Here is a 72,089-nt window from a genome sequence, read left to right as displayed (position 1 = left end):
AAGATATTGAGCAGAAGTGTGACATGGTCTGATTCAAATTTTTGAAGGATGATGATCTGTTCACTCAGTTGAGGGGCAAGGGGAAAGGCAGAGAGATCTCTTTGGATGCTGTGAGGGTTAATATTCTGTCAACTTGATTGGATTGGAGGATGCAAAGTATTATTCCTGGGTGTGTCTGTGAAGGTGTTGCCAAAGGAGATTAACATTTGGGTCCGTGGATTGGGAGAGGCAGACCTACCCTCAATCTGGGTGGGCACCATCTAATCAGCTGCCAAGGTGACTTGAATAAAGCAGGCAGAATTTGGAAAGAGCATTCTGGCTGAGTCTTCTGGTCATCTTTCTCCCGTGGTGGATGCTTCCTGCCCTCAAACATCGGACTCCAAGTTTTTCAGCTATTGGACTCTTGGACTTACACCAGTGATTTGCCAGGAGCTCTCAGGCCTTTGGCGACTCACCAAAGGCTGCACTGTCGGCTTCCCTACTTTTGAGATTTTGGGACTCAAACTGGCTTCCTTGCTCCTCAGCTTACAGATGGCCTATTGTGGGACTTCACCTTGTGATTATGTGATTATGTGAGTCAATTCTCCCCTTCATATATACATCTATCCTATTAGTTCTCTCCCTTTAGAGAACCCTGAAAAAACAGATACAGAGGAGTTAATACCCAAAACTTAATTTTGTACATTCTAAGATTAAGGTACTGACTAAAATACAGGTAGAAGTATTAAATAGAAAATTGAATATAAAATCTGGAGTTGAGGGGAGATTTCTGGGCCAGACATACATTTTCAGAGGCAATAGTTTGTGAATGGCATGTAAAGTCCTGAGATTGGGTGAGATCTCCCCCTAGACTGAGCATCAGCAGAGAAGGTCATGGGTTGTTCTAACATAAGGTAGTCACTTGTGTAGATAAAAATAAATTATCAAAGGAAACTCAGAAGGAATACCTACTAGGTAGGATGAAATGAAGGAAAGTATGGAGTGCTGAAAACCAATACAAAAAAAAATGTTTCAATGAGGACTTGATAAGCTGTGCCAAATGTTGCTGGTTCATGAAGAAAAGTGGAGACTAGGAACTCAAGATTGGATTTAGTAAATAAATCTGAGTGTTTGCCTTGGCAAGCAGTTTTTATGGAATGATGGGGAAAATGTCTGAGGCAAGTGGATTTAAGAGAGATTGGTAGGAGGAAAATTGGAGACAGCAAGTATACACAACTCTCTCAAGAAGTTTTGCTGTAAAGGAAAACTAGAGGGGAAAGTAAGGTCAAGAAAACGTTTCTGTTGTTATTGCTTCTTTGTTTTTTTTAAGGAAAAAAAATCTCTTTTTTTTCTTCCAGAATTAGAAAAACTGAAGTTGCAGGAGGGATAAAGGGGAAATGCAGGAGACAGTTCCTTGAACAAGTAGAGGCATGAAGCTGACCCAGGAGTGAAAGTGTCCGCATTTATTAGGAACATAGGCAGTTCATCCTGTAAAAAACTCCAAGAAAAAGTAAAAATATATGAGTGTAGGCAAATAGTTAGATGTGCTGGTAGATACTTGCAAATGATCTCCTCTAATTCTTTAAATGCTCTTTGTAACATAAGAAGTGAGTTCATCAATTGAAAGGAGAGAGGAAGGGGTACTGGAATTTTAGAAGATGATTATTGGTGGTGAAATTATCATAAAGAATTATTAGAGAATGAACAGAAATGAGATAATATAACTGCTCATTAAGGTTTCACTTGAGAGTAAGAGGCATAAATGAACAAGCATTGGCAGCAAAGTAGTGTTTTTTCCAGCCATATTCTGCTGCCAGCAGTGCAGTATAGAGTAGACTGAGAGATAGAGTTGCTGTTTTGTGAACATTGACTCCTAAAATTGCACTATTTATGGTTTGCTTAGAATAAAATATTTATGTTAAAAATTTTAAATAAATAGAAATGATTCCAAATAATAGAGTTTTTCTAAATCATTTTAAAATATCATATCTGAAAGTCTTGCTTGGTGGCATTTTCTGTTACACTCTATGTGTTATCTCTCTATAATAAAGAGAAATTTACTCAATTGCTTGGTCAGAATCACTGGATCCCACCACAGAAAAACTATTATATTCATTTAGGTTATATTGTGCAATCCTGTTGCTCTGTTTCCTGGAGTATGTATAAATTCATGATCACTTTAACTCTTATTTTCAACTCTGTGGAATATGGCAGGTTCAAGTGAAAGTTCTAGGATTTATTTAAATTGAATATATAATAAATAATATTTCTTAATATATGTCCATTATACTTTCTTTTTTAAATTTCTTTTAAAAGAAACGGGATCCATGTGCAGAATGTGCAGGTTTGTTACATAAGTATACGGGTGCCATGGTGGTTTCCTGCACCTATTGACCCGTCTTCTAAGTTCCCTTCCCTAACCCTCCACCCCCCTACAGGCCCTGGTGTTTGTTGTCCATGTGTTTTCATTGTTCAACTTCCAACTATAAGTAAGAAAATGCAGTATTTGGTTTTCTGTTCCTCTGTTAGTTTGCTGAGGATGATGGCTTCCAGCTTCATCCATGTCCCTGCAAAGAACATTATCTCATTCCTTTTAATAGCTGCATAGTATTCATGGTATATATGTACCACATTTTCTTTAGCCAGTCTATCATTGATGGGCATTTGGGTTGGTTCCATGTCTTTGCTATTGTAAATAATGCTGCAATAAACATAAGTGTGCAAGTGTCTTTATAGTAGAATGATTTATATTCCTTTGTGTATATACCCAGTTATAGGATTGCTGGGTCAAATGGTATTTCTGATTCTAGATCCTTGAGGAATCAAACATACTGTTTTCCACAATGGTTGAACTAACTTACATTCCCGCCAACAATGTAAAAGCATTCCTGTTTCTCCACAGCCTCACCAGCATCTATTGTTTCGTGACTTTTTAATAATCGCCATTGTGAGTGGCGTGGTTTTGATTTGCATTTATCTGATGATCAGTGATGTTGAGCTTTTTTTTTAATATGTTCGTTGGCTGCATAAATGTCTTCTTTTGAGAAGTGTCTGTTCACATCCTTTGCCCAGTTTTTGATAGGGGTGTTTGTTTTTTTCTTGTAAATTTAAGTTATTTGTGAAGTGTGGATATTAAACCTTTGTCAGATTTGTAGATTTCAAAAATTTTCTCCCATTCTGTAGGTTGCCTGTTCACTCTGATGATAGTTTCTTTTGCTGAGCAGAAGCCGTTTAGTTTAATTAGATCCCATTTATCAATTTTGGCTCTTGTTGCAATTGTTTTTGGCATTCTGTCATGAAGTCTTTGCCCATCCCTCTTTCCTAAATGGTATTGCCTAGGTTTTCTTCTAAGGTTTTTATGGTTTTGGGTTTTACATTTAAGTCTTTAATCCATCCTGAGTTATTTTTGTATAAGGTAGAAGGAAGGGGTCTAATTTCAGTTTTCCGCATATGGCTAGCCAGTTTTCCCAGCGCCATTTACTGAATAGGAGATCCTTTTTCCATTTCTTGTTTTTGCCAGGTTTGGCAAAGATCAGATGGTTGTAGATTTGTGCTGTTATTTCTGAGGTCTCTGTTTGCTCCATTGGTCTAAATGTCTATGTTGGTATCAGTACCGTGCTGTTTTGGTTACTGTAGCCTTGTAGTATAGTTTGAAGTCAGGTAGAGTGATGCCTCCAGCTTTGTTCTTTTTGCTTAGGATTGTCTTGGCTATATGGGGTCTTTTATATACTGTATGAAATGGAGAGATGTTGCAATCATTTGGAGGAGTAAAGGCACTCTGGTCTTTTTGGGTTTTCCCCTTTTTTGTTGTTGTTGTTGGTGGTTCTTTTTTGTGAGTTTGTGTAGTTTTGGTCTTTGAGGGTGCTGACACGTGGATGGGGTTTTTGTGGGGGCTTTTTTGTTGTTGTTGATGCTGTTGTTGCTTTCTGCTTGTTTGTTTTTCTTTCCATGGTCAAGTTCCTCTTCTGCAGAGCTGCTGCAGTGTGCTGGGGGTTAACTTCAGTCCTTATTCATCTGTCACTCCCATGGCTGGAGATGTCACTCAAGCACACTGGAGAACAGCACAGATGGAAGCCTGCTTCTTCTTGAGGGACACCAAGCCGATGGCAGTAGAATCGCTCCTGTATAGAGTGTCTGACAACCCCTGTTGGAGGGTCTCACTCAGTTGGGTGGCAAGGGGGAACAGGACCTGTTTAATGAAGCACTTTGTTCTTTGGTGGAGGAGGTGTGCCTTGCTGGGGGGAAACCGACTCATTTGGGCTGACTGGATTCCTCAAAACTACCAGGAGGAAAGGCTAAATCTGCTAGGCCACAGAGACTGTGGCCACCCCTCCCCCTAGGGGTTCAGGCCCAGGGAGATCCAGGTTCTGTCCCTGAGCCTCTGGCTGGAGTTATTGGAATTCCTAAAGGGAATCCCTGCCCAGTGAGGAAGGATGGATCAGGGTCAGGCCTAAAGAGGTCCTCTGGCGACAAACTGCCAGTCGGTGTGTTGGGCTGTAGGGGCAAGTCTTGGGACCAAGCCATCTAGCCTCCCTGGCTCCAGCAGGGGAAAAGCACAGCCTGGAGCTATAGAGATGGGTGTTGCCCCCCTGCCCAGGGAGCTTAGCATGTTAGGAAGTTTTGAGACCCAGTGCTGACTGTTGCTCCTCCCTCAAGGAGCTCAAATGGCTTAGACAGCAGGCGGCGACAGTGGTGCTGCTTGTTCCCACCCCCACTCCCCCAGATTCCATCTGAGAGGCTGTTAAGAGTCTGCATGCTCCAGGGTTGGGACCCCAGGCCCCGGTAGCATGGGTTCGTGAGTGGGGTCTTCTGAACCATGGGTTGCACAATTCTATGGAAAAAGCACTGTTTCCCGGTCTGGGTAGCATGCTCACTCACCACCTCCCTTGGCCTGGGGGAGGGGGCTCCCCTGCCCTGTGTGGCTCTCAGGTGGGCCGCCACACCACACTGTTCTTCCTTCTCTCCATAGGTCATGTCAGCCTACTAGTCGATTCTGACGAGAGAACCTGGACACTTTCATTGCCAGTGAAGGATTCACATGCTTATTATGTTTTTGTTTGTTTATTTGTTTGTTAGTTTTGATGGCAGCTTCCAAACTCTGCTGTTCCCAGTTATCTTGGCCCTGTCCCCCATTTTACTTTCAAATGTAATAATCCGAGAGAGCGTTGTGTATTTTCCCCCTAGCAAAAGCAGTTCTGGAGGTTTTCTTAGGGTTCAAACTCTAATGATATAGCAAAAATAATAATTTCCTGTAACAGACGTAAAAAAGTACAAGCTGGCAGTAATGACAGGGACAGTCATGTGCAATCATCATAAAATGAGAATGAACACTGTGATTTATAAGTGATATGGATTTCTTTTCCATAAAACTATTTCAAACTGGGAATTTTCATTCAATGTCTCTACATCCATTACTAGAAATTAGGTAAAAAGCCTGACAAAAAAGTCCATCAGTTAAAACCTCTGTTTTGACTGAACAGGCAATTCAAACCTCTTAAGAAAATTAAATAGATAAACATTTCACTTTGGAAGCTGAAATTTTCAGTAGGAGACCATAAAATACAAATATTATTATCATGTGAAGTTTTTCAACAGCATCATGTACAAAAAAAATTTGCTCAATAACTATTTTAACTTCAATTAGAAATTAAAATATTTTCTCTACCCAAGATTTTATTTTTAATTGAAACAGTAGTTGGGAGCCAATGGCTGTCAGCAGGGCCCTAGTGGGGAAGTTGACAGTTAAACAAGGTACTTGACTACTGACCATTGGTTTTTCTTTGTATGAATTAACTTTCTAAAGCTACCTCATTACATGTGCAATGTAGTCACCTATAAACTGTTATATTGAGGATATATACTAAGGGGTGCATTTCTCTTTCCTTCTCTCTTTCTCTCCCTTTCTCAAGTTAACTTTGCCCTTTTCACTTTCACTTATAGACTCAAAAATCCTCTCTCTCTACTCATTCACACTAACTCTGTCATGAACATTGCCCATGAACTATAATATTTGAATAAGTCACTCAGGTTCTAACTGCAAGGGTTTGTTCAATTAGTTTCTCACTCCTCTTTGGATGTTGAAGATTTTGACTACATGATGCATTCTGTGGGTCTCCTCAATTGTCCTTTCATTCTAAGGGAAGCTTGCAGGTATAATATATTATTATTCAGCCTAGTAGTGACTCTGTTGTTATATATTTTCATTATTTAGTTATTCATAGAGCACAAAAATTGGCATGTACCTCATTAGAAAGGGAGGAAAAAGACCATAAAATGCTGACACAACACTATGATACTCACAATCACCAAGATGTAAGGAAATTAAATCTATAATAATAATAGTTTTGAGTTTTAAATGTTCCATAATTTATGAATTTCTATTATAGACTTAATCTCACATAATCTCATGCACTTTTCAAGGAGCTTAGATAAGCTATGAAAAAGAAAAGCATACATAATATTTCAACCTCATTTAATTTGCAAGGCAAGGTTTTATATATTTAATATAATCTTTAACTTTCCAAATTAAAATTGTGATGAATATGAGTCCCAGAAAACTTTTCATAAGTGTCTTTAATAAAACTAATATTATAAAATATTTTATAGCATTATTGCATCAATTACTTTTTGATATGTTTGTTTTGTGAGTCAATAAAATACTTGTATTTTGACATTTATAACTAATATCACAGCAAGTCATATTAAATGAAGGTTTTAAATTGTTGGAATTTCATTTAATAAATGAAAAATTCACCAAAACCAAAGATAACTATAATATATGAAAATTTATAGAATTCGTAGTAGACCAACACAATGATGACACATTTTTTCCTCCAGAATGAGAGCCATTGCTATATACAGTATAGATATTTATGTATGTTTTCTTGTATTTTTCATGAGAGAATTACATTTACTATATAACTTAATGACAATTTGTTTTGTGAAAATTTTGGATGTACATCTGTAGGAAAATAATTTTTGAAACTAATTAATTTGAAAGGATTAAATATTTAAACCTCTAGATTCAGCTGTGCAGACATTTTCTTTCCTTCTCCTTTCCTCCTCCTTCTTTCTTTCTTACTTGTTTGCTTGCTTTTTTTTTCTTCTTGTAACAAAATTGTTAACTTTCTCTGGCTCCCATTCAACCAAAACAAAGGAAAAAAAACCACTGTAAAATAACTGCAAATTTTTCAGTTTAAAACTTTATAAAATTTCTTCAGGCTTCCTTTATTCCTCTTCTAAATTATTTTCTTTCTTCTGGGTGGTATCTGGATATCTGGATACAAGGAAAGAGGAAAGTATGTCATACCATGGCAGCTACAAGGAGCCTTCAATCTGTGTTTTCCCCTCGATTCTCCAGGCCATTCACCAGGAATGGAATTGACTGAATGGAGCTTTTTGATGTGTGTTGACATCTACTACTTCTGTCTGACTCCCACCATTGCCTCTTGTTATAAAGTTCTGTCATTTTGCACCCCAGATCTCTTCAAGTTCATGGAGTCTATAAGCAATTTTTTGAACTCCAAGGTACATATGGGAAAACCTTGGTCTGGCCCAGTTAGCATCAGTGGAGATGGGGTCCCTGTTGCCTCTCACAACTTGAAGACACCATGCCACTGAGTCTTCTCTGTCACTTCTGGACATCACTCATATGGGTAACCCTACCTGGAAGGCTCCCGCCAGAGGCCCAAAGAAGAATTGGGAAAAACAACTATTTTCAGGTTTTTTTACAATGTATCTGAGTTGCTATTGCAATACTCCCATCCCTGAGGCACCACACAGGTTCTGAAGCACTCAGGACCTACCTAACTATAGTTGGGTATCCTCTTTCTGACCCCAGAATATATTTCACCTGTTTTTTTTTTGTTTCTGTTTTTGTTTCACGGGAACCTGACAACATTACATGCCACATTATTCCTTGCCACATGCTATAGTATATTTTGGTAACCTCAATGCTCTAGGCTTCCAATGTTGAGTATTTAAAAATTCACAAAATTACTGTCCACTTAAGAAAGTCACATTCTTGAAAATAAAAACCTTGGTTTCAGAATGGTTTTCCCAAAATTAAAAGCCAACATTATGGTCTATTTTGTCTGTCCCTGGTTGGACTTGGTTGGACCTAGCTGTCCTCTTTAGGCATGACTGATCATCACTTTTGTTGGCAGAAAGAACAGCCAGACCAGGAAACTAGATCAGAAATTTTATATAATCCAAATATATATAGACACTTATCAACATATTAAAATATGATGCATTTGCTATCATTAAAACTTATCAAGTTTGTATTAAAATTTTGTCCATACATTGTAAAAGCACATTTTCTTCCCTTAAATAATTGCTCCCAGACCAAATAAAGATATTTGCTTTTACTTTTGATGAAATAAAATTATCCTTAAACTACAAAAGTAATTGTAACTTTCCTTTCTGGCTAGACATTTCAACTAAACTCTTCCAGATAACTGTGTTTGTTACAAGCCTGAAAAATACAACCTGCTGTGTATGCTATTCCATCTCCTGCATTTCTCTTCAGCTGTGAGAAATGAACTTTCTTTGACCACACATTGTAGCTTTCATTGTACAGTTAGATTGTGACTACTAGCAGCATCCTCCTCTTTTTCCAATCCTAAACTTATAAACTTTACAAATATTTAATTTGCTTAAATATGTGCTAGGAGAGCAGAGGTAATTCTAAGTAACATTCAGACATTGAAAGCAAGCAAGAGGCTATGTGTGTACTAAAAAGAGAAAAGGGAGAAAAGGCTCTTCATAAGGTGAAGGTGTCTCCTTGCACACTTTGTGGTCCCTCAAACTTTGCCATGCATGCACAAAAGTTCCCTCGATCATAGCTCCACCCTCAGTCTTAAACAATATGTCTTCTACTGGGAAGATTTAGAATACTTTGATTCCAACAACTCCTGCAAATTATCTTCAGTGACATCTAAATTATTTAAGGTCTTCATTTAAAGCAACGGCATCAAGTAAAACAAAACAACAACTCCAAGACTTTCCCAATGTTTTTAGTTGTTGTTTACCAGCCATTAAAAAACAAATATTATAAAGCTGATTCCAGCCTAAAAGAAATTTGTAAAAGCATTTGAATCCTAAAAGCATAAAAACATGTTTGTTACTTAAACTTTATTACTTAAACTTAACATTATCTTAGCCTTTGGGAGATACACCAATAGGGATACAGATATCTTTATCACTTGCTTTGAAAAAGTAGTCAATTAGTTATTCCTACTATGGGAAAAATATTAATTTATAAACTTCTTTAAATTAAGTGCTAAGGGAATGTTGTTGACAGATTGTCATTTTTATTTTTGCCAGGAAATAAAAATAAAATCCTTTCCTTGGAATAGGAATAATTTAACCTATTTGACTTAAAAAAAGGAAAAAAAAAACTTTATTATGCAAAAGTTGTTTGTTTTTTAATATACAGTAGAATCTTACTTTCAAAATGATAATAGTCACTACAGTGACGTTACTTGCCCTAGACCAGTAATTTTTAAACTTTTTGTACTCAGAAACTTGTTATAATCTTTAAAATTACTGAAAATGTCAAAGAAATTTTAATGTGGGTATATCTAGCTATATTTACCATATTAGAAGTTGCAACAATAATTTGCTATATTTATTTTTAAGTCATTAAAAATAAGAATAATAAGCCAATTATATAGCATATTTAATATGTTTTATAAAACTTGAAATTTTTATAATATATGACTTAATAGAAGCCAGCTAGATTTTCATGCCTGATTCTGCATTCAGTTTGTTGTGATATCAGTCATAGTGTCGTTTCTGGAAAACTCCACTATACACTCATGAGAAGATGGGAGTGTAAAAGGAAAAGAATACAATATGATTTATACATACATATATCTTCTTTAAAAACAAAGGCTCCTATGTCTTTGTATTTTCTCAAGGACACATACCCATGCATATAAGTAAGTGATAGTACAAGCAATTTGGGGTGTCTGCAGCACAGAATATTCAAATTGGGACACTTTATTCAAACGTTGCTAAAGTTTTCTGTGTCAGGAGCTTCCTGAAATGTGGGAAAATGCAGCCATATTTCTTCTTCCAATGAAATAACTGTCCATAAATAAACAAGTACATATATGTATAATATACAAATACATAAATAAATATCTTAGATGATAAGAGATAAAGCAAAGATCTCTCTGTATCTTAGAATACCTGCTTTAACTGCTCTTCCTCCAGGTAGGGCACCAAGTTGACTACCTGGGGCCCACAATGCTTAAATGTCATCTCCTCCAGCAGAGTGTGTGGTGGCTTCACAACTTGCTTCTTCTATTTGCTTCCTTTGCAATTGCCTGTATCTTTATAGCAATTACCACATCCCTGTATTCATTGTCTTTCTCTTTCTTTTCTCTGCTATTTCTCTATCAAAGGCAGGTATTATTAGTATAGACTTCATACATTTCATTGAGTTTGGCGGTGGTTTTTTTGTTTGTTTCTTTTAACTGTTATATTGAGCTGTATATATTTATATTTAGCCTTCTGTATTAGACTCAGACTTAAGGGACAGGATTTTTTCCCTTTCCTTTATGCTATCTTTTGTGTGCCATTACTACTGCTTCTTCTCTCTGAATTTCCACCAAAAGTTAATATAATAATGTAATACATTTGCTCTCTGGGCACACCTATTGTTGATCTGTTATTAACAGATCAACAAAGACTGTAGAAGCTTAACCTGGAAAAAATTAAATGAGTCTAGTTATAATTTAAAGACTAAAAATAAGAAACAAATTACTTTATGTGCATACCAGTTAAACAAATGTAATGCTTATCACAAAGAATGCTAGATGTAGAAATTCTCTGGTAGTGAATTTCTGATTCAGAAAGCTAAATTAGGGAAACATTAGGGAGTGATTCAAAAAACATGGCTGATTGGAGATTAGTAAAATAAAAGTGAGGAATTCACAGTCACATGTATATATGATTGGCTATGTTTTTTGGCCATGCTACTAGAGGACAACTATAGACTTTCTCTCACTGACAGCTAATAATTGAGTTGATTTAGAATATTTTCTAAATCCAACTAGGGTATAATTTTGATTACTGAAAACTTATGAATGTTTTAAAATATTTATATTTATGTGTACTAAACAGAAGAATTTTCACTAATAAAAATATTGAATTCCTACTTCTTTGAATCTGCTTACATTTACATATTGTCATTGATAAAATTCATCACTATAATGTTTGTTATAAAAATAAATCTCTTCAGTTTTTATATAGTTTATGTTTCAAAGTAAACATTCCAATTTAAGAGCAAAGGTATCTTTAACAATAACTGAATGCAGAGAAGTATGTCCATTTCTTCCTTGTGTTGTTTTCCTTGACTGTCTTTGAGTGTGCATGTGGATGTCTATTGATGTATGCAGGAGAAAAGGCCATCATAAATTTAAACCCACTATATCAATATATCAGAGTTCGAAGCACGAATCTTCCAGAATATCATTTTTATTTGCAACTGCAGATGGATCAATGAGAAGCTTTTGCCTACTCAGTGCAATAATGCAACCTTGGATCAAGACAGTGGGGGTTTATTTAATAAATAATGCTATAGCTATTTTATTATCAGTTTAATAATTAACTAAGCTTTTATATTCAGAGTATCTAACTTTCATACAGAACACTAGGCAACATCCAACATAACATGATCACAATCACTATAACTATTAGGAATTAAATAATTTAATGCTTCTCCTTGATTTTTAAAGAAAATTAAAATATTCTCCACATTAAGTAATTTGAGTTCATGGCTTTTCTGAAACATGATGACATTCTAGAATATTCTTAATAATATTAAATATAGTAATAACATGCTTGTGAAATGTTACAGAATTAGTTACAGAATGTTACAGAATTAAAATTTTTAAAAATTAAAAGTTGCATATTAAGATTTCTATTTAATATTTTATTACCTTCTGGCTTTTAATTGGTTTGTGGTCCTTAAGGATATTGTATTATTTTTAAAATTATAATACAGTAAAGTTGATTTTTTGGTATAAAGATTTTGAATAGATATGTGTAACAATCACCAAAATTATGAGTTTTCTTCTAACTCCTAGGTGCTATTTTTAATAGTCATATCCTATTCCTAAGTCTAAACCCTGACAACTATTCACCTGTTTTCCATCACTATTGATTTTTTTTCTTTCTGATAATGTCATATAAATGGAATCATACATATTGTAACCTTTGAGACTGGCTTCTTTTACTCAACATAATGTCTTTAAAATGCAACTAAGTTGTTGCATTCATCAATAATCCATTCTTTTGTACTGCTGAATAGTACTCCATTTTGATATAGAATACTTTGTTTTTCCATTAACTTATTGAAGTACACTTGGGTTGTTTCTAGTTTCTAACAATTATGAATAAAGCCACAATAAGCACTCACATATAACAGAAGGATTTTTTGTCTTACTTTTTTAGTAGTTTGATTTTGCTGCTTCTATTCAATTATGATACATATTGGTGTAGATTTCTATGGGTTTATTTTGTGTGAAGGTCACGGAGCTTCTTTCATCTCTAAATTTATATTTTCCACACCTTATTTTTTTTTGTCCTGCAGTCAATTATACAATTGTTAGACCTTTGGTTATTGTCCTGCATGCCCCTGAATTTCTGATCCTTTTTGAATTTATTTACTTTTTTCTTTTTGGTTCAGACTGAATAATTTTTACTGATTTATAATCAAGTTAACTGACTTGGAAGAAAGAGTTTAGCCTGAAAGCCTTTGCAGTGGTATTTGAATCTGCCAGCATGTCCATCAGCCAGTGGCCACTCTGGGAACTGTGCTGTGGTCTACATGTTAGTTCCATTCTCCATGTCTTTGATATCTTATTATCAATTAGATACATGCTTTGAGGCTAGCCCTTGAATGTCATAAATTCTTCATAGGGCCTTTTGCCTAAGCTCCTCCGTCTGTGTCCTCTGTGGCTCTTGTTACTCAGGGGCTCCCCATATTCTTTTTCCAGCCAAAAAGCTAGACTTTATTTACCTCATTTTATTGTACATTTCTGTGATTGTGCCCTCTTTTGTGGGCAAGTAGCAGGAGGACAAAAACAAAAGAAAAAGAGCAACAACATTTCGTAGATCAGTGAGAAAGATTCCTTATCCTCAGAATTTAGCTCCTATGGGCCATAGGATTGCTTAGGGGCTAGGATACAATCAATAATAATAATAATAAATTTTAAAATTAGGAAGAAAATGGAACATTTATGCACACTCTCTGGGCATTAAGAATTTAGTTCTTTCTCCTCAATCAGAAATAGAGGGCTGTTCCCAGAATTCCTTCTATGTGTGTTCAATGCCAACTTCCATGTTCTTGGGTCCTCTGCATTCAGGCTGAGGATAGCAGAAGGGAAACAAATGGTAAACTCAACTGTGAATTTATTGGTACTTTGCGTTTGAGTCTTCTCCAATTCATCTGCTTCTGTTTACTTCTGAGATTCCTCAAATAGCTGCTTCATGCATTCTGTCTAGATTTTATAACTGAGTTTGGTAGACAGAGAGGAATGTAAGTACTAAATTTCACACACAACTAAAACTATTTTTATTGCATGATTAAGATACATAGCTGTTAACAAAACGAATATGTTCAGACCATAGCCTGTCAGACAGTAACATGATATTTTGTCAATGAGTGTCAGAATTCCTCTTCAAGTTAATAGTGGTATTAAAATAAAGTGTTAATGTTGAAAAGTGTTTTGGATGTTCATATATTTAAAAATTATGTATATGTGCATATATATACATATATGTATCTCTCTTTATATATACATATGTGTGTACGCACACATATACACACATACACAAATGCAAACCATTTTATGGGGACAAATGAAAATCTGCTACATTTAACATGCTGCATTGTCGAATGTGACTTTTGCCATCATAAGAAGCAAGTAAAATAATAAAAATAAAGATGTCTCGCAAAATTACAAGCATTAACAATTCTCTATATAATAACTGTTTATACATGCATTGGGAAAACAAAAAAATTTTGAAAATATTTTCCATTTTTTAAATGTAAAAGGAATTGCAAGCATACTGACAGTTATTGCTATTTTGATATGGTTTCAGATGTAACCGAACAAATTATCTATCTTTAATTTTTTGAAGAATGAATGTATATAATTTAATAGCTGACAGTAACGTATGCAATCTGTTAGATTTTGGTCATTTATTTCTGTCAAACTATCACTAGTTACTATTTATACGGAAGATGAAGATTATCATTTAGATCTCTTTTCCTAAATAAATCATATTCTATTATAATTAAATGATAAAATACCCTTTCATAAATTTTTATGGTGAATCATTTTTAATATGCTTCATATACATTATATTTTGAAACATATTACCCCTACAAATTAGAGATGCATCAAAAAGATAATGATGAGAATAACCAGTATATATACTAAAGCAGAAGCAGCACTTAGATTTTCAAAATTAGTGGAATTGGGTGTCTTTTTAAACAGATGTCTATAAATATCATAAATAATGAAAAAGTCACCTTTCCTTTCTCATTCCTTTTATGAATTATTAAAATAAGCTTAATAAATCTACTATAAAAAGATAACAGAAAAAAATAAAAGAACTTTAATCCTTTTATTTCTGCCCAGGAGACCATAATGAACTTCACACAAGATAATACAATTCTAATCCTTTTGCAAAAATGTTCGTCCTTGTAAGATGTCAGATTCTTTCCAGCTTTATCAATATTATCATACATCACATATCTTGTAAATTAATTATTGTTCATGATTTCTTTGAGAAAAGTACTTAAAAATTCAGATGGGTGTTCTGTGGAATCAAAACTTGGTCAACCTACTCTTCCATTTTTAGCTCTTTTGATTCCAAAGGTAACCTCTGTAACAGTCACACTCCTCCAGATGTTTCTGAGGCTGTGCAACTTGTAAATCTTTTTATGATGATTTTCCTCAGCCTATCAGTCAAAGTTTGAAGACAAGAAACACAAAACATTGTAGGCATGTTTGATATCAAGGTATTTAATGTAGGGTATTAAGTGCTTAGGAAATTTCTGGAAACACTGAAGGAGTGAAAGTCAAGGGAGGGCTGCCAGTATGGCTGATATAAAGGACACAGAAAAGTCTAGAGGTAGGAAGCTGTTGCTGCCACCACTGCCTCTGCTGCCACTGTTCCTATGGGCATGCAAAGAAGAATGAAGAGCATAGAAATATTCTTTTAATTTGTTTTTGAGACAGGGTCTCACTCTGTTACCCCTGCTGGAGTGAAGTGGCGCAATCGCAGCTCATTTCATCCTCAACCTCTTAGGTTCAGGTGATCCTCCCACCTCAGCCTCTGGAGTAGCTGAAACCACAGGTGCACTCTACCAAATCCAGCTAATTTTTGTATTTTTTCTACAGACGAGGGTCTCATTATGTTGCCCAGGCTGACCTTGAATTTCTGGGCTCAAACACTCTGCCTGCCTTGGCCTCTCAAAGTGTTGGAGTTACAGGCATGACCCACTCCACTTGGCCAGAAATATTAAATCTGGAAGCTGCAACTGCTTCTAAACCCTGCTTGCTGAAATCACTTGCTAGCCAAAAGTGCAGCAGGAAAAATCTGGTTCCAAATCTGGAAAAGTACACTAAGATACTGTCTTTCTGCAATGTATCTTTAATAAACATTATTTAAGACTTCATTCATTGAAACTAATTTGCATTCCATTCTAGAGCCCTAGCTGTAAAGTAACCTAGAAAATATAAAGTTGAATTTTCTATTCCTAGTTTTGTGGGAGAGGACAGAGAAGACAGACATTGATGTAAAATATAAATCAACGTATCTAACACACATGGGATATTTATTTCTATTAATGTCAACTATTTATGTCTTTCAGCTAAGTAGAGAGAAATATATTAAACTATTCAAGCAGGAGAATACTTACGGAGTTACAAGAAATTTCTTAAATAAAGTTATTAATTGTATAAAGTTATCAGAATTGGGGTAGTGAGAATTTTGTTTGAATTGTAACTCAAGGTTCAAAATACACTTTCAAACTGAAAGGAATTAATAAACAACCAAAGAACATGAGATGAAGGAAAAAGGAACATTATGCCACTCTTTTCATCAACGAGGCTGAATTGTTTGAATTTTTGTTTTTATGCTGTTATTTCATAATCGTTAGAAGCACTAAGCTTAAAAAAATAGTGTGTTAAAGAAAAGATTTACTTAGTCGGATTCACTAATGTAAATATGACTGATACAGTATAATATGAAGGATGTGAGAAATATTTAATATTGTACATATATTTTTATGATATAGCTAAAAAGGACAAAACATGGCTTTTGAGGTTTTAAACCAAATGATGGTAGTACATTAACCTATAATTTCACTGTATCTGAATTGCTTGAAAAGTTTTTTTATTTTTTGAATCTTATTGCAAAGTCGTGTGTTATTAATTTAGACAAATATAACTCATATTTTATAAAAATAAAATTCTGATAATCATTTTGAGATAAACTTTCTAATCTGACAATCACAAGTCCTTGTGAAGCAGTTAAATAGCAATTACTGGCTTCATTTTATGTAAGGCTCAGAGAAGTTTTAAGATTTGCCTAAGCTCACATAGGATGAAAATTAAAGCCCATTGCAACTTTCATAAGACTCTGTCATAAACTCAGTAAGATACTATCTTTCTGGAATGCAACCTTAATAAACATTATTTAAGTTCAGTGTATTTAGTGAATTACATTGGTTCTAACTTCCAGTGCAGACGGTCTTAATAGATTCTTTATTATAAACCAAACATCTAGGTTAGACTAGAATTCTTTTGCTTTATTTATGTATGCACTAAATATTATCAATTAAATATCATCAAAACACTTTGTAGCATTTATGTATCTATTTATGTGTTTTGTATGTGGCATGAAATATACTACACATTCACACACATGAAATTCACACACATACACACATATACACACACCTCCCTCTCAAAACGATTACAAAATCATTCCTGTGAGAAAAAGATGTTTAAGTATCTGCAAAAAATAGTAGTGGTTTTATAGGAGGGGCATGGTTTTGAGGCGTGGCATTCACCTAATAGAGTTGAGTGAAAGAAAACAGGTAGGAACACATAATGAAAGAAAGGACAATTGTTATGTAGTAAATTGCAGATCTCTTGCTATTTGTCTTTGTGCCTTTAAGGTGGCATGAAGTAAGAAGGCTGTGGAATGACTTAGACCTAAATGGGATTTAGATGTATGTGAAAACAATGGCCGACTACAGAAAGAGACGGGATTGAGAAAGTTAGTGGTGAGGTGAAATCGCAGTATTCTCTTATTAAATTGCGTGGGAAAGGAGCTAGACCACGACATATGGTCAGATTTTGTTTTCTCAGATGGGGTATGCTCTACTTTTGGTCTTGTTGTCACTCTATTACACCTTGGTGAAGCATTCTGTGTAGTAGTGTATACATTTATATAAAACACCCAAGTGGAAATAATATTTTGAGTGAAGCATTTTGTCTAGATTATTTCAATAGTCTGGTTAAAAGGAAGAGGAGAGGCTGGGCGCGGCAGCTCACGCCTGTAATCCTAGCACTTTGGGAGGCCGAGGCGGGGGGTATTGCCTGAGCTCACGAGTTCGAGACTAGCCTGGGGAACACGGTGAAACCCCGTCTCTACTAAAAATACAAAAAATTAGCCTGGCATAGTGGTGTGCGCCTGTATGCCAGCTACACGGGGAGGCTGAGAGAGGAGAATTTCTTGAACCCGGGAGGCGGGGGTTGCAGTGAGCCAAGATTGCGCCATTGGCACTCCAGCCTGGGCGACAGAGCAAGACTCCATCTCAAAAAAAAAAAAAAAAAAAAAAAAAAGGGAAAGGAAAGACAAGAGACAGTAGTGAGAGAGAAAGAGAAATAATCCATCCATTTAACTTCTCATTTTTTCCTCTAATCCTTCTTACATTATCTTGCGGTGACTAAGTTCTTCTGATTATCTTCTAAATGGATTCTTTCAAAAATATTAACTACCTTAATTTGACCCTCTGAGAACATATATTACATATCTTTTTCTTGTTCTTTTTTCTTTTCATAGCTGGTTTTATTTTAAGAACTGAACCACTGGTTATACTTGCACTTAACCTGCTAATGTCTGTATCTCAACTCAGTGGAATCCGAATTAACAAAATTAGTTGTGTAAATAGTAAATTATTTTTCTTTTGTTATTATTGAATAACAAATTATTTTAGTAAAATTGACCATTCATGTATTAATTTAGAATAATCATATGAGAATTCATGCCCTAAACCTCTGCAGCTACAACATTCCATTTTCTTCCTGAAGTGTTCTAAGTTTAATTGTGCTTTGATTATTCCACTCATTTTAAACATACTTACTCTGTATATATCCCTTTTCTCCTATTAGTTTTATTTGCATTGTACATGAACATAGTATTATTTAATATGCTATTGTGAATTAGCCATTAATTTTCTGCTATTTTCAGCATTCTGCTAGTGGGTTTTAGATATGGTAGTCACTTTGTATTTCATACACTATGACATTTTGATGTGCATTAATCTGAGCGTGATTATTATAATGAATACAACTATATGAATGCCGCTAACTTTCATCCATAATATTCTATGAAGATTTATTTCCTTGTTCTATATGTTTATAAATTCATGGAAGTGACTGCCAACAAAAGGAACAGTTTGTATAAGAATAATCCCAGAATGGGTTAGGTAGTGTAATGTGGGCACAAGGATAGACAAACAGAATCCAGAAACAGTCCTACATATATATGGGCACTGGATTTATGACAAAGGCATGACTGTAATAAAGGGTAATTGTATCTATTGGATATATGATAAAAATAAATATTTAATTCTATGTCACACCTTATAAAATAAATATCAAATGGGTTAAAAATATTACATAAAAGTAAAGATTGAAACAAAAATATCTTTAAAAGAAAATTGAATATCTTTATTTTTGAAAAGCAACAATTTATTAAAAGGCCACTGAAGTTACTAAACATAAATTAGTTAAATTAGGCCAGGTGCAGTGGCTCACAACTGTAATCCCTGCACTTTGGAGGCCAAGGTGGGCAGATCATGAAGTCAGGAGTTTGAGACCAGCCAGACCAACATGGTGAAACCCCATCTCTACTAAAAATACAAAAAATAGCTGGGCGTGGTGAATTTTCACTATCAATCATTAAAATGTACCTTTATTTTAAAAATTTTAGGCTGGGCATGGTGGCTCACGCCTGTAATCCCAGCACTTTGGGAGGCTGAGGAGGGTAGATCATGATGTCAGGAGTTTGAGACCAGCCTGGATAACACGGTGAAACCCCGTCTCTACTGAAAATACAAAAAATTAGCTGGCAGTGGTGGCGCACGCCTGTGCTCCCAGCTACTCAGGAGGCTAAGGCAGGAGAATCGCTTGAACCTGGGAGGCAGAGGTTGCAGTGAGCTGAGATTGCACCATTGCACTCCAGCCTAGGTGACAGAGCAAGACTCTGTCTCAAAAAAAAAAAAAAAAAAGTTAAATTAAACTCTATAAATAAAAAAAGTATAATCAGAAGATTACATTAAAAGAACAAAAAATCAAGATTCAAAGTTGGACAAAATATTATCATTCCTTATATATAAAAATATTTGCATCTGGAATATATACAGCATGCCTCAAAATCAATAAGAAAATGATAGACTAGCAAAGAGAAAAACTGACAAATGTATTTTTTCAAAGAGAATAACCAAATGGCCATTAAAAACATGAAAAGTTACTGTTAGTCTGCATGAAAATGTAAGTTGATTCCACAAGGCAACTATTAGAATTTTTTTAAGTGAAAAATGTTGGCCAGGGTGAGAAACAACTATTCCTCTTATTCATTTCTGGTATGGTCATAATTTAGTGTAACCACTTGGAAACCATTGAATGTATATACTTACACTGTATGCTAAGAATCCCATTTCAATGTTTATCTTCAAAAGAAATGTATACACATTTTCACCAAAAGATATTGACAAGTCGACTCTTGACCATGATAATTATTCTCCATAGCTCCAAAGTGAACATTACCAAGATGTCATTTGACTAAGTAGAGATACATAAAAGTAAATTATTGTATATTCACAAACTGGAATAATATATAGAAATGAGAATGAACAGACTACTATGAGTTAATATGGACAAATCTAATAAGCATTCTATTGATAGAAAGAAGCCAGGTACACAACAGTACATCTAAGATATGTTACATAAATTTAATTAACATGCAATAATAAAATATGGTGTTGGAAGTCAGGCTAGGGATTCCATTTGGGTATGGAGCACTAGTGACTGGAAAAAAGTGCCATATGGACTCTGGGGTTTTGGTAATATCCTGTCTCCTAATCCAGATGCTGGTTACATGACTATTCAATTTATGGAATTGTTTAACTTCCTACACTTATACATTAATAATTTTTTTATTTTGAGACAAAGTCTTGCTCTGTCGCCCAGCTAAAGAGCAGTGGCATGATCTCGGCTCACTGCAACCTCTGCCTCCTGGGTTCAAGCAATTCTCCTGCCTCAGCCTCCTGAGTAGCTGGGACTACAGGCACCCACCACCACGTGCAGCTAATTTTTTGTATTTTTAGTAGAGATGGGTTTTCACCGTGTTAGCCAGGCTGGGCTCAAACTCCTGACCTCATGATCTGCCCGCCTCGGCCTCCCAAAGTGCCGGGATTACAGGAAGAGCCACTGCGCCCAGCCTAACATCTTTAAAATAAAGGTACATTTTAATGACTGATAGTGAAATTTCACTCCCCGTGAATGGCAGCTCTTTGCTTTTTTTCCTCTGTATTGTCTAATTTCTTCAGCTTTACAGGTTTATGGTAATAGCCAGGCCACTGATTTTACAGAATTTTTAGCCTGTACTAAAATCTAGAATGTATATCAACTGCTTCTATCTCCCAAAATAATTCCCAATGAATTGAATTCTTCATTTTTTTTGAATGAGGAGGAGTTGCCAGAATGGAGTCAGTTTCTGACCCACTTTTTTCATGGTTGTTAAACCGATTATGTGGTACTTGTCTTTAAAACTCTCTATGTAATTACAAAGCATTAATGAGTTCTTATGAAGGACAATAGATTTTCAAAATATTGAAAAATTAGACTTTTTTTCTACTTACATGTTAAAAATGTAGTGTGTGTATATGTGTTATGATTTGTAATTTCTGTTCTCTTAATCTAACATAAACAGACTATAAAAGTTGACATGAGCTTTCATGTAGCATTCCTTACTATTACATTTCTAAGTACTACCCATTCATTTTTTTGCAGATCTTGATAGTTTAAACTCATATCTTTTAATTAAATAAAGGAATATGTCTTCTTGCTGTCCTTAAAAAAGTGATTCCTTCTTTTATTGCATGCTGAGTATTTGTGGTTTAATGGAGATGGGACCTGTATTTTATTTCCCTATAAGCTAGTAAATATTGTAAATATTCTCCATATTCTTTAGGTTGCTTTTAAATCATATGCCCCTTAATGTCAGCAAGCATGTGAGTAAAAAGAGGTTGACATCCAATTAACACAGGCTTTTACAAGTTTAATGAGCAGTGATAAATTTAAATTCTTTCTTGGGCACTTTTAAAGAAAGCGTAATAACAAGTGGAATGAACTAGAGGGAAGGTTGCTCTATTGATTCATAATAAATTCTTTCTAAATTATTTGTTTAGAGACAGGAGAAGTCTGCTTTGCAATGAAAGCCATATGTTATTTAAACATTTCTGTCTTCTGTAAAGCCAAATAATAAACTTCAAATCCTTATACTATGTAAGAAAATCACAGAGCCTACACTTAAGCTTGCTATTTTATTTGATTTTATTTTTAGGCGTTCAATTTGTAGGTGTTTTTTGATTTCCCTTTATTATTTCACTGCCAGTATGCAGAATGTTCTATGTTGTCAAGGTAACATCAGAGATTTCTGTAAAATGCAACATTAATTTTTTAATTAGCAAGTAAAACTTTTGCATATCAATTGACCATCTCAATATCTATTCCTATTAAAAATGTCTTTGTAAATGATAACATGAAGACATTTTTGCCACTGTGGACTGATATAAATTATTGAAAGTAATTCCAATATAACAATAATTAATTCAGTTTTTATGTGCACAGTGTAACATTTCAAAATGATAATAACCAATCACACTCATTTTATATACAATTGACTGAAAATCACCTAATATTTGATTGTAGCAAGTCTGTTTTCATAATTGATTATTAACATTTTCTCAGAGAGATGTCTAACAATTGAGTTTTAATCATTTTATTATCTATTCCATTTTAAAAATGCATCTTGCATAGATATATTGCAGGAAAAATTTGTTCCTTGACTTTTAGTCCAGTTTTGTTTAGGAATTGACAATTAAAGATTTACCATGTACAAAGCAAAGTTTTCTATATATGCATGTACACACACGCATATATATGACTACCTTGTGAAATGACTACCATGAATCAGCTGATTTATGGGTGGCTTTGATGAATAGGTTTATCCATCACCTCACATAGTAATCTTTTGTGTGTGTATTGTAAGAACATTTAAGATCCACCGTCTTAACACATTTTAATTAATTATAGTCACTATGCTGCATATTAGACTTCCAGAACTTATTCATCTTACAGATGAAAGTGTTTACCCTTTGACCAACAGCTCCTCATTTCCCCCACCTCACAGCCTCTGATAACCACCATTTTACTCTCTGCTTCTGAGCTCAACATTTTTAGATGCCACATATAAATGAGGTCACATGGCATTTGTCCTTCTTTGTCTGACTTAATTCATCAAGCATAAGGATCATCCCTGTTGTTGCAAATGGCAAGACTTTCTTTGTGTGGATGAATAATATTACATTGTGTGTGTGTGTGTGTGTGTGTGTGTGTATGTGTGTGTATATATATATGTATCAATCACAATTTGTGTTTCAAAATGCAGAGAGAAAATTCCTGAACTTTAACACTTCTATAAAAGCTCAAATTTTCCTCACTTTTGAGAAGGTGAAGAGTATGCCACATGTCTAACAAAACAAATCTACTTTCTAAGCTTTCTATAAGGTGATAGTCTAACTTATTTTCAAAAATACTAGCAGCAAAGATAACATATTCTCATATAAACCTATTCCACATTTACTGAGCATCATAAAAGTTAGTTTTTTTTTTTTTTATTCATGAACTTTTTATTTTATTTTATTTTTTTTGTTGTTGTTGTCTTTCAAAATATTTATTATTATTATTATTATTATTATTATTATTATACTTTAGGCTCTATGGTACATGTGCGCAACGTGCAGGTAAGTTACATATGTATACATGTGCCATGCTGGTGTGCTGCACCCATTAACTCGTCATCTAGCATTAGGTATATCTCCTAATGCTATCCCTCCCCCCTCCCCCCACCCCACAACAGTCCCCGAAGTGTGATGTTCCCCTTCCTGTGTCCATGTGTTCTCATTGTTCAATTCTCACCTATGAGTGAGAATATGCGGTGTTTGGTTTTTTGTTCTTGCGATAGTTTACTGAGAATGATGATTTCCAATTTCATCCATGTCCCTACAAAGGACGTGAACTCATCATTTTTTATGGCTGCATAGTATTCCATGGTGTATATGTGCCACATTTTCTTAATCCAGTCTATCATCGTTGGACATTTGGGTTGGTTCCAAGTCTTTGCTATTGTGAATAATGCCGCAATAAACATACGTGTGCATGTGTCTTTATAGCAGCATGATTTATAGTCCTTTGGGTATATACCCAGTAATGGGATGGCTGGGTCAAATGGAATTTCTAGTTCTAGATCCCTGAGGAATCGCCACACTGACTTCCACAAGGGTTGAACTAGTTTACAGTCCCACCAACAGTGTAAAAGTGTTCCTATTTCTCCACATCCTCTCCAGCACCTGTTGTTTCCTGACTTTTTAATGATTGCCATTCTAACTGGTGTGAGTCAAAAACCACATGATTATCTCAATAGATGCAGAAAAGGCCTTTGACAAAATTCAACAACCCTTCATGCTAAAAACTCTCAATAAATTAGGTATTGATGGGACGTATCTCAAAATAATAAGAGCTATTTATGACAAACCCACAGCCAATATCATACTGAATGGGCAAAAACTGGAAGCATTCCCTTTGAAAACTGGCACAAGACAGGGATGCCCTCTCTCACCACTTCTATTCAACATAGTGTTGGAAGTAAAGTTAGTTTTATAAATAGTGTGCTGTATGACGTTTCACCCAGAGAGGGCTTGTTTCAAATGCAGACATTTCACTTATAGGCACTGTGGAACAACCACAGTCTAGCTAAATTGAGTATAAATTACGTTTTGTTCATCATTATCTACGTAATTGCCTCAAATGAGGTTGATACCCATTAAATGTTTTAGCAAATGAAAGAAAATCTTTGACTCCTATCTCACTTATGGGCACAATGAATTATATGAGGATGATAACTGTAAGTGAGAAAATAAAACAATAGAATAAAATATAGAAATTTTCATAGTGACCTTTGAATAGGCAAAAACCAAAAGCTCAAAGAATACAAAAAGAACTATAACTAAAAGATACATAATTAATAAATTAGATTTCATTAAGAATATCTGTTCTCAGGTAAAACATGCTGAGAAAAGGGAGAAATCTCTTTAGGTAAACAGATAGATTAGAGGGATATAGATGAGATAGATATAGATAGGTATAGGTTTATCCAGCACTAATTTATTATATGCAGAATTTAAAAAGACTGCCTAGAAATCATTAACCAAAAGAGAAACACTCCAATTTAAAATTGGCAAAATACATACTAAGAATGAAGCAGCCGTGGTAAGTTGACAGCTCTCCATTGGTGGGGATCTCAGCACTATTAGCTAAGTTTTTTCTGTGAAACATAAACAATTGCACCTAACATAATATCACATGAGTTCACTCTATGACATCAATGAAGTGGAACAAAAACAAGCCTCTCCATAATCATATCTAAGCACAGAGAGAAGCAATAAAGCAAGGCAAACCATGAAAACTAAAAAATACTCTTCTCCGTCAGCTACTATGAACGCCTGATGATGATATTTTACCAATTAAAGGTTTAGCCACACTCCATTGTTCCCCTGTCCTGCATAAAAATTTTCAGCAGACCAGGCTGCTAAGTAGCCCTTGCTTTCTGATAACACCTAATCCAGGGCAAACCCTATTTTCTTAAACACAAACTCGTCCAAGCCCTATGGTGAACCTCTCCTCACACTCTTTTATTGAGAAGCCTCATGATTTCCCATGATGTTTGACCCCTTACTACGGCAAGTAAAAAACTCAGGTATGATTAATGACAGATGTGCTCCTGGCTATCTTTAGCTGGTGGGCATAGTAAATAGGTAGTTAAAAAAGAATAAACATATGACAATAGCATAGGAATACATGCTAAATAACATTGTTTTGCAAGGAGATTAAAATACAGTCTGAATGAGTACATAAAATGTAAAAGCTTAACAATAACAAATGCTGGAAGGGATGTAGAGTAACTGGAAATCTTCCACATTATTGATGTAAATGAAACTTTTTATTTTAATCGTATTTTGAAGTAATTAACACAATAAACCACACACATATAAATGTGTATGGCTTGATATATTTTGACAATGCACATACCTGTGAAATCATCAACAAATTCAAGGAAATTAAGACATCCACAGGCTTTTTTTCCTCTCTTCCTCTCCTCTCTGCTCCTCATACACCAATGACTTATTTTATAATACAATACATATAGTTTGAATTTCCTAAAATGTTATATAAATGGAATTATGCAGTATGCACAAATTTTGTTCCAGCTTCTTTCAGTCAGCATAATTATTTGGACATTAATCAATATTGTGAGTGTATTAATAGTCCATCGCTTTTCATTGCTGCATAATATGCCATTGTATGCATACACAACAGTTTGTTTTTCCATCCACCTACTGATTGGAATTTAGTTTGCTTCAAATTTTTGGCTATCACAAATTGTTATTTTAATTCATATAAAAGTCTGCATGGACATCTGCTTTCATTTATCTACTTAAGAATGGAATGGCTGAATCATATAGCAGATGTATATTTAAGTTTTAAGAATCTTCCAAAATGTTTTTCAAAGTTATTTTACCAATTTCCATTTTCAGCAGCAGTGCATCTGAGTTTCAATTGCTCTACATCCTTGCTCATATTTGGTGTAGTCATTTGATTTTAGCCATTCTAACAGATGTACAGTGGTATTGTTATGTTATTTAAATTATATCTTTCTAATAAATGATGTTGTTGACATATTTTTTGTGCTTATGTATATCCATATATTTTCTTTCATGAACTGTCCGTTAAAAACTAGCAACAGCCCAAGAACCTATCAATGGGAAAATGGAAAATAATGAACAGCACATTAACTCAATGAAAAATGACACAATAATAAAGAATGGACTACCGATACACATAACAATATGATATAACTCATAGACATTTTGTTTAATAACAACAAGCTTAACGCAAAGCAGAACATATGTGTTGATTCCATTTTGTGAAGTTCAAAAATAGGCGGAGTAAGCTACAGTGACAGAAGTCAGAATAATGGCTCCAGGGTTATTTGAAACATTTGAAATAGGGAACCAGGGTTTCTGAAATACTGTATATAATGATTTGAGTAGCATATGTGGAAATTCATCAAACTACACTCATAAAATTGTTGAATTTTGCTGTATGAAAGATATGCCTCAATTAAAAAAAATTGTTTAAGGAAATATTCACCTCTGATCCACCAAGGCAAGATAAGATTTTGCTTGGCTATGCATTAATGGGTCACTAGAACTAAAGCAATGTAACTTCATATTTTATCTAATATCAAATATCTCAAAATGTATAGGCATATATTTAAATAGGCAGGAGACACTGTGAGATTTACATAAATTGCATTTTATATTTTATATTATATATAGTATTTTATAATCTATATTACTAGTGTGTAGATTAAATATATTAAAATAAAAACTTTTAATTTTGTCTGGCCATTTTTTTTACTTGTTCATATTTTTTACTCGTCTGACAGCTGTTACCTGAGAATACTTGTCACTTTCTAGATTACTATATGTGATGACAGTGCAATGCCTATGTGCAATTATTTTAAAAGAGGCAGGGACAAAAACACCCAAAGACCTAAAAATGTGTCAATCAACTGCTTTAGGGTACGTGAAGTTAAATCCAATCACTGCCTAGTGTTTATATGGCTGTTGTGTTTCACATTGGTATCTGCACTTGATGAGTGTGATACATGATATATGTAAGAGAAAGACAAATGCATTAGGTTATGCGTAAAAATTGAGTCATTCCAAATAGAATTAAAGCTTTATTTTCCACAATCAGATCTCAAGGAATTCTTGTTTATTGATTTCTCTCCTCATATTTCAAAAGTTCAGAAATGAATTATTTATTATTATGGTCTGAAATCCTTGCATGGCAATTCACACCTATCATTTTTCAGAGTTCTTGTCTTAACATAGGTGCATACTGTCGTTCCAGTCTTGGAACGACACCACTGCCTGCCTTTTATCCCAACTACAAATTCATCTGCAAGTTTCTGGGCTTAAAAGTCCAATACTGTTTGTTTTCCTCTTATATATTTTTGACCATTTTAAATGTTTTCATGAATTTTGCCACTTTTTGTGACAGTATTCCAGACTGTGTCTCCCTTTCATCTATTGGTATTTCTTTTTCTTTTTCTTTTTTTTATTTTTTGAGACGGAGTCTTGCTCTGTCGCCCAGGCTGGAGTGCAGTGGCGCGATCTCGGCTCACTGTAAGCTCCGCCTCCCCAGTTCACGCCATTCTCCTGCCTCAGCCTCCCAAGTAGCTGACACTACAGGCTCCTACCACCACGCCCGGCTGATTTCTTTGTATTTTTAGTAGAGACAGGGTTTCACCGTGTTAGCCAGGATGGTCTGGATCTCCTATATCTATTGGTATTTCTTATACTCTGTGAAGCAGTATTGATTGCATTATATGAAGCTCTTACACCTTAGTGGTTTAGCTCTATTTCATATATAAATTAATTTTATTTTAGTTATTAAAACAATTTATGGATGAGTAGAGACACACACTTATCTTTTAAAAAGAAGTTATTTAAAATGAACTAAAGCTGTGCAGTATTTCTAGTAATCTTGTATTTTAGTTCCATACAATATTTGATTAAGGAGTGAAGTTCTGATCTGAAATTGCATTCAGTAAATATATCTTTGTTTGCTTCTTGGCATTCTAATTTTGATAAAACACATTTAAGATAAGCATTTACATCGTTCTCTGATTTAGTTATTAGAATGTGCTTCTAAAGGTCTTTTTTGGCAGAATTTCAACTTTGTTTTGCAATTGTGTATTCAAATAGAAATTATTTTGCTTTACATTAAAAAGAGAAATAAAGTTTAATTTGAATGGTATGATATTATTGCTCCCCTTGTTCATTATGGAAAAGGTTCCAGATGGACCTGAGCTGCATGATGTCAAAAATGTAATAAAAAGAGAGTGAGTATAGTACTTCTAGTTTTTTCTTTGCCTCCTTTAAATTTCTGCTTTGTTTTAAATGAGACAAGAAGCTGTATATAATTGATTCAACGAAAAAATAAATACATGAAAAATAGACTGAGCTGAGCCTAGAAGATCCAGTAGCCATTATTTGTTACTGTTTTAACTTGGGATGTTAAATGTTAAATGTTACTCATTTTCATTTAAGAGCATCATACCCTCATCTTGGAAACACTCTCTTTCTTTATTTCATCTGTACTTGGTTAAAGATAGCTACAAAATCTGTCACTACACTACTAAGAAGCACAGTTTATTTTTCTTTTTCTACCCTCTTGAATCTGGACTGGCCTATGTCATCTTTGAACAACAGAATATGGCAGGCTTAACACTACGCCTCTTTCATCCCCAGGCATTAAGATTACTAGAAGTTTCTGCTCACTTTCACAGAATGCTCACTCTTGTGATATTCTTTTATTCACTCCAAGTGTAGTATAATGATTGAAAGATTTAACAGCTTTGAGAAAACAGCCAACTTTAACTGTCAGCCAAGTTAGTGAGCAGTAAAGCCCTTGGGTGTCTTCAGCCCCGGCTGCCATCTGACATGAGAGGTGCCAGGCAAAAACCTCCTAGCTAGCCTCAATCAATTCATAGAACTATGATTAAAAAAAATAAGTGTAATTTTAGGCCACTAAATTCTTTCAAGATGGTTTCCACAGCACAAAAAAAAATCTATATAAAATAGTTTAACCATAGAGTTGAAAGCAAAACATTAACTAGGTAGCTTTTCTATCATATATTTGGCTTTCCTTCACTAATATCTTTTATGGGCTTATCTACAATGTTCAGCTAATAAATGCTGGAGGTCTCTAATAATCAACTGTTGTTATCTTCTGTTTTCAATTCATGTTCTACCCTTTGGCAACTTCATCCTTATTTGTAGTTCAATGATTATCTACATGTTGATAACAGACCTACTTTCCCCTGTAAACTCTAGATTCAAATATCTGCTTACTTGATATTCAAATAATATTTCTTAAAATACTGCCTAATCAGTATTGCTGTCTACAACTATATTTTTTACTCTTCAAGTTGGGTTTTCTCTCAGTATTTCACAAGTTAGTGAATATTTCCACAATTAATCAAGGAACAAAACACTCAAAGTCATGCTAGAGGGTCCGTTCTACCATCTCACCAGCAATTCAGCAGCAAATATCATTAATGCTACCTGAGTTCCTGACTGTGTCCTGATTCTACCACCATCCCATACAAGTGACCGTTATCTTTCACGTGAAGCATTCCAGTGGTCTCCCTAATGGTCTGTCCACATCCATTCTTGCATCACTCAACACTCTTCTCCGTACTGCATTGGGGGTGATCATTTCAAGGCACAGATCATTTTAAGAATTCTTCATGAATAAACCATTCAGTATCTACTACTTGCTGCGATGATATCTATTTCTGTTTTTTATTGACTCCCTAGCCCCTAGTCCAGGGCTTGATAAGCAGTAAATATATGCTGAAAAAATTAAATAAGTTTAGGTTTACAGTTATGGATAAAGATACTGTTTAAGAAATAAAAACAAAAAAACAATTTTCTTTATCTAAAAGGTCTCCCGTTTTGTATTTGTTTTGTTTAATGATATAAGCAATGCATGTTATTAAAATATATATACTTAGATATGTGTGCGTGTTTGTGAAGCGAAATGAGATCAGCCCATAAATCCTGACTTACAGTTTACACATATACAAACTTGGGTCTCTGTGTATATAATTATTTATAGATTAGCCATATTTTTAATAATACAATAGTATTTTGTTGTATTGACAAATCATCATCTAAGCTCTCTAATTGGTGAATGTTTGTGTTTTTCTGATTTTCCTCTTAGATTTCTTTACCTAATGTTGGGTTTTTTTATTCTCCTACATACTCATCATTTCTCTCTCTCTCTGTCTCTCTCTCCCTCTGTCTCTCTCTCTCTCAGATTCTGTTCTAATGGAAATTCTTAGGCAACTTCCATATCTCTCCCTTCAAAATATGTTTTCTTCTCCCATCTACTATAAAATGAAAGCATGAAAATTTCAGATTATAAAACCAGAAACACTTCCATTGGTTTTGTAGAAGCTTGATTTGAAGAGTAACAAAGCCCATGGAGTTTCCAAGTGCAACTGACTACCAAGGAGGCTTCCCTGTGTAGTACTATGACAGAGGGATTAATGGTCTAAAATTGACAGATTTGTGAAAAGAAAAGGTGGATTTTTGTTTGTTTGTTTCTAAAGAATGAATCAAATTCTCATGAGTTAAGCACTATAGGCAAAACTTACAGAGAGATATGCACAGAATGTTATTTTTCTTATTTTATATGCATAACTTTATATGCATATATGCATTACTGTAGCTAACTTTCACTTTTGTAGTTATGTGTTTGTGGAAAAAAATTAAAATTTGACACTTGCTTGACTGGCAGTGAATCATAATAAGGAGAATAAGCTAAATAATTAGGTTGAAGAAATCTATCTAATTCATCATTTTCCATACTAGGATGGTCTGGCCAACAGGGTGATAATATTTTAAATCATGACTCAAGCTACTGACTGCTCTGGGCATGCTTGGAAGGACTCACTGCTACAATGTATCTACACTGTTTCTTAAATGTTAAAATATTAGATCAAACCTCCTCTGAAGTAACAGCCATTTGCCTTCACAAAGCCCTGCTTCCCAAACAGAGGTAGAAGCCTTATAATAAACTATTTGTGTCCCTGAGTCAAAAATTTTACATGATGGAGCAGAAGGACATATAACATTACTGTGTTTACATAAATATATCACAGGATAAAATGCAAATTTCAAACATCTCTAAAACCTTAGACTCCAAAAATATGTTACATGCATCAAACTCTTTTTGTCCAGATCTTCTGAAGACTAATCCTTCTCTTGAACTGAGGTTGCTTTGATGAAACAGTTTAAGAAGCACTAAAGTTTTTAATATTTTTTCTGCCTCTACATTCAGTGATTGTAATTTGCCTCTAATAAGATAAATCCTATTTAACTTATTTCCAAGTCTTTGAGAAGTGTCTCCAGATTCCTCTCATATAATCTCTAAGGCTGTTTGACCTCATACTCTGATGATTAGTTGATTTTTACACTGTATAATTTCTAAAGTGGAAAACTATACAGTGAAATCCTGCTACATTTATCATTTATTTTCTTTGATAATGAAACATACATACATGTACTTTGAAAAATAAATAAATTGCTTATTTTGGAAACTATACACAGTGGTATTTAAATATGTGATTATATTCATTTCATGTGCATATTACATATATATATATAGTAGTACATGTATAAGTTTGTGTGTATATATATATCTTGCTTTCCCTTTGTTTTTGTTGTCATGTTTAATTCTACCTTGTCATGTTTCATTCTAATCTCAATTTTATCCATTTCTCCTTGGCATGTTTTTCTTCTGAAACTGAGCCTTTTCTTAAGCTGTTGTTATTATCTAACACAAACTTCACTTTTACATCCACTATCCTAAAATATTATTATTATTTTTGCTATTTTTTAAAAAATCTGCTGCTGCTGCTGCTGCTGCAGTGAAACCTTTGTAGACACTAATAAGCAGATATAAGATGAACAGGAGAAACAAAGAGGGAGATGAAACTAATATAATCAACAATCAACAAATCTTTGCTCTTTAATTAAAATATTTGATGTAATTATAGATTCATATAAAGTTGTGAGAAAGCATACAGAGATGTTCTGTGTATACTTTGTTTTGGCTTCCCCAATAGCAATATTTTGAAAAACTATGATGTAATATGACAACCCAAATATAGATATTGACATGGATAAAATCTACTGGTCCTGTGCTGTCGTTTCCAGATTTCTGCTTGCCTACACACATGCATACATATATGTATATATATGTGTGTACGTACACTAATTATGGCATCATTTTACTACCTGTAGGTTAATGTATCCACCACTGCAGTCAAGATGGAAGAGTTTCAAAGCCACAAGGATCATTTGTGTTGCTTGTTATAACCACACCTACCTTCTTCATGTTCTCACTACTCTCACCGCCTTAATTATTTAAAGCGCTAAACTGTCGTTCATTTCCAAAATTTGTCATTTCATAAAAGCTTTATCAATGGAATAATCATGTAATGTAAGATCTTTTAGATTTGATTTTTGTCATTCAGCATAATTCACGGAAGATTCATCCACATTGTGTATATCAAAGCATAATTCTTTTCACTGCTGATTGGTATTCTGCCAGATGTATACGCTTTCATTTGTGAAACCATTCACTTGTTAAGATAATTGAGCTATTTCCAATGAAAATTATGAATTAAGCTGCTGTACACACTCACTTACAGGTTTTTGTGTGAGAATACATCTTTCTTTCTCTTAAACACCTGAGTTCAAATGTTGAGGTTTATGACGATTGCATGTATAGTTTTACAAGAAGCTACCAAAACTTTTTCCAGAGTAGCAGTGCCATTTTAAAACCCTGCCAGGAATAATTCAGTTTCTCCACATAATCACTAGCATTTGGTGTTGTCACAATTTTTTACTTTAATCATTCATATAGGTGTGTATTGACATATCATTGTGGTGTACATTACATTAAGATCTTACATTACGTGGTTCCATGGATTAAGCATTTATGAAATGAAAAATTTTAGAAATGGAGAACAAATTAGTGGTTTAAATAATTAAGGGGATGAGAGTAGTAGTGGGTAGAGCATGAAGTAGGCAGTTGTGGTTATAAGAGACAACACAAAGGATCCTCGTGGATTTGAAACTCATCCATCAGGACTGCAATGGTGGATACATAAACCTACACAGGTAATAAAATGGTGCCAAACTTAGTCCACATGCATACACATACACACATTATGGTCTTAATTTGTATTTTCCTTATGATTAATTATGTTGAACATCTTTTCACACACTTAACGTATAACTGATATATTCTGATCAGTGAAATATATGTTAGTGTTTTTTTGCTCATTTTTAAGTGGTTGTTTTATTAATACTCAGATTTGGAGGTGCTTTATATACACATTCCTTCATTAGATATATGATTTTCAAATGTTTTTCTCCAGGTCTGTAGCTTGTCTTTTTATTCAGTTAACAGTTTTTTGTTTGTTTGTTTGTTTGTTTGTTTTTGAGGTGTTTTTTTTTTTTTTTTTTTTTTTTTTTTTTTTTTTTTGCACAGAAAAAGTTACCGTTTTGGTAAAATTTTCTACTATGGATCACTATTTTACTATTAAGTCTAAGAATTCTTTATACAGACATAGAACTCAAAGATTTTCTCCTAAAGTTTTTTAAATATATTATAGTTTTACATTTAAGTCTGCAATCCATTTTGAGTTAATGTTTGTTTAATGTATAAGGTTTAGGCCAATGTTATTTATTTATGTATTGCCCATAGATGTTTAATTGTTTCAGCACTATTTGTTTAAAAGCCTATTATTTTCTCTATTGATGTCTTTTATACTTTTGCCGAAAATAATTTGGGCATATTTTTGTGAGTCCATTTCTGGACAACAAGCATATGAAAAAATGCTCAATGTCATTGATCATCGGAGAAATGAAAATTAATACCACAATGAGATACCTACCATCTTACTTCAGTTAGAATGGTTATTATTAAAAAGTGAATGTTTACATACTGTTGATGGGAATGTAAATTAGTACAACCTCTATGGAAAACGGTATGGAGGTTTCTCAAAGAAGTAAAAATAAACTACCATTCAATCTAGCAATTCCACCAGTTGGTATTTACTCAAGGAAAATAAATGATTACATCAAAAACTCAAAAAGATGCCTACACTCATATGTTTATCACAGCATGATTCACAATAGCAAAGACATGAAATTAACCTAAGTATTCATCAATGGAATGTATGGATCTATATGGAATGGAATGTGTGCATATATACAAAAATAAGATATATACATATACACATATATAAATGTGGCATATCATGTTCTCACTCATAAGTGGGAGTTGAACAATGAGAACACATGGACAAAGGGAGGGGAACATCACACGCTGGGGCCTGTCAGGGGACGGGGGGCTAAGGGAGGGATAACATTAGGAGAAATACCTAAAGTAGGTGACAGGTTAATGGGTACAGCAAACCACCAGGGCACGTGTATACCTATGTAACAAAACTTCACGTTCTGCACATGTAACCCAGAACTCAAAGTATAATTTTAAAAAGGTAAAAAAATGAAAAAAAATAAATGCGGTGTGTATATACCACATTTTCTTTATGAAATGGAATACTATTTAGCCATAAAAAAGAATGAAGTCATGTGTTTTACAGCAACATGAATTGAACTGGAGACTATACCTTAAGTAAAATAACTCAGAAACAGACAGTCAAATATTGCATGTTCAGACTTATAAGTGGGAGCTAAATTACATGTATATATGGATATAGAGTGGAGAATAATAGACACTAGAGACTCATAAGGGTGGAAGGGTAAAAGGGGAGTAAGAAGTGAGAAATTACTTAATAGTTACGATGTACACTATATAGGTGACTAATTTTTCTGAAGGCCAGCTTTTTATTTCATTGATTTCCTCTATTTTTATATTCACAATTTTATTTTTTCCTACTCTGATCTTTCTGCCTTCTTTGAGTTTTATTTGCTCTTCCTTTTCTAGGTCCTTGAGACAGAAACTTAGATTTAAGACCTTTCCTTGTTGTACTGTATTCATGTAGTGCCACCGTTTTCCTCTTAGCCCTACTTTACCCATATCGTATATATTGATATAGTATATTTTTATTTTTCTTTAGTTCTAGGAGTTTTTTTTTTGAGACTTTCTCTTGGATTCATAGCTTATTTAGAAGTATAATATTTACAGCCAGACATGGTGGCTCATGCCTGTAATCCCTGCACTTTGGGAGGCTGAGGCGGATGGATCACCTGAGATCAGGAGTTCAAGACGAGCCTGGCCAACATGATGAAACCCTGTCTTTACTAAAAATACAAAAAATTAGCCGGGCGTGGTGGTGTGGTGCATGCCTGTAATCCCAGCTACTCAAGAGGCTGAGGCAAGAGAATCACTTGAACCCGGGAGGTGGAGATTGCAGTGAGCCAAGATCGTGCCACTGCACTCCAGCCTGGGCATCAAGAGCAAAACTCCCGTCTCCAAAAAAAAAAAAAGAAGAAGAAGAAGTGTACTATTTACTTTACACACGTTTAAAGATTTTACAATTTGAATTTCTTTAATGAATTTTTGGTTGATGCCACTGGGCCTGAAGAACAAACTCTGAATGATTTCAATTAAAACAAATTTGTTGAGATTTGTATTATAACCCAGAATATAGTCTCTTCATGAATGTTCTGTAGGAACTTGAAAAAACGTGTCCGTTGCTTTTTGGGGTGAAGTGCTCTACATGTGCCAATTAAAACCTGTTGATTGATTGTGTTGCTCTGATCTTCTGTCACTTTGCCATTTTTCCATTTAGTGCATCTATCAGTTGCTGAGAGGTGGGTATTAAAGCCCTCAATTATAATTGTGGGTTTTTCTGTTTCTCCTTTCAGCACTGTAAAGTTTTGCTTCATGTATTTTCAGACTGTGTTGTTTAATGAATCCACGCTTAAGATTGTTATGTCTTTCTGATGGATTGATCCTTTCTTCATTATGAATTTCTCTGTTTGTTAATAGTAATTTTCTTGACTCTAATATCTACTTCACCAGACATTAATATAACTAATTCTTCTATTTATTGGTTAATCTTTTCATGGTGTATATTTTTCATGCTTTTACTTAACGTCTTTATGTTATTGAGTACAAAGTGAGTTTGTTGCAAACAGCATATGGCTGGGTCACTTTTTTTTTTTTTACTAATTCTGTCAGACTGTCGTTGATTGGTGTATTTACATTAAAGGTAATTATTGATATTGTAGTACTTAAGTCTAACATTGTATTATTTGTTTTCTATTTGTTTGTGTTTGTTTGTTTGTGGAACTATCTGTTTTTCCTTCTTGACATTGATGCCAAACCACTTTGTATTGTTAGAAGAACTTCTGCTAGTCTGAAGCAGTAATCAGCTTCTGTGGGCTGTGCTCCATTGTTTGGTTGGAAATTGTCAAATGCGAGGTATGGATCACTTTGTTCTGTTGAGTGGCAGAATGTAAGACACCCAGCTGCCGTGATGATCTTCTGGTCCTGGGGTTTCAAGCCAGTTAATTTCCTTCTTTCTACCTTCTCAAGTTCTTATTTGGCTGCCTCTTGCACTGTTTCCAGGACTTATCATTGTACTTAACATGAAGAGGAAGAGCAAGAACCATATCACACAAAAAGTTCTCCTCATTATTTTTAAATTTACTTTTGGGACAAGTGTTTCTTAAAAAATCTATTACAGGTTATATTATTTGTTAAACATTAAGGTTTATGGATATATAGATTAAACCAACTGTCTTTAAAGAATTCACAAATCTCTAAAGGAAGAATTTCTAATGTAAACCAATACTTATAATCAACGTAAAGAGACCCAGTGATAATATAGTCAATCCTCTCCTATTCAGAGGAAGAAATCACAAAGTCACCCTGACCAGGCCAAAGTATTTTTCACAGATGATTTGATACTTAGACCTATGTAAGCCTTTACAAGTTTAATATAATGTTAAAGTGAATAAATAGTCTAAGTTGAGAAAAAAAAATAGTGCCCAAATAGGTCAGTCCTTGGAAGAGCTTGACATATTTGAGGTATTGTGAGTTTAGGATGCCAAGTATAAAGAGCAAGTGAGACACTGCTAATTGAGGGTGAGCAGATGTTAGAGCCTGGGTTATGAAGAGCCAGTGGGATATTTTAAACAGGAAAGTAGCATTGATTCATTAGTAGTATAATGTTGTTGAGCAATTTATAATGATGAATGCGTATCCAGTCATATTAAGCTGGTTTCCATCCCTACATCCCCTTCATCATTTTGACCTGAGTATTTAAATATGTGCACTGCTAGCATTTTGGGAAAGGCAGTCTTTTGGGGTGGGAACAATCTTATTACTAAACAATGAATTGTATTCTTGGACACTGCATAAAGATACCAGTATTTTGTACCAGTTTCTGTGACAACAACTCAAAAGCCTTCTCACGTTATCAAATGCCCTCTAGAGAGATGATACTGCTCTGATTGAGAATAGTGATTTAGGATAAGTCATAGGCCTGGAATCAGAAAGAGTAGAAGTTCGAGGAAATCCCTACATAGCAGAAAGAATGAAAAAATAATAATGAGAATAATTATGAGGCCGTCATTGAGGGCTAAGGAAATGGAAGAGATGACCAGAGACAATTTAGAAAATCGGTAATGAGACGTAAGTGTTTCATACCTTCTATCTCAAATTCAAGTCCTAGAGATTGCTTAAAATGAATTTGGAGAGAAAGGGGCTTTTTTTGCCTTTAAGTTTTAAATTCTGAGAGGAAACTTCTTACATAGGCTTCTGTTAAATCCACACGTTCTATGAAAGTGGTAATGGGAGTCAGGACAATTATCTGCTATTTTATTCTCCCAAGTTGCCTTCATGCAGGAAGGGGCCTAAAAATTCCATCATGACCACGAGGAGAGATTTAAAAACTTAATTTATTTTCTGACTTAGGAGCTTATCAGAGGAGGAAAGTTACTTTCAAATCCAAACTATTTTATAAGGATTAAATGTATGAATAACTAAACATCTTGAAAACTGTGCCTTATAGTGTATATAATACATACTATTATTACTATTGAATATCTACTTTGTGTCTTACATTTTTGTATGTATCAAACTAAAAACCTTTTTTAGAATATTAAATATATGCTGACTTTGGTTTAAGCTAGTTTAAGGAGGGAACATCCCCTTCCTTTCAACTATATAAATAATGCACTGCTTACATATAGCTATCAAGCTAGATATTTGCCTCCATTTCAGTTAATATCCTAGAGACTTGGTCTTATAGTTAATTAATGGCTATAGTCACATAATCTATCTATCTATTAGATAAATTATCATCCTTATGATCCAATATGGCAGCATCCACATTCCAGACAACAGAACAAAGAAATGAAATAGAAGAGGGACAAGGAACTGGCCAAATGAATCTTAGGAAAGGTTCAAGAAAGAAGTCACAGAAGACTCTATTGACCAAGATGTAGTCACATGGACATAGTAATCTGAGACAGAAGCTTTAAAGTGTAGTTTTTATGCTGTGTTGGCATGTGTCAAGCTAAAAATATTACTCCTATAGAAAAAAAATTTTAAAAGATATCAAAAGACAGTAAGAAATCTCTACAACATATATCATAGTTTTCACTGAAACAAAAGCAAAATGTGAAGAGTAAACCTTTAACTTACTATACGTTATGCATTTCAAAATTGTAAAGCATGAACTTAAAATATTACTCCCAAAGTTGTATATAAAGTGCATATTTCTGAGGCAGCAGATCACCTCAGGTCAGGAGTTCGAGATCAGGCTTACCAACATGGTGAAACCCCATCTCTACTAAAAATACAAAAATTAGTTGAGCATGGTGGCATACGCCTGTAGTCACAACTACTCAGAAGGCTTAGGCGGGAGAATTGCTTGAACCCAGGAGGCAGAGTTTGCAGTAAGCCAAGATCATGCCACTGTCCTCCATCCTGGGAGACAGAGCCAGACTTCGTCTCAATAAATAAAGTGTATATTTCCCAGATTTTTGCATTTGATTTTTAATTTTGGTCAAGGGACCTTGGTACTCAGAAGACATTTCAAAATAAGTTCAAGATTCAAATTGTCTTTTAATTACCTTTTTCTGGTGACTTTATCGCTCAACAATTATGGTTGGTAGATAAAGTGCAAATTGGTCTTCATTGGAGTAATTTTCTATATTAGCTACAAAAGTCAATCTTTACATATAATTTCATTTAACCAAAAGTGAGAACTTTACACGTGTGACCTGATTTGAATAAAATTATGAAATAAAGTAAATTAAATTGCTTTTAAATTTAACACATGGGAATTAGTCAATGTCTGCTCTTAACAAAATCATGGACCGAAGATCTTTAATATTAGAAATGTACGTATTAGTCAGGGTTCCCTAGAGGGACAGAACTGATAGGAGATATATATATATATATATATATGAGTTTATTAAGTATTAACTTATATGATCACAAGATCCCATAATAGTCTGTCCTCAAGCTTGAGGAGCAAGGAGAGCCAGTTCAAGTTTCAAAACTGGAGAATTTCGACTCCGATGTTTGAGGGCAAGAAGCATCCAGCATCCAGCATGAGAGAAAGAAGTAGGTTGGGAGGCTAGGCCAGTCTCGCCTTTTCACATTTTTCTGCCTGCTTTTATATTTGCTGGCAGCTGATTAGATTGTGCCCACAGATTAAGGGTGGGCACAGCCCACTGACTCAAATGTTAATCTCCTTTGGCAGCACCCTCACAGGCACACCCAGTATCAATACTTTGCATCTTTGAATCCAATCAAGTTGACACTCAATATTAACCATCAAAATGTATTTTAGTGCACATGTAGAATCTTTGAACCAAATCACTTTGTCAATTATTGCATGCAAGAAGGACACTTCAACTTAATAACCTTTCAGTACTGAAGGGAAATAATGTCTTTATGGCAAAAATTTTGTCTTTCTAAAAATAATAATACTCATGAAACAATTTCTAAAATAAATTGTTAATCATTAAATCATTAAAAGAGCAATGTTTTGGGTTAAATATTGGAGCTGGGGAACTAGTCCTTGTTAACATTCCCCATGAATAAAGCAAAGATTTTATGTAAGATACAAAAATATTGATAATATTAAAATGCTATTGATGAGCTGACATCTATGGTAGATGTAGTACCCTTAGATAATTATTGGCTGTTGTTCCAGGAAGATTTCCTCTGAAAATCCGAGTCCGTGAAGACAATTGACTGAAAAACAGCAGTTTGCTAAAATTACAGCTGTTAAATTAAATATATATTATGTACAATGGAGATATTATGGCAGGTAATATAACGCACAAATTGGTCACTCAGAACATAAATGGGATTAACTGCCCAGTAAAGAAGTTTCTCAACCATTTGAAAGACCAAAATCATCTAGATGCAGATAGATTACAGCTGCAAAAAGTATATTTAGGAAAGATGAACATTTTGAGTGACTATATAATTTTATATGAAAAAGGCTTACTGTGATGCATGAAAAATAATAAAAAGCTGTCATGCCCAGGATAATTGATTTTTACTTTGTTAATGAGTAGTATCCAACAGAGAGGGGTTTAGAATGTTGAATATTTGGCGGTTCAGCACAGATTTCAGCAGTAATAATACATTCCCTTTGATGCGTCTGCACATAAAAGAGTAAAAGGAAGGACTCAATCTGGAGAAAGCTCTCTAGCCACGTTATTATTAATGGTCAGGGGAATTAGAGTCTCCTGCACTTTCTTTTCCCTCTCTTAAAATTCACTCTGGTGAAGGGGAAAGTGCATGTATTATACAACCAGATTAAAGTTTTAATCTTACCCATGTATCGGCTGTATGGAAACTAGCAAGCACGTAATTTAGGATCTATCGAGAAGTAGAACTACTATGAGTAATGTGGAATTAGAAATTTATTAGTGAGATTTGATCCTACATAATTATAAATGCCAATGCCGATGTCTATGAAAAGTTGTTACCTCTGTGTCTTTAGCAGCTCTGCAGTCAGTGTAGGTCAGCAGGGCTAGCAGTTAGAAAGAAAAACTGAATTTGAAGTGGGAAGAGCAAAGACAACCGGGACTCATGGGGAGAAACCAAGACTCACAAAGACAAAGTGAATCCTGCCTCTATCTTTCACTGTCTCCAACCTCTGTGACCTACGGAATAAACTGTTGACCTTCATCCTGAACCTGCACAAATGCCTGTCCTAGGACTTAGCATGAAGAAAGACACTTGAATGCAGAGCTGTGCCGTGAGCTTGCCCTATGCTTACAAAGTGAGCTAGCAGAGCAGGGAAAACTTGTTTTCAGCTGCGGCAGCACCTGAATCCTATGCTGAATTTCAGAGAGTGGGGGCTGCTGCTTCAGTCCCATCTTCTAAATCTCAAATTCATCTCTTCCGGTAGCCAAGCCTAAACTAGAACCACACAAGGAAGGAATACTGGAAAATGTAGTTTCACCTGGCAAAGTTCAAACAGTACAAAACTACCACAGCAAGTTACTTAAATTCCCTGATCTGCTGTTATATCTTTTCTAAAATGGATGAAAAAATATCTCCTAGAGTTTGTGTGAGTTTGAAAATATGCAAATTGAAAAGTATGCTAGCTCCACTCACCAGCAAAGACAGCTGTGTGTATCCCTTCCTCTTTCGACAATTATCTCACCTGTAAAGAGCAGGAGCTGTAACTACAAGGATCATGAGAACCATGAGATCCTCAAGTCCTTCTCCTTCCTGTTTCATGGATATATCAATTTGGGACTCTGTCTTGAAGAAACAGCCACATGGAGGCATCAGAAATAGGTTTTTAATCTTCCAGATTGTGCATTCAAACAACACTATACAATATAGATAGAGGCAAAATTATAGATTTTTTAGTTGGAAAAACTTGAAAAGAGATTATTTCTTAAAGTGTCATACCCACCCACGCAACCACCTACACACACATGTGCACACACATATAACTGATAAATAATAATTATTGACACTTGCAGGGTTTTTCTGAGTATAGAAATCTAGAAATCTCTGAGTACCTCACACAATGCCATGTATATATTATGTTCTTAACAACCATTTTCTCTTTCCACTTCTCCTTTTAATTCATAAGTTTTGGTAGCCTCTACCATTTATTGCATTGCTCTCTCTCTCTTTTTTTTTTTTTTTTTTTTTTTGTTGTTGTTGTTATTGTTGTTGAGTTGGAGTTTCGCTCTCGTTGCCCAGGCTGGAGTGCAGTGATGCGATCTCTGCTCACTGCAACCTCTGACTCCCAGGTTCAAGCGATTATCCTGCCTCAGCCTCCCGAGTAGCTGGGACTACAGGCACATACCACCACGCCTGGTTAATTTTTGTATTTTTACTAGAGATGGGGGTTTCTCCATGTTGGCCAGGCTGGTCTCAAACTCCTGCCCTCAGGTGATCCACCTGCCTTGGCCTCCCAAAATGCTGGGATTAAAGGCGTGAGCCACCGCGCCTGGCCGCATCACTCTTTTAAAATGGATATTGACTGAGTTGAGTTAAAAATAGCCCATGATCAAATAAACTTTTAGAGGTAAAAGTAAAGTAAATACTACCTATTTTTTTAATGGTAAAGATAGCACAAAGAAAATAGAACAAACACCTGCCAAAGGTGCCAATAAGTTTAGACAGCAGAAAAGGAGCATTTGTAGGTCAAATAATTCACTCTTGTGATTGTCAAGAAAGAGTCTCAGGCTTTGAGATAATTCGTTTATCTCATATCAAGGTTCCATTTGTACAGTTATAATTAGAATTTGAATTCCTCATTCTTTTTTTCAAAATGGGGACCAAGCAAATGATTTTACAATAAGCTATCAGGTATTAGAGGTAAGCATTGAGAGCAAGACAATAGATAAGACCTCATGAAATGTTACAAAATCATTTTTAACAGAAAACTAATTATTTTAGCTAGTATTTATAAAGATTTAAAGAAGAGCAGATAGTATATCTCTTAAATTAAGTACAAGAAGTGAAATTTTATGCTAATAGGCCATTAAGTGGAGCTAGCCTAGAATACTTACATGTAAAGAAATGAATCTAGGAGCAGATAAAACTTGTAGAATTTTTTTTAAAAGACGAAGTTTACAGCCCAAGAAAGATAAATGAAGAGTTATAGAGTAGATTTAGTATAATCAAATAATGATTGAAAATTATTATTAAAAATCATACATTCAGACATGATAAAGCTGAATCACAGCAAAATTAATTGTATACTATTTTTTTAAGTTACCTTATCTCAATGCCTCCTCCAAAATCATCTGGCATGCTTTTCCATAACAGAAACCCATTTTCTCAATTGTATCATCACCTTTTTTAAGCTACAACCTAGGATTATTGACACAACCTTGTGGTTTTAAATCACAATTTTAAAGCTTTGCTTACTGTTATTTACAGTTTATGCTTTATTTGACTTGTTGAACAGTTTGTCTTTTGAGTTACAAGTTTATTTATTTACCTTTTTGTCATAATGGTTTCCTATGGTTAAATATACAGTGTTATGGCCAGTTAAGAGGTTAGTATTCAAAAAGTACCCTAGGCCGGGCATGGTGGCTCACACCTGTAATCCCAGCACTTTGGGAGGCTGAGGCGGGTGGATCATGAGGTCAGGAGTTCAAGACCAGCCTGGCCAAGATGCTGAAACCCCATCTCTACTAAAAATATAAAAATTAGCCGGGCGTGGTGGCAGGTACCTGTAGTCCCAGCTATTTGGGAGGCTGAGGCAGGAGAATTGCTTGAACCCAGGAGGCAGAGGTTGCAGTGAGCCAAAATCATGCCACTGCACTCCAGCCTGGGTGACAGAGCAAGACTCCCTCTCAAATAAGATAATAATAATAATAATAAAGTAATCTACCATTTTCAAACTATGAGACCTGGGGTGCGTCATTTAACCTTTATCACCCACAAAATTGGGATGATAATACTTACTTATGAGATCATTTCAAAGGTTCAACAACATAAAGTACAAAAGAACATATAGCACAATTCCTGGTGTATATCAAGTTGTGATGATGATTATTATCATTTTCAGAGTTCATGAAATTCCAACATTTTAGATACTATCATTTTGACTTGTAAAATCAACCCTGTTTAAAATATATATACATCTTTGAAAAAGATGTTCTGTTTACCTATAACTTGTTTCTTCAGCAGACTGGCAGAGGACAGTGCTTCACATCCTCTTCAAAGCTTTCTTTCTTATTGCACTTAGTCTAGAAATAAGTCTGCCTTTAACATGTCTTGCCACTCATGGGAATTCAAAACTGTTATCCAAATGACTAATGGCTGTTATTCTATCCCCCCTTATACTCATCTTTATGGTCCAGTACTGCTTGGCGATAACCAACACCTATATAAACTACCAGGCAAGAAAACTCGCAATCACTTTCTTCACCTCATCATACCCCAAGTTGATTGCACTAATATTCCTTCCTAATATATCTTGAAAAGAATCTTGAAAAGATTCTTAATACATCTTTTATACCTAATATATCTCATAAGAATCTTGAAAATAAATAAAGAATAATGTTTGGCACATTAGTGAAATCTGGAAGGAGGGAAATTATTGAAGCTTTATTTAAATCAGTATATTCAAGATATATCAGGTAAGATGTCAGCAGCACTGTAGTTCTTCAATATTCCCAAAGCCACCCACAAAATCTGACAAAGCAACTAAACCAAGAAATGTACCGAAAACATTTGAAACCAAACTAAGTGACAAAGTGTTACTGTGAAACCTAAAGTGTGACAAACTACCAATAGCAACAACACTATATGCTCTCAGAAAGTGTGTAGGAAGGGTAAAAAAAAAAAAAAATAGGAAGACAAAGGAAAAAAACCCCGAAAACCTGAGAACACCCAAACTACCAAAATTACTAACAAAAATGGTCAATAGGACAATCCGAGATGAACAGCTGAAATTAAGAGAAGCTTTTTAAGGCATAAACTTGCAGGTAAGAGCAAATGTACTTCTATAGTGTTTGATTGTATTGGAAGGTTGCACACCTTGTGAATTCTTGGAATTAACTACCTGTAATCTTTATTAGGATAAAGCTAGATTTTGGCTAGTGGAATCCCCAGGTAATAGGACAGAAACTCTAGGTGGAAAGAAAGGAGAATTTCCAACAAAAATTGGAGAAGAGAATACTCAAAAGATGTGAAAAAGCTCAAAGCCACTCATGTGTTAGAAAAAAATAATGTGGCTCATAGTAGATATTAGCTCAGAACTGTGGAGCTATGACTAGTAACCTGGCAGATCCTTTTCTCCAAGAATCATGGGAAAATTCATCCCAATTTAACATAAGCAATAGAAAATATTGCAATTAAATCACATAAAAAACTACCTCTTAAGTGTAGAGTAAAGGTAATAACATTCCTACAGAGATTATTTCTGGAGGAACCCCAGAAAGACTTATCCACACATAGTTTAAAAACTCTTATCTAATATTTCAAAAAGAAAAAGAAATAAAAAACTAAAAGTAGAGAATACTGGAGGCTATGAAAGAATAGCAAGAATCCAACTTAGATAAATTCAGAAATGAGATATTTGAAGAAAAGGAAATCGTGAAGAGACTAGACAGAACTCATAAAAGAATTAGAAATAAAATTTCAAAACCAACATTTCAGAAATAAAGACTAATTAAAAGAAAGCCAAAAATGAATGAATGAATGGACTTAATACCTTCATTTAATAGAAAACAGAAAAGATGAAAATTAAAAATAAAGATGAGATTAAAAATAATTTTACAGAAAGTGATAAGTATGAAACCTAACCAAGAAAGTACAGCATAGGGCACAGAAGGTCAAATGCAGTGAATAATAGAAATAATATAGAATCTGAAGTAAACTGGTCTGACATAAGAGTAGGCTTAATTTGATTCTGTGTACTTATATGAATTGTTCTCCAAGATATGTTACTAACATAAAAGACCTAGGTGTAAAAACAAATCTGTGTGTGTATATATTATAAATTGTACATATACTATTATGTATACATGCAAATATGTATACTATATATATATACACATATATATGTATGCTTGAGTTACATGTAAAATGTAATGAAGCAGATTAGTAAAATGTTACAGATAGAATAGGAAAAGACTGGAAAAAACAAATATAGAAAATAGACATTTCTTAGTATATTTCATTTTGCAAATTTGACTTCAGAAATATGAAAATGTTTCAACTATTTAAAAAATGATAAAAATGGAAGAAAGCAAACCCTAATCAGAAAGCAACATGGAATGAATCTAACTAAAATCTGAGTTGATTCCAAAATGATGCAGAAAAGATAATTATACATGTGTTTAAAACAAAACAACTTAATAATACACTAAGTATAAAAATAACTGCACTGGACTCAATAATTCTAAGCCACAATATATTATTATTTTGAAATAGTAGGTATATATGCAGAAACAAAATGATCTATCTATCTATATATATATCTATATATATAATGTATGTATGGGGGTAATATTTTCATGGTTTATACGTTCCAGTTTGCATTAAAAGAAACAAGATTTACATGAAGAAACTGATGATTCCATGGCTGGGATAGAAAACATAAGAGGTAAATTTGGAACTTTTTATTCCACCATAGAGCTAAGAAACTACCTATATAAGAGTGCTCAGATTATATCAAAAACAATCTAGAGCTCACTTGAAGAACTTCCTATTGGCCAAACATAATAGAATAATGGTTTCAATGGATTACAGCACATCAAATTTATTGAAGTCTGAGTACAAAAGGAAACATCACTACCAACAAAAATGTATTTATAATTTTAAAAACAACACTTTTTGTTTTACTTTTAAGTAATGTTAAGGAAAAGAAATCATTATTTTAAAACATGGAAAATGATAATAATTGAAGAATGAGTAAGTATTTGAAGCTATTAGAAAACAACTTGTTTACACACTTCTTATGAAATAATAGATTTGGGTCTGTAGTTAGTGGGTGATAACATTCCAAAAGGAAAGAGAGGAAGAAAAATAGGGAGTGATGAAACATATGGAATATAGAAAAAACAATTATAACAGGGAAGTCTGCAGCAACATACATCAATATTGAAAAAGAAGAAAGACCTCAAATAAACAACCTAACATTTCATCTTAAGGAACTAGAAAGCCAAGAACAAACTATGCTCAAAGTTAGTAGAGGAAGAAAATAATGAAGATGAGAGCAGAAATAAATGAAATAGAGAACAGAAAAGCAATAGAAAAGATCAATAAAACTGAGTTAATTTTTAAAAGATAAATAAAAATAACAAATTTTAGCCAGAATAACTATAAAGAGAGAACACCCATATTAATAAAACCAGAAATAAAACAGAAAACATTACAACTGATACGACAAAAATGCAGAAGATCATAAGAGATGATTATAAATAATTATAGGCCAACAAATTGGATGACTTAGAAGAAATAGATACATTATCTGATGCATACAACCTACAAAGACAGAATTAAAAAGATATAGAAAATCTAAAGGAACCAATGACAAGTAAGGAAACTCAATCAGTAATAAGACAATATTGATAGAATTTAGCAGTGAAGGCATCAGGTTCTGGGCTTTTTGTTGTTGGTAAATTTTACATTTTTATATACAGAAAGGAATATAATTCAGGCACTTAAATAAGGCTGAGCTCTCATTTATGATAACATAGATGAACATGGAGGACATTCTGTTAAGTGAAAGACAAATACACTCATAGATGGAATCTAAAAACGTTATCTCATAGAAGAGTGGAATGGTGGTCACCAGGGGCTGGGGTGGTTTGGTTGACAGGGAGACGTTCTTCAAAGGATACGAAATTTGTCTTTGTCTAACAATAAGAGGAATACGTTCAAGAGTTCTATTGTACCACATAGTAACTATAGGTAATACTGTACCGTATTATTGGAAAATGCTTAGAGAGTGGATGTAGAGTGTTCTCTCAAAAAATGTGATAATTATGTGATTTGATGCATACGTTAATTAGCTAGAGTTAGTCATCGTGCAATGTATATATACACTTCAAAACATTATATTGTGCATAATAAATACGTACAATTCTCTCTGTAAATGTAAAAAATAAATTTAAAAACACTATATTTAAATTACTAAAATGGTGGGTCATTTTCAGGACATCTGAATTCCTTCTAGATTTTCGTGTCACTTTTATCTTTTATTATTATTATATTTTAAAAAGCGACATAAAGATCTAAACCTATTAAATTTAAACTAAATTTTATAAACAAGTTTTATTCTCTTTCCTATTGTATAAGCAAAATAATTTCTGATGACAGGCTGAGAGCGAAATTTACACAGGATATTTTTATCTTACGTATTTTCTTCCTTTCCTCATACTGATATTCTGCTGATTCTTAGTCCTAAATCTTTGATTCTTGGAATAGCATGTGTCATAAATCTCTGTTTCAAACCATATCAATCATGTTTCAACATTCAGATGAAAGAGACAGAGAAATTTTCAGTTCATGTTTTTTACCATTTTATAATTGCAGAAAATATTTTTATATTCTCAAATATTATTTTTCTGAATGTATTGATCAAAACTATACATCATTGACCTGCTTGAAAACTGTATCAGATTTTCTGTTACTCACCAGAAAATTTAATTAAGATAAATACAGGACAATATAGAGTTTAGACATTTTAGAGCTTCATTATCAGTGCTGTTGATCTCAATTTATTTGTATTTTAATATTTGATTACATAAAATAATGGTTTAAGGTATAAACAAACATCATTTAATATAGTTATAGAAAATATCATGAAAAACTGTTCACTTTTTATATTATGTACCATCTTTTGCACTTCAGAAGAGTTTTGGTGTTAAGGCTGAACTGGGGCGAGTAAAAATGAGATGGGGGTGTTTATATTCTAATTATTTCTTCTTTATAAGATTTTGTATCTGTGGGAATGATGTATTTCTTCAATGTTTGTAAGAACTCACCTGTCAAATCATCAGAGTTGATTTATTTGTAGGATGACTTATAATAAGTGATTCAACATATTTCATTATTAGAGGTTATTTTAGGATGTCTTCTCACGTCAATTTTTGTCAATTTTAGGATGTCTTCTTATGTCAATTTTTGTAAATTAAGTATTTCCTAGGAATCTGTTCATGTAAAATTTTACATTTATATTAAATTCTTAATGAATTTTATTAACTGTGGTGATTATACAGTTAATAAAATAGTTTAAGAAATTTAAATATTATACCTTCCTTTTAAATTCCTTAAACTATTTTTTCATTTTTCAATCTAACCAGAATTTTTTTTAATTTAATAAATCTTCAATTTAGTTTTTTTCTCTCTTCTTTATATTGTTTCCTATTTTATATAATTCTACTCTGATTCTTATTATTATTTTATTCTACTTTGGATTTATTCTAAGGTTTTTTTATCATTTTCTAATTCATGAGTAGAGAAATGTAACATTGAATATCTGGCTTTTTGTTCTTAAAAATGTATAGACATATATTTTTCTTAAAATATCGTTTTGCTGCAGTCTACAAATTTGATGTAAAGTTCTCTCATTCTTCTTAAATCTTAAAATTTTGAAATTATATCATAGTTTTTTAAAGTGAGATATTTAAACTAGTATTCAATGTGTAATTTTATAATTAATTTAACTTTTAAATTTACTTACTTTCTGATTAAAATGTGCTCAAATATTAAAATATATTGAGAGATTTTAGGGCTGAATATCTTTGTAAATGGTCTTTGAAAACAATTTTAAAATTTTTATTAGTAGTGTTAATATATGTCAATTAAGGTAAACCAGTTAATTACACTGAACAAATTTTTTCTGCCTTTAAAAGTTTTTGTGCTGCTTATGACAAATCAATCAATACAAGAGGCATTTTGAAATGCACTGTGATGGTGGATTTGGCAATCTCGCCCTGTAGTTCTATCGATTTTTAGGTCACCATTTTATCCAGTTTTAGACATCACATATCATAATATAGATCATTTTATGTACTTTTTTGAGTAAATGAACACTGTTAGTTATTATGTTAGTTACCAATTATTAACTGATTGATAATTGCTATTAATAATAATTACATATCACACTTATGTATACCTAAAAAGGATAACATAAACCAAATAAATTAAGTATAACTAATTCTTAAATACTTTGAACCTCATTTTTCGCATCATCAATGTTTATTTTTCCATTTCATATTCACCTTCTGTGAAGTATTGCACAATATTTTGGAATATTGTAATAAAGTATTTATTAGAATAGTACAACATTAATATCTGAAGGAACATTTCAAACCACTGGCACTCCTGTTGTCACAGGAGGTTTTCAGACAATTGGTTCTTAGAGGGCTTCTGAACTGGAACCTTAAGGGGTTTCGAGGTGCCCATCCGTGCCAAAAGGATAAAAGATTGGTAGGGTTTTGGCTGTCTCCCCACCCAAATCTCTTCTTGAATACCCACATCTTATAGGAGGGACCTGGTGGGAGGTAATTGAATCATCGGAATGCATCTTTCCTGTGCTGTTCTCGTGATAGTGAATAAGTCTCACGAGATCTGATGGTTTTAAAAAGAGAGGTCCCCTGCACACGCTCTTTTCTCTTGTCTGTAGCCATGTAGCCATGTGAGATGTGCTTTTCACCTTCTGCCATGATTGTGAGGCCTCCCCGCCACATGAAACTGTGAGTCCATTAAAACTTTTTCTTTTGTAAATTGCCCAGTCTTGGGTATGTCTTTAACAGCAATGTGAAAACGGATTAATACCATAAATTGGTACCAGGAGAGTGGGGTGCTGCTGAAAAGATACCCAAAAATGTGGACGCAACTTTGTAACTGGATAACAGGCAGAGGTTAGAACAGTTCAGAGGGCTCTGAAGAAGACAGAAAAATGTGGGAAACTTTGGAAATCCCTAGAGACTTGTTGAATGGCTTTGACCAAAATGCTGATAATAATATGGACAAAGAAATCCAGGCTGAGGTGGTCTCAGATGGAGATGAGGAACTTGTTGGAAACTGGAGCAAAGGTGACTCCTGTTATGTTTTGGCAGAGAGACTGGTGGCATTTTGCCCCTTCCGTAGAGATTTGTGGAACTTTGAACTGGAGAGAGATGATTCAGAGTATCTGGTGGAAGAAATTTCTAGGCAGCAAAGCACTCAGGATGTGACTTGGGTGCTATTAAAGGCGTTCAGTTTTATAAGGGAAGCAGAGCATAAAATTTTGGAAAATTTGCAGCCTGACAATGTGATAGAAAAGAAAATCCAATTTTCTGAGGAGAAATTCAAGCTGGCTGCAGAAATTTGCATAAGCAACAAGGAGGTGAAGAAATGTTAATTACCAAGACAATGGGAAAAATGTCTCCAGGGCATGTCAGAGGTCTTCACAGCAGCCCCTTCCATCACAAGCCCGGAGGCCTAGGAGGAGAAAGTGGTTTTGTGGGCCCGGCCCAGCGTCCTTGTGCTGTATGCAGCCTAGGGACTTGGTGCCCTGCATCCCAGCTGCTCCAGCCATGGCTGAAAGGAGCCAATGTAGAGCTCAGGCCATGGCTTCAGAGAGTGTAAGCCCCAAGCCTTGGCTGTTTCCACATGGTGTTGAACCTGTGAATCCACAGAAGTCCAGAATTAGGGTTTGCGAACCTCCACCTGGATTTCAGAGGATGTATGAAAACTCCTGGATGCCCAGGTAGAAGTTTGCTTCTAGGGTGGGGCCCTCATGGAGAACCTTCGCCAGGGCAGTGCAGAAGGAAATGTGGGGTTGGCCTGTGTGCCTGGAAAAGCCTCACACACTCAACACCAGCCCATGAAAGCAGCTGGGAGGGAGGCTGAACCTTGCAAAGCCACAGGAGCAGAGCTGCTCAAGACCATGAGAATGCACGTTTTGCATCAGTGTGACCTGGATGTGAGACATGGAGTCAAAGGAGATCTTTTTGGAGTTTTAAGATTTGACTGCCCTGCTGGATTTCAGACTTGCATGGGGTCTGTAGTCCCTTTGTTTTGGCCAATTTCTCCCATTTGGAATGGCTGTATTTACCCAATGCCTGTACCCCCATTGTATCTAGGAAGTAATTAACTTTGCTTTTGATTTTTACAAACTCATAGGTGGAAGAGACTTCCTTTTCTTAGATGAGACTTTGGACTGTGGACTTTTGAGTTAATGCTAAAGTGGGTTAAGACTTTGGGGGACTATTGGGAAGTTATGATTGGTTTTGAAATGTTAGGACATGAGATTTGGAAGGGCCAGGGGCAGAATGATGTGGTTTGGTTGTGTCCCTGCCCAAATCTCATCTTGAATTCCCACATGTTGTGGCAGCGACCCAGTGGAAGGTAACTGTGTCATGGGGCTAAGTCTTTTCTGTGCTGTTCTCATGATAGTGAATACATCTCATGAAATCTGCTGGTTTTAAAAAGGAAAGATTCCCTGCACAAGCTCATTTTTCTTCTCTGCCTCCATGTGAGATGTGCCTTTCACTTTCCACCATAAATGTGAGGCCTCCTTAGCCAAATGGAATTGTAAGTCCCTTTAACCTCATCTTGTGTAAATTGCCCAATCTCAGGTTTGTTTTATCAGCAGTGTGAAAACATACTAATACAAGGATTAAGTTTACACACAGTCTAACAGTGACATCTTTGTCATGATTGCTGCCTGGTCACCAGCAATAATGAAATGCCATAGATATTGAAATTCATCCTTATTGTAGAGGTGTTAAAGTGTATAATAATACGTATCTTTTAAGTTATTGAAATAAGCTGTTTAAGGCTAGTCTATTAGATATGTTCAAGTATACAAATTTATATTCCTGGTGGTTTTAAAATTTTATCGTAAGAATTGATCCCTTTGTCTCTATCTTGAGCTTTCTTTTGGCCAATATTGACTTGTTATATGTTTTCCCTCCATTATTGTGAAAATTTCTGTCTATATCTTAGGACAGAGGTTGTGAATTATGGCCTACAGGCCAACTTTGGCCCATCTCCTGTGTTGTTAAATGAAATATTATTGAGACATAGCCATCTCATTCATGTGTATATGGTCTATGTTTGCTTTCATGCTCCAGCAACCAAGTTGAATAGTTGCTACTGAAACCACATGGCCCATAAAGCCAAAAATATTTATTATTAGACCATTTACAGAAAAACTTTGCCATCCTCTGTCTTTGGCCTATCTTTATATTTTAGATGTAAATAGCATTTGTAAAAATATAATTTATTTATTTAAAGATCCATAGACAAATTTTTTTATGTTATTGAATACCTCAAACTGCAGTTAGTTACAGTGTACTTCTTATACATCTATTAATTCATATGTATGTTTTTAATGTATAAACAATTGGTGCATTTCGATTTCTATAGTAGGAAAATACCTTTTCTGTAGGGAATATATCATAAGAGTGTTCTTTATATTTTAAGAGCTCTTTTAATTTTTTTATTTTTAAGTTATTACCTTATTTGATACTTGAAGTACTGCTTAGAAACACCTAAAGTTGTTAAAAATTGAGGCTCAGAGAGGTTAAGTGGTTTTTCTTAAGCTACACAATATTTAAGACCCAAGATAAGCCCAAGAGCCTCTTCTAGGTTTGTCAAGGGGAATGCTAAGCTTCTTTCCTTTCATGCGACAAAACATATAATTTTAAATGAAGTTCTAGAAGCTCTCACTTTGTTTTTGCCTATTTCTGTTTATTAGGATATATTTGCCCTGATTTTTACCATTATACTTTGAAACTCCTATTTGTCTCAATTAAAATATTTCTTTTCCTTCCTGACTTGCGTATTTGATGAGTTTTTCTTTTTGTCAGTTTTTTTCTTACTAAGTATTTTCTCCTTTGCTATTTAGAACATTATTTCTATACTTTCCATGTTTGCTATTAAATTTTTTAATTGCAAACTTAACTTATTAAATACAAAGCAATATTTTAATCCCTCTACTGTTATATACAAGGACAATAGAACACTTAATTCTGATAATTCTGTTCCTCTTTAATAACCTAATAATCTCCAATGTTTTAAGGCTAATTTCTATTTAATACCTTAATTTAGAAATTATCTGCATAACATTTAATACAGATGCTGTTTGTTCAGATTTATCTACACATTAACTGTTTCATTATCTTTTTGCTTATGTTTTGTTTGTTTCCATTTTAGGATTTACTTCTAGGGTAATTTCTCATCTTGTCTGAGAAACTAGAGGTTGGTTTAGCAAAGATATGTTAGTAATATGCTTTTTCAAAGTTTTTCTTTTGTATTGTTTTTACTCATATTTGCTTTCTATTTTATACTAGTATATAAAATAGAAATTATATACTAGTATATAAATATAGCTAAATATATATACTAGCAAATATACTGGCATATTTTATATAGTAGTATATAAAATAGATATTAGTATATACTAGTATGTACCAATAAGGTTATATCTGCTGTATACCCAGTCCTCAGCTGACACCTGTTTCTTTAACCATCTTAAGATATTTTTGTTGTTGCTTCAGAGAAGTATTCTGTCAACCATTCATTGATTTGTAAATTTTCTATCTGTCCTTGCCATCTGCTTTTAAAACTTTGTCTATATCCCTGGTGATGGGGCATTTCACTCCAATGTACATATATTTAATTATTTTTGTTTTACTTAGCTTGGTTAGTATATATTGAACTTGCTGTATCTATGGGGTCACTCTTTTATCAACTCTAAAATTTGTAGTTAATATTTTTGCATGTATTATTTCTCCAAAATATTCTGTAATCCATCTTCTTGGAATTTAAAGTAGACGTATGTTAGAACTTTTCATTTTAGCTATCATATTACTTACTTTTTCTTTCAAATGTTTAACTTTTTGAATCTCTCTTTTCCATGATTATTGTCCACAGATCTAATTTTATTTTTTATTTTTATTTTTATTTTTCGAGACAGAGTCCTGCTCTGTCACCCAGGCTGGAGTGCAGTGGTGTGATCTCAGCTCACTGCAACTTCTGCCTCCTGGGTTCAAGCAATTCTCTGTCTCAGCCTCTCGAGTAGCTGGGATTACAGGTGCCCGTCACCACGTTCGGCTAATTTTTTTGTATTTTTAGTAGAGATGGGGTTTCAGCATCTTGGCCAGGCTGGTCTTGAACTCCTGACCTCGTGATCCACCTGCCTTGGCCTCCCAAAGTGCTGGGATTACAGGCAGGAGCCACCGCTCCCAGCCATACAGATCTAATTTTAGTCCACTAATTCTCTCATGATTCTCTAATCAGCTGCTGAGAAAAAAGTTCATCATTCAATTTTTAAGAATAAAAGACATATTTTCCTGTTAAAAATTCTTTATTGTCTGTTTGAAAACAATTTCATGATTAATACCTTTTTTATGAAATTAACCATGCTGTCTAGTTCAGACATGTTATTCTATATTATGTATCAAATAATTCTAATATATAAAAACTTTTGTAGTCCAAATACATTCAATGCTTATACTGACTGATTCATAGTAGCTCATTTCCTTATGTTTTAGTTATCCTTGATTATGAGGTTTTTTTTTTTTTAATTTTACTCCTTAGAAATTCAGAGAAGCAGAATTGTGGATTTTTTTTTTCCAGAATGAAATTTGATGTGCAATAAACGTATTATCGCAAACTTGGGGCTACTAGACACCTACGGGAAAATTTTGCTTTCAAGGTTTATGGTTCAACATGAAATGTAAAAGTAAACTGTTCAAACCTGCTGCTAGTTCAAGAATTAATTTCAGGATCTTTGTGTGAATTGGGACATTTGCATTCAAAGTTTGTATATCAGGTTTGTTATTGACAATGATAGTAAGTCCAAAAATTCATTACAAAGTGAATTTTCTTCAGGATTTAGGTAACGATCTTTAGTGCATGTTTTCCACACTGCCACTAGAATTAGAAATTTCTATGTGCATTCAGAAAGCTATATTTCCCTGATCACCAAGACAAAAAATAACAGTATCCATAACTCTCTTTACATAAGAAGATACATTTTTACAGCACCTCACTGCATTCCATCCCCACATGCATTCCCACAATCGTGGTGTATAAACTATAAGACCTCTGCCAGTTCTGATGATGTGGAATAATACCAGGCCAAAGACTTCTTGCTATTTGCCTTTATTTCAGTTGTAGTTCCCAGTACCTCAGAAAGATGAATGGAGAGGACGGAAAAGAGCTGAACCTGACAAATGCAGTGCCTGAGCAGTGGAGAATCACATTCAGTGGTTGTTTTGCTTTCAGTTTTTCTTTCATTTATTTTAAAAATTGATTATTAACCATAGTTTATAATAATAGGGAGAGATTTTAAGAAAGTAGGCAGGGCTAATACATCAGCTAAGATGAATTCTTAATGTATTAGAGAATCTTTTCTTAATCTATCTTACTTAGTTTTGTTTAGATGCTATTTAACATGTGTTTAAAAAACTCCTTGCACCAATACCTCCATGAGTGTTTCTGGTGGTATAAATGTTCTTATTTTCTGTGATACCACATTTGAGCTGTCCTTCAATGCCAAGTATAATTTTATCCAATGTATTATCTCAATTAATTTTATCTCTTTTCTACATGTAAAATCTGTTTGACCATTAGACTTGGAATACTAATCAAGAGATATTATCGACGGAATTGCATTGTATATAAATTGATGAAACCTAAGTGTGAATTAGAGAAGGCTCCGCACATGAATTATCTGTAAGTCTCTGATTTCTTTAATTTTTTAAATAGGAAGTGTGGAAGTAACTCACTCATTTGATTGATTTTATAATGTCACCTGCAATAGCTTAATCTTTTTTTCTTCCTCTGATGAAAGCTTTAATAAGCAGCGAAGAGGTGAAAAAAAATTTTGGAGAAAGTAAGGGTCTTATTCCTGGGATGACTGACATTTTTAATTTATATCTTTAGGCATATGCTCATTTTAGAATATTATACTTGAAAATAAATAGTCAGAATAAAAAATGATCTTAGTCATTTATGTAGATGAGTCAAAATGACTGTACTTTTTATTTTATTGATTAATTTGATTATTGAATTGACTTTTTGCTTTACTCTTGTTAAAGAGGAACACATATAATTATTTTAAATAATAATGGCCCACTATTTATTAAAGTTAAGTGAATTACTCTAATATTTAGAATATTAAGCTAGTGGGAGTGGCTGTTTTCCTGTTTGTCAGATTGGTCAAGATTAATGCAATACTACCCAAAAATACACTTGCTTTCCTTTTTTTTTTTTTTCTGCAAGTAATTTTAAATTTTCTAGAATATCTGTAGTTTTTTTCTAGTTTTGTCTCAAGGTTTCTCTCCAGAGAGTGGTCATAAGTGGTAGCCATGCCATGACCAAGAATCTAAGGAATTTTGTTTTGGATGTTTACAATAGGCCTTTCACAGGATACTTCTTTAGCCTAAATGTCTAATCTGTGACAGGTGTCCTCTCACAGGAAACTTGTTTATATTGGCAGATGTCCTTTTAACTCTTGTCTGACCTGAATCCAGTTTGTTCCTACGAAGACCGCCACTCTCTAAGACAGCCCCAACTGGGACGGTAGTTAGGTTCAGGTCTTGGTCAGGCAAGACACAAAAGAGGCAGCTCCCCAAAATACATGAAATAACAGGAGCAGTGTATTACCTATGGACCCCTGAGAGAAGAGGGATACCAGTGAGTTAAAGATAACTCTTTGTTTCCTCTTTAAAAGAGTCTGTTTTGGATTAATTCAGGTATTAGGGTAAATACCAATTTATTTTTAAGGTTTCTACTTCCTGTCAGAGCTTTCTCTGTCCTCTCTCAAATGGCCTTCTCTCCTCTCTCTCTCTGTTTCCATGATGTTATCTGTCTTCAGGAGCAAAGTAATTTATGCCTATATTGGGATTCTCTATAGTTCTGGTCTTTTACTGCATGCTTTTAGCTGTCTGCCATGCGTGGCTCATCTGGTCTGCTCTTGAGCATCCTGTGCTGATGTGTTCTGTGGTGTCACTGGCTCTCTGTGTTTCCTTGGATTTTATGAATTTGATATTTGCCACACTCTAGAGGTGTAGAATGCACCTGAACTGCAACATCCAGAGTTCTATCCAGGCTTCTTCTTCGCACTTGTCAATAAGCACTTCCAGGTGGCTAGGGGAATCTGGTCACTTCCTTCTCACCATACTACAGTGTACAGGGAAGTTTCCCTCCTGGGTCTCCACTAGTTATGGCTATCCTGTTATCCACTAGTCATGGCTATCCTGCTATCCACTAGTCATGGCTATTCTGTTATAGCAGTCTGTCTGCTATATTGGATATGGCACCATGCGAAAAGTGTGCCGTCATTGACTATTACATCCTCCCATAATCAATGACCAGTGGCACACTAGCCATGATGTTCTTGGAATCCTTCAAATTATTATGTCTTTTCTATTAGAGAGTCTGTCTTTCATTCCAAAACCTGAGCTGTGATGCAAGGAAATAGGAAGTGCTGGGTTTATTAAAAGGGCATCAGTCTTTGGGAGGATGAGGCAGGTGGATCACAAGGTCAAGAGATCAAGAGCAACCTGGTCAACATGGTGAAACCCCATCTGTACTAAAAAAAAAAAAAAAAAAAAAAAGGCACCAGACAACAGCTATGAATATTCTTTCTCCACCTAATTCCTCTCTGATTTGTCAGAGAGATATTTTTCCTAAATGAGAACTTTTTTTATTGATGTTGTTGTTCTAATACTTCCCGTCATTTCTGAGGTGATAAGCTGCAAATAAAAGAAAAATTAAATGAACAAGCAAACAATACAGAAAACTCAGGAGTTATTTTTAAAATATTATTTCTTTTTTCCTTGTTGTACCCTTGAGTGCATTCACTGTCTCTATTCATTTGTTCAGTTTTGGCCTTAATTAAACTATTTTGCCAGATGAAGGCAAAATAGTAAAGCAGTTAAGATCATGAACTTTGGAATCAGATAGAATTAGAAATCAAGACCAACCCTGTATGATTTAGCTATGTGACCTTGGAAAATCTATTTAAATTATTTTAGACTGATACTTCAATGGAAAATTAAAAAAATAATTCTTACCTCATAAATTTATTGTGAGAACTAAATAAAATTGTCTAATGTCATTAGCTTAGCAGAGTTCCAGGCTTACAGTAAATATCAAGTAAATCATTGAAGGATTGCTGTCATTATTATAATAATAGATAGTAGTTATTACAGTAATCATAGTAAAAGAAAGAGGAAGAGGAAGAATAGAAGGGGGTAAGGAGGAAGAATACAAATAGAAGAAAATGGCTAAGATGACAAAGTACATATGTCAACTGCCTTTATCAAATCACAGATTAATTTATAAAACAAAGTTATAGAGATCTTTCTATTTTACGTACAAAAATTTACGTATTTTTAGATTCATATATTACATTGTCCTTTGTTTTCTTTCATTTATTACTTACTATCTCTGATGTGTTTATAACTTTTTCAATGTGAATAAAATGTGAAAATTAATCACAAAATGTCATTTTTTTAAATCAGCAAATCAGCATATAGTATATATCTTTTATCTATGGCTTATTAAAATCATCCTCTTCAAGGAGTGCCTATAAATCATCAGAAGTCAGTGCCACAGTTTTGTGTCTTTGTATATATTATTCATCAGGAAATTTACATGCCTTTTGAGTATGCAGAGTCTGTTAACCTAAAACATTGCACAATAGTTTTGCTAATGATATGGAAAGAATTATCATGAGCCCTGTCTTGCCTGAAAACTTTATTTAAATAGTAGAGAGACTTGGGGCTCTGATGAGTCACTTACATACATTTAACCTGTATATTATTAGTCTGAATCAGACACCCACTGATTTCGACCAAAAGTCAGTTTCATTTGACAGCTGTTCAATGGCCTTTGCAAAATAATTTGTTTTGTTTAGTAGAAAATTTCCCACATTGTAATGAGATACTTATGCTAATTTCCCCCATCAGAAAGACTGAGGATTTATTAACATAATAATTGAAGCATGACAATCACATATGTATTTTATGTAAATGGTTGTTGAATGTTCATGCATTGACAACAGCTTTATGGGCTAAAAGTTTTAGGAATAATGTGTTATCTGTAAAATATATAAACATGACTTATGTGTATTATTTTAACTCTTTAAATTTTAATTTATATCAGTGAGGCTAAAGTACTTGTATGTAATATTTAGTACAATTTCTTTTCTTTTTCCTCTCTCTCTCTTGCTTACTCTTGTTTTCTTTTTGACCTAGATATGAAATAACTGTTTTTATTAAAATTTTGTTTAGATTTTCTTATTTGATGCTGAAGATTTTAACAGAGCTTTCATTGATTTTTCTAAATATGGTCTCTATAGTTAATATCTACAGTGATACTAACGCAAGACACAAATGAGGGATAAAGCAGAAGTTAAGTTTCATATTTGGTTTTTCATCTCTAATTCAATCTCCACATTGCAGTCAGAATGATCTTAACAAAATGCCAGTATATTTAAAATAAAACTCTTTAGCAGATTCTCATTGCCTATGAAATAAAAACCAAACCAGTGATCTTGTCTTACAACATTCTTCTCCAATTCATTCTTCATTATTTTGTCAGTCCCTCGTTTTGCTATACCTATCCCCATATTCCATTTGTATTATATTTTTTCAGTTTCTGAGATTAATCAAGCCCTTCCCCCAATCCAAGCCTTTATATATATTTTACCCAATTGCTATACAAACTTTTTCTTTACAGTTGCAAATGACTAACTTCAATTCATCCATTAGATTTCAGCTAAAGCTGTATTAAGTCTTCCTATTGTTTCTGTTCTCAATACATTTCGCTAGCTCCATTTTAATCATATTTTTTTGTAGTGACCTGGGACATTGTTTTTTGCTGATAAATTTTAAGCTCCATAAAAGAACAGGCCTTGTCTATTTATTTTATTGTTATATTTGTTGTTTAATTATTGTAGTACTTTGGACACATTAGATTCTCAATAATTTGTTCTCAGTTGCTGAATTATTAGATTGGTAAATGTATGTGTAGAATTAAGACTGCTGGGTACATACTCAAGCATCAGCTGAATTCATTTCCAACTGAATTGATGGAAAAGTTTTAATATTAGTAACTTTAAAACCATAAATCTGTTTAACTTTAATTTGCTTTTTCATTCAACAGTTATTGCTGAGTCTCAAATAGTGTTTACAGCATTGTAATATGCTTAGCCATTTAAGAAATTAATAAACATAAAATCTCTTGAAGTTCACAGTTTAGTTGACAAACACGTCATATGCTAGTTGTAAACATGACAAAAGTGGTATGTTTTCATCAGATGCATTTTAGTAATATGGATACAATGAAGTACTCTTCTCTGGGTTTTAATTATTTTTTTCATGCCTTACTTGTCATAGTCTTTTCTGTAAATTTCCGTATGTCATTTGTATTCCAGGGAAATCTGTTAAAAAGCCAGGGAAAATTCATTTATTGTTTTTAGTATCAAATCTTGAGATTAATTTAGTGGTTGGTTAATGGGGAGGATTTAGGAGAAAATAAGGTCCTTGGAAGATTTCTTTTTTTTAAGAATATATTGATTTTATAACTGACCATCTTATCATTCTAGCTTACTACTTTTTTTTCCCTCAGCTTTTATTTTAAGTTCAATGGTACATGTACAGGATATGCAGGATTGTTACATAGGCAAATGTGTGCCATGGCGGTTTGCTGTAAGATCAACCCATCACCTAGGTATTAAGCTCACCATCCATTAGCTATTCTTCCTGATGCTCTTCCTCCCCCACCCCACCTGACAGGCCCCAGTGTGTGTTCGTCCCCTGATGTGTCCATGTGTTCTCATCGTTCAGCTCCCACTTACAAATGAGAATATGTGGTGTTTGGTTTTCTGTTTCTGTGTTAGTTTGCTGAGGATAATGGCTTTCAGCTCCAGCCATGTGCCTGCAAAGGATATGATCTCATTCCTTTTTATGGGTGCATAGTAATCCATGGTGTATATGTACCACATTTTCTTTATCCAGTCTATCATTGATGGGCATTTGGGTTGATTCTATGTCTTTCCTATTGGGACTAGTGCTGCAATGAACATACGTATGCACCTATCTTTGTAACAGAATGATTTATATTCCTTTGAGTATATGCCCAGTAATGTGATTGCTGGATCAAATGGTATTTCTGCTTCTATATCTTTGAGAAATCACCACACTACCTTCCACAATGGTTGAACTAATTTGCCTTCCCACCAACAGTGTAAAAGCAGTCCTTTTTCTCCACATCCTCGCCAGCATCCGTTGTTCCCTGACTTTTTAATAATCGCCATTCTCACTGGAATGAAATGATATCTCATTGTGGTTTTGACTTGCATTTCTCTAATGATGAGTAATGTTGAGCTCTTTTTCATGTATTTGTTGGCCATATAAATGTCTTCTTTTGAGAAGTGTTTTCATGTCCTTTGCCCACTTTTTAATAGGGCTGTTTTTCTTTTTCTTATAAACTTGTTTAAGTTTCTTGTAGACTCTGGATATTAGACCTTGGTCAGAAGAATAGATTGCAAAATTTTCTTCCATTCTGTAGGTTATCTGTTCACCCTGATGATAGTTTCTTTTGTTGTGCAGAAGCTCTTTAGTTTAATTAGATGCCATTTGTCAATTTTTGATTTTGTGGTAATTGCTTTTGTTATTTTCATCATGAAGTCTTTACATGTGCCTATGTCCTGAATGGTATTGCCTAGATTTTCTTCCAGGGTTTTTATAGTTTCGAATTTTACATTTAGGTCTTTAATCCATCTTCACATAATTTGTGTAAAATGTGTAAGGAAGGGGTCCAGTTTCAATTTTCTGCATATGGCTAGCCAGTTCTCCCAGCCCTATTTATTAAATAGAAAATCCTTTCCCCATTGCTTATTTTTGTCAGGTTTGTCAAAGGTCAGATTGCTGTAGGTGTGTGGTCTTATTTCTGAGTTCTGTATTGTTTTCCATTGGTCTATGTGTCTGTTTTTGTACTTGTACCATGCTGTTTTGGTTACTGTAGCCTTATAGTATAGTATGAAGTCAGGTAGCATGAATGTTCTGAGCATTCCCCTTGAAAATCACCAGAATAGAAGGATGCCATCTCTCACCACTCCTACTCAACATAGTATTGGAAGTTCTGGCCAGGGCAATCAGGCAAGATAAAAAAATAAATGGTATTCAAATAGGAAAAGAGGGAAGTCTAATTATCTTTGTTTGTAGATGACATGATCCTATATCTAGAAAACCCCACACATCCTCTCAGCCCAAAAGCTTCTTAAGCTGATAAGCAACTTAAGCTGTCTCAGGATACAAAATCAATGTGCAGAAATTCCTATACATCAACAATAGACAAGCATAGAGCCAAATCATGAATGAACTCCCATTCACAATTGCTACAAAGAAAATAAAATACCTAGGAATACAGCTAACAAGGGAAGCAAAGGACCTCTTCAAGGAGAACCACAAACCACTGCTCAAGGAAATCAGAGACAACAAACAAATGAAAAAACGTTTCATGGTCGTGTATATGAAGAATCAATATCATGAAAATGCCTATAATGCCAAAATAATTTATAAATTCAATTCTATTTTTAATAAACCACCGTTGACATTCTTCACATAATTAGAAAACACTTTTAAAATTCATATGGAACCAAAAAAAGATTCTATATAGCCAAGACAATCCTAAACAAAAATAACAAAGCTGGAGGCATCACACTACCCTTGGAGGGTTTTCATGATGTCCTGTGGTGGCAGCTACATTCCGGTTGTCTTGTGATATTGTGACTTGATGTGGCTTGATTTCCCTCTTCCAAAAGGCCATTTACAAACATTGAGTGTGAAAATCAATCTTTTCCTCAAAATGCTTTCAAACCTCATTGCTTAGGAAGCACCATTCCCTTTATATCCTTCAGTAAAAACAGATTGAACACTTTATGTTGCCTTATGGTTTTGACTAGCTGTATTTTTCTCTACAATTTTAGCTTTATTTGGCCTATGGATAAAAATTAATCTCTGTGAAGTTTTATTCCTTTAAATGTGTATGATTTATATTTTAATGTTATATTATTTTGAAGAATAAAAAGCAACGATATAAAGAACTAGTTTTTTGAACGGCTCCTTACGAGCAAAAAAGAAAAGTCAAATCTTCGTCTGCCATTGTTTATTCCTTGGGAATTTTCTTAGCAGCCTCAAGCAGATCATCCAAACACAGATTTCTTGAAGAAATTATTAAAAGCAGAGTAACCAAAAAGGAGCAGGACAGTATAGCAATACCTTTCATAGCAACTCTAGAGATTATTAGTGAGGAAATATAGTAGAGACAGCTTTCTAAATACATAATTTAAATCAAATTAACTGTATATAATTCTTATTTCATATTATAATTTGTGATATTTTCCATGAATCATTTCTTCTGGCTTTATAAAATCATTAGTTTAAAATAGCTTTGGATATTATTATAGATAATTGAACCTAGTGACACTAACTGAGCATTGCATTTAAAAGATTAGCCTTAAAAGTAGACAGATCAAGTGGATATCTTCCAGAAACAGTGGAATAATAAGGTCTAATCACACAGGTATGTTTCAGGCACTTAGAGTTCTTTTTCTCATGTTTCTCATCACTGCATTATATTAAGCTGTATAGCATTCAGTTTGGAAGGATCTGTGGCTTATTCATTATTGAATTATCAGTTTCCTTTAGTGAAAATGTTAGAAAGTAGACAATAAGAACATATATCTTCAGTTAATTAACTCAGAGAAAGTATCCTGTAGATAACAAATGCAGCATGATTTAGGAATATTATATTCCCTCCTACATAATCACTTGAGTGAATATTTAGGTAACCCTGAAAATTGCAGGTCTTAATTTTTCTCTGTCCATCTCTGTGTCTTTTTCTGTCTTTTTCTATCATACACACACACAGACACACATATACACAGTCATATTGTATGTTGGACTCTAGCTCTGTACTGTGTTAATGAGATTTTAAGTCTACAATGTGGGTGGTCTGTTTTTGGTTTGTTAAAACAAGAACTTTGTGTTGAGGCAAATGAGGAAAATAAGACCTAACTACAATTATACCACAAATGTCTCAGAACTAAATTAAATTAATGCACATAAACAGGGCCAATCTATTTGAGAATAGTTCAATTGTATAGGACAAAGTAAAAATATATCATCCTTCTTAAGAATAGTGTATATTACAAAGTATTTCACACATGTTTTGCTGAGATTCTAAATTTTAATGACATTTTGATGAGAAAATACATTATTATGCTAAAAAAATTATGTAGACTTGGTACCATGGCTTGTCAAAAATTATCTCAAAATACCTCATGTGTTACATTTCATTTTGTAAAGAAATGGATCATTCAGATGAGTTTGTGAAAAGGACAACCTAAATTACTTACTTGATTTGACATTTTGGTGGCTATTACCCAATCCTCCTTATTTTAATATAGAAAAAAAGCTCAACACTTACAAAGACATTTTGTGCTACTTTTGAAACTGAGCTCAAATAAAAGTATCTGCATAGGTTTCAGATATATTGAATTAGAAGAAAGCAAGTCCATCTAAAACAAATTTGCTTAATGCCAGTTAATTAATGATCAATTTGCCTAATGATCTGTTCACTCAAAAGTTCTATTAATCATATTTATATCTCATACATAGAAGAAAGGTTTTTTCCTTTTGTAACTGTTAACATATCTTTCAATTTTTGAATCTTTCATATATTTTAGGCCACTTTGTCTAAGTTCATTCATATATTGGCCATTAACTAACTCATTAACTTTATTTTCTGCAATTTCTAACTCACATATAAAGAAGTATTTACATTCTTTAAACACAAGATTATCCCAGATGAAGAAAATATTTTTCCTTGCCTTTTAAGCCTCCTCTGAATATTGAAGTTGCTCTTCTTGACTTTTTAGAAGCTGAGCTCTTCTAGCTCTGGGTCCTAGCATAGCACAGAGTCTGGAAGAGTAGCAAATGAATTCATCAACAGGAAAGGTGTACTTATATATATTTGTTCTCCTAATTATAAATGAATGACTGTTTCTTTTTTTGCACATGTCCAATTTTTGATAGCCTCATTTTCCTATTAGATCACAGTAGCTCAAAATTTGATTTTTCTTAAATTAAGAGAGAAGTGTTATTAGGTTAATTATCTGAAAAAAATGCATTACTATTTAAAACAGTCCTATCTAATCATTTGGCTTCCCTGGGCCACATTGGAAGAATAATTATCTTGGGCTACACATAAACTACACTAACAATAACAATAGCTGATGAACTAAAAAAAAATCGCACAAAAAAATCTCAGAATGTTTTAAGAAAGTTTATGAATTTGTGTTAGGCAACATTCAAAGCCGTCCCGGGCCACACGTGGCCTGCGGGCAACAGGTTGGACAAGCTTGTTTTAAAGGATAGAAAAATACAGTAAAATATAAAAACTTCCAAATATAAATATGTTAACATATAGAATAAAAACAATTTAATTTTTACAAGTTTAGACTCATGATTCTAGCTCATCTGAGATTTATTCATATAGGCTTTAGTTTATTTGGTTTAGGCAAAAATTTATATTAGTTAATCAAGTCTGTAAGATTTCCAAATGGAAATTTTCAATAGGCTTTGGATATATTGGTGTTTCTACGTTAGGTGTGTGTGTGTGTGTGTGTGTGTGTATATATATGTATACACACACATATATATATACACATATATATATACACACATATATATATACACATATATATATACACACATATATATATACACATATATATATATGAACCATTATATTATATAGATGGAATTTGAAACAAATATTTTAGTATATTTTATTATCCAAAGAGAGTATATAGAACTAAATTGTCACAGTTTACAAGAGACAGATTTTTGTGATTGTGGATCTTCAGAAGTTCAATAGTGACTTAAGAAAAGACACACCACATTTGACAGGAGAACCTTCAGATTATTTATTAACCCTATGATGTCCTTCAGATTCTGAGAGCTAAGAAAATAACCTGACTCTAATTTGAGCTTGAAAGATTTTTTTCAAATATTGTTTAAGCTACAAATTATAATTAAATCTAGTCAGCTCTGAGTGGTCACCATCATTAGCAATCTACACAACAAAATGGACAAGGGAAGTTTCTGGTTCTATATTTCTGAGGGATTTATTTTATCCTCTGTTATTTTGGTATTTACAGTACGTAGAAATTTGGGATTGTGTTTTAAAAATCATTATGTAATTTCTTACTCTTATTTTTTTCAGGTTACATAAAATTCCAAAAGAAGGTGCTTTGTCTGTCAAGTTATGTTTAAAGAGTCATAGAAAGACAAGGGAAATAAAAGCTCTAAGTTTTTACTTTGAGTTCTTATTTAAGAAATTATTTACTGTAATATACTTATTCATATCATTTCTAAACAAGGTGGAATATAAACCTATAAGTAATATTTAAGGGGGAAATGACAACCTTTTGACTCAGTGTTATAGCATAAGCTTTTATATATAACATGTATAAGAAGAATCAGTATAAAAGTTTTTCTGTCTGATATACAAAATTTTATAGGAATAAATTACTCCATGTATTTTCTGTGCCTTATTTGTCTTTATTGAAATGCATGGAACAAATTTTTCTTTCGTCTTTGTTCCCAGGAAATTTTTAAAAATATTCTTTCATATATCTTTACCTATATAAAAAAGAGAAATAAATGTTGACTATTAATTAATTCACCCAAAACACCATATGATAACTACTTACCTTAAGTCTTTTTGGTGGTCTCCTATATTATTTTAATTAAAAAATTTAGTATTATTGTTAATATTAAGCTGCCTCAAATAATTTTTAAGAAGCTGATCATACTTTCTAAAAGACTCATAACTGGGAGACATGTATCATAGATCATTAAATGTAAAAATATTTTTGGAAATATTCTTTAGCTTATAAAATAAAAATTTTCAGCAAGTAATTGAGTTATAGACTATTGTCTATATTATTTTGATTAGATAACAAGCTGAAACATTGAATTCATAAGGTCTATTATTAATCACATTTCTATATTAATTTGAATTTGACAAAACTTTTTGTTAAAATGATATATGCACATTAGCTAAACTACAGAATCATCCCAAATCCTACCTTCCAGAAGAAATTAAAATTAACATTATTTAAAAACCAGTATATAGATAAAATTAAGATGTTAACATGTAACGATGAAAAGCTTTTTTAAGTGTAAGTTATCTTCATTTAAAAATTTTAAAGTTTGTGAGGTGAAAATGAAGGAATTGTTGAACTTCAGTAAAGATGTAAAACCATAACTTAAGCTTCCACTTTAAGAAATGGGATAAAGAGCAACTGAAACCCAAAGCAAGCATAAAGAAAAATTTCTTTTTTAATTACAGTTGCCATCAATTAAGTAGAAAAGTAATAGAGATAATCAATAAAACCAAACGTTGGCTTTTTGCAACCTACTGTCTCTGCTAAGGGTTGATAAAGAGGGGTTACTTATCAGAAGTCTAGAAACAGAAAACAACCTCATGTTGGGTAGTGAAAGTGTTAGAATACCCGGTTGGGTATGGGAGATATTAATATGGGAGCACTCATACATAACTCAGGGTTTTTACCCTGCAAGATCTCCAGGAACTTGTAAAACAACAGTGGCATACATAAAATAAAGTAGAGATATCAGCCCTCGTTTGGCAGAGGGTTGAGAAATAAACTGAATGACACGTGGAAGTGAACATTTTTTTTAAAAAAATGATGTTTTACATAAGACCAAGAACCCACCAGTTGCTTTTGTGCCTTGGCTTGTGGGAGCCATTGGGTCCAGAGACTCTCCTGTCACTCAGATCATAAGGTATGAAAGGGCCACCCAGAATAAAATTTACCTTACATTTTATAACTTCAAGACAAGAGAGCTGGGATTCTCCATTCTTCCAACTCATCAGCCATTGGCTAAAAACTGCACCCTGAAGGAATATACATTTCCAGACACTTCTAGCTTTCTGTAAATAAGGAGGAAGCATCTCAGCCTGAAGATAGTCCTCTGAAAAAGTGTTGCACGTCCAAGCCACTGGAGAGCAACGCAGAGGCTTTCAGAAACCAAGAAGCACACAGAAATTATGAAAGGACATTGAGTAGATCTGGGCAGAGCTCTGCACTGGACAGAGCTCCACATGTTCACTATGAGGATTCAAATATTAATGAATTAAATAAATGACAAATGTCCATCCTTTTCAATAACCTGGAGCACTTCTCCAATTCTGCAGTTAAACTTTGGGATATAGGATGATGTAAACAATGTAGCTTCTAATTCACAAAAACTAGCTTTTGAATACCAAATTGCCACCTAAAAGCAATGTAACCTCGGCAAGTCGTTTAATCTTTCTGATTCTCAGTTTAGTTATCTGTTAAATAGAACTATTAGTGTCTATTTTATTCAATCCTTTAGTGAAGCCATGTGACATTATATTTCTAAATGATATTTGCATTTATTGAATCAAAATAGAAAATTAATAAAGATTTTCTTTCTTTCATAGCCTTTCTTTTACATCTATTCACTGAATGAGTGAGAACAGTAAAGTTGATAATTGCTCCTCTTGAAAATGTTGGAGAACCACTGTGACATACGAATAATATTTAATGAGAGAGTATCATAAATTGTTTCATGCCAATGGCCTTTCCTTTGCAATCCAGAATCTAAAACAGAGTAGAGTAAGCACCCAAAAAGCACTTTATCACTGACTTTGCTGTAGTTCTTCCTGTGGTTCTGAGTGGACCAACTCAAATGTTTTCTACTGAAGGAATTCTCAATTATGTTTTCCACTGTTGCCCTTATATATAACTTGTGACAAGTGAAGAACTCCAGAAAGAGGTTAGTTCATTAGTGAATAATAGTTGAGTGGCCAAAATGAGCAAGAGAATATTTGTAGATTAGATAAACTTACAGTGGGTACATTTTAGTTACCGAGCCACTGTAATACTCAAAGATTGATTAATGAGTGCACCTTCATGACATTCCACATAGGGTTGTCTTCTGCTTTGCCTTGTTAAGCAGCTTGGTCAGTGACTTTAGGGAAGATAAATAGCCATGTTTATCACATTTACCAAAGTCCCATGGTATGTAATGACAAGATAAATACTCAAATAGAAGCTAGGTAGTAGCCCCTCAGAATTATTTTAGATGAATTGTTCAAGCCCTTTCCGTCTGTCTAAGTTACATTATTCACTTAACTAGCTATCATTTTCAGTATCATTTTATTCTAAAACAAAGCCTCTTCCTCGCAACTAACCATTTATAAACACACTTTCTCTCTTTTATTTTTTTCTAAGACATTTTTCTTTTTTTTTTATTATACTTTAAGTATTAGGGTACATGTGCACAACGTGCAGGTTAGTTACATATGTATACATGTGCTATGTTGCTGTGCTGCACCCATTAACTCATCATTTAACATTAGGTGTATCTCCTAATGCTATCCCTCCCCCCTACCCCCACCCCACAACAGGCCCTGGTGTGTGATGTTCCCCTTTCTGTGTCCATGTGTTCTCATTGTTCAGTTCCCACCTTTGAGTGAGAACATGCGGTGTTTGGTTTTTTGTCTTTGCGATAGTCTGCTGAGAATTGCTGAGAATGATGGTTTCCAGCTTCATCCATATCCCTACAAAGGACATGAACTCATTTTTTATGGCTGCATAGTATTCCATGGTGTATATGTGCCACATTTTCTTAATCCAGTCTATCGTTGTTGGACATTTGGGTTGGTTCCAAGTCTTTGCTATCATGAATAGTGCCACAATAAACATACGTGTGCATGTGTCTTTATAGCAGCATGATTTATAATCCTTTGGGTATATACCCAGTAATGGGATTGCTGGGTCAAATGGTATTTCTAGTTCTAGATCCCTGAGGAATCGCCACACTGACTTCCACAATGGTTGAACTAGTTTACAGTCCCACCAACAGTGTAAAAGTGTTCCTATTTCTCCACGTCCTTTCCAGCACCTGTTGTTTCCTGACTTTTTAATGATTGCCATTCTAACTGGTGTGAGATGGTATCTCACTGTGGTTTTGATTTGCATTTCTCTGATGGTCAGTGGTGATGAGCATTTTTTCATGTATCTTTTGGCTGCACAAATGTCTTCTTTTGAGAAGTGTCTGTTCATATCCTAAGACATTTTCTTCTCTTCTACCTGTATTCTCTGTTCTGTATGGGCTCTAGAGGGATCTTTTTATAGACAAATCTTTTTTTTTTCTTTTTTCTCAATTCAGTGCTATAAACCACTTATCTGCTGTTTTCAGCAGAAAAACTAAAAACTTTAGGTAGTTGAAATCCCTCAGGTAAGTCTTATTTATCTGGGGTATCTTATTTAGAGTGGAGCTACCATTAAAATATTTTATGTGAATTTATGGATAACTCACTTTCTATATAAATCTGTGAGTCTCTCAGGAAGAGGCAGTATGTATTTTATCTCTAGTATGATAATATTAATAACAGCTATCTTATATTAAGCACTTACTAACATGTGCTAACTCATTTTTATTCACAGCTCTATAAAGTATGTGCTGTTATTATCCACAGTGTATAGATGAGGAAATTGAGTGAGTATTCAATAAATGTTTGTTTAAATCATCATCTAATCTTATGTCATTAAGGAAGACAGGCCTATTTTCATCAATACAATAAAAATATTTTTATGAAAATAATTTGAAAGCAACTTGGAAGGTATTTCTCACTAGTCTATGTCTGTCACGGTTTGGCAATGTATTTCTTATAATATCACTCAGCCAGATTTATTTTTAAAAAGAAAATACTCATTGATTTAGATAATTATATGTCAGAATGTACTAATGGGACTCAGTTATAGCAGATAAAATTATGTTATAA

The 72,089-nt window shown here is 33.9% G+C and overlaps 1 pseudogene; it reads right to left on the bottom strand.

Annotated features, from left to right (window-relative positions):
• Window positions 1–53,766: 53,766 nt before the first annotated feature.
• Window positions 53,767–53,854, bottom strand: LOC129035980 (U6atac minor spliceosomal RNA; annotated as a pseudogene).
• Window positions 53,855–72,089: the final 18,235 nt, after the last annotated feature.

This window comes from Pongo pygmaeus, chromosome 3 (genome assembly GCF_028885625.2).
Source record: "Pongo pygmaeus isolate AG05252 chromosome 3, NHGRI_mPonPyg2-v2.0_pri, whole genome shotgun sequence".
Classification (NCBI taxonomy): domain Eukaryota; kingdom Metazoa; phylum Chordata; class Mammalia; order Primates; family Hominidae; genus Pongo; species Pongo pygmaeus.
This window is presented reverse-complemented; position numbering and strand designations above follow the sequence as displayed.